Genomic DNA, 72,089 nt, shown 5'->3' with positions numbered 1-72,089 from the left:
TAGAGATGTTGAGTTTTATTGTACTTTAAAGCAAATTCATTCATGTCATAAAAGGCATACAGATTCTGATGGCGTATAGCAATCTGTGGTTTGGTCTTGGGACTTTATGTTTAGGTCGGGTGATGTGATGGTATAGGGGTTGGTATATCTTGTCAACCTTGGAAGATTGCTCTATTGAAGGGGGATATTAACAGGAGAATGGACCGGAGTATTTGGGGGTATCTAGGGACTTGGGAGCACTATAGACTGCCTCGGATAGTTCACCTATATGCATTTAGTAAATTACACATAAAAGGAGTCATAATGCTTGGGAGGAAAGGTCGGAGAAGGGGAAGGAAGAAGTCACTAAAGAGAATGAGAGAAAGAAAAATAGGTTGAATAAAAGAAAAGGGGAAAATTTGAAAAGAATGGGAAAAAAAATGCAGCCTTAAAGTTTAATTAACTTCTCTTCCAGTAGGTGGAGCTTCTGTCCTCAATATGCAGGAAATAATCCCTGTGAGGCGGCTCTTCCTCCGGCATTGGGCGGCTTCCAATCCTGGTCACCCAGGGCCATTCCTGGTCTCCATCCCTCCTACAACCCCCCCTTCTCCTGCCTGCCATGCCCCACTCACCGGTGGCGTTTTCCACAGAACTAGCTACACGCCAGGCCTGCAGCCCCCTGGGTGCCCTGTTTTCTTGATTGACTGGGCACTCTCTCTGTTTGCCATTCACCCAGATCCCAAGGTTGTGGAGCACGGGCCTGGGGTCTGTCAGCTTATTTTGCCTGATTCCCTCTGGTAGCCATGCCCCTGGGAGCTGGTGGAAAAAGGCCTCGGTTGTCAGCGCTGGTGGGAGGGGGAGTTGGAGGTCAGGTGCCCCTCCTGACTTCCTTGGGTCCGACAATCACGCTCACTGAGAGCTGGGGAGGGGCCCTTGAGATTTCCCCGCTGTATGGAGAAGGAGGGCTGAGGGTCACACACCTGCAATCTCTGATTTTGCTGCAGAGCTATCCCATCCACAAAATTCTGATGACGTCAGTTCTCTGCCATGGTGGACTCCCGAATCCCTGCCGGGGTGTCCGATGGGAAGGGTGTGTCCGGTCTGTCTCTCCCCAAGTCCCACCTCAGCTCTCTGTCTGCTGGCCCATGGAGGCTCGGTTGGCACCACCTCAAAAGATCCACAAAAGATTTGAAGACTTGTTTCTTTATTCTGCTCAAGGGTCTCTGTAGCACTGAGTCACGGAGGGTCCGCGGCGGGTTGGCTGTGCGTAGGCGGCTGGTCGCCAATCAACCAGCCAGTAACTCCGTGTGTGGGGTGGCCTGAATTCACCCGCGCCCAGGCTTGCTGGGGCCTCTGAGAAGCTCAAACTGCTCGCTTAAGTTCCACTTCAACCCAACATTGCTGGACATTCCTGAGCAGATAGCATCCAGTCGGTTGGGTCCGAAGTCTCTCTTTGCCGATGTAGCTGAGGAGGTCGTGGGATTGATCCCTCCGCACCCGCCGCCATGTTGGTCTCTCCACACATTCTATTTTTTAATGTCCCTTTTAAAAAAGAAACTTACTGAGGTTTGTGACTTAATGTGCAACCAATTTTGTGAATGTCCCATGTACACTTGAAAAAGTTATTTTCTCTATTGCTGTATTAAGAATTCACTTTACATCCTTAAGCTCTATTTGATTTTTTAGGTTTTCTATAGTCTTGTTACTTTTGATTTGTCCACTTGACTGTCTTGGTCTGTGAATAGTTTGTTAAAATCTCCTATTTTTAATGTATTTCTGCCATTTCTCCTGGAACCTCTTGTAGTTCTCCTTTATAAATATGGTTGCTATATTATATGACACAAAGATATCATTAGCTACTATATTTTTATTGTAACTTATGATTTGCTTTTATAAAATTTCCTTCTTTTTAATTTTTAATTTTATTTATTATTTCTTACTTTCAGATATACATGACAGTAGGGTGTATTTTTGACATATTATACATATAGGGAGTGTAGCCCATTCCAATTTTGATCCTATTTTTCTGGTTGTACATGATGTGGAGTTATACTGGTCATGTGTTCATATATAAGCATAGGAAAGTTATGTCTGATTCATTCTACTGTCTTTCTTATTCCTATTCCTCTCCCTTCCCTTCATTCTCCTTTGTCTAATCCATTGAATTTTTGTTCTTTCCTCTCCCTCTTGTTATTGTGTGTAAGCAACCACATATCAGAGAGCACATTCTGCCTTTGGTGTTTTGGGACTGGCTTATTTCATTTAGCATGATATTCTTCAGTTCCATCCATTTCCTGGTAAATGCCATAATTTCATTCTTCTTTATGATCGAGTAATATTCCATTGTGTATATTTACCACATTTTCTTTATCCATTCATCTGTCGAAGGGCACTAGGTTGATTCCATAGCTTAGCCATTGTGAATTGAGCTGCTATAAACATTGATGTGGCTGTATCACTGTAATATGCTGATTTTAAGTTGTTTGGATATAAATCAAGAAGTGGGGTAACTGGGTAAAATTGTGGTTCCATTACAAGTTTTCTAAAATATTTCCTTCTTTGTTTAATATGTTTTGTCCTGATATTTTTTGCTGAGAAGACTGCAATCACTGCTTTCCAGTATTTTTTCATTTGCCTGGAGTATATTCATCCATCACTTTATTTTTAGTGTTTTTAAATAATTTTGGTTTAGGCTGTCTGTTTTGTTTGGGGGGGCACAGCTTTATGAAGATATACAAAAGCTACACATATTTAATATATAAAATTTTATGAATTTGGACACATGTATACACTCAGGAAATCATCACCACTATTAAAGTAATAGGCATATTGTGAAGATATGCCTAAAAGTTTCCTTGTGCCATTTGTTATTGCTTTTATAAAAAAAAACCACTTAAAATTAGATCTGCTCTCTTCACAAATTTTTAGGTGTATAATATAACATTCTTAAGAATAGGCACTAATTTGTCTTGTACTTCTCTAGAACTTATATAACTGAAACTTTATACCTGTTCAACTGTAACTTCTAATTCTTCCTCCTCAGTCCCTGAAAACTACTGTTCTACTTTCTTTTTTTATAAGTTTGCCCATTTTAGTTCCCTTCTATAAGTGGAATAGTGCAATATTTGTCCTTCTGTGACTTGTTTCTTTTACTTAGTAAAATGTCCTCCAGTTTCATCTATGTTGTTGTGGTTGATAGGGTTTTCTTCATTTTAAAGGCTGAACAATGTCCCATTGTTTATATACATAATATTTTCTTTATTTATCTATTGATGAGCACTTGAGGGGTTTCCCTATCTCAGCTATTGTGAATAATCACACAATGACTATGGGGGTGCAGACATGTTCAAAATCCTGATTTCAGTTGTTTTGGATATATACTTAGAAGTAGCATTGATTAATCATATAGTTGTTCTATTTTAGTTTTTTGAGGAACCTCCTTACTGTTTTCCTTAGCAACTGCCCCATTTTATGTTCCTACTAATGGTGTGCAAGGATTATAATTTCTCCACATCCTCATCAACACTTACCTTTTTAAAATTACCTTCATAGCCTTTCTAGTGGGTATGAAGTGATAACTATCTCACTGTACTTTTGATTTGCATGTCCCCATTGATTAGGTTATGCTGAGAATCTTTTTATATACCATTTATGTTTTCTTTGGAGAAATGTCTATTCAAGTCTGTTGGCCATTTCTCAATTGAGTTTTTGTTTTTTTTATATTGACACATTTGCTTTCCTTATGCAGTCTGGATATTAAGTCTTTATGAGGTATGTGGTTTGCATACATTCTCTCTCATTCTGTAAGTTTCTTTTTCACTCTGCTGAGTTTTTCCTTTGTTCTCAAAAACTTTTTGTTTTGACATAGTTCCATTTGCTTAATTTTGTGTTTGTTGCGTATGCTTCTGGTGTCTACCCAGTAAATCATTGCTAAGACCAATGTCAAGATGTTTTTCCCCTATATCACTCCTAGAAGTTTTACAGTTCTAGGTCCTATGTTTAAATCTTTATTTCATTTTTAATTGATTATTAATGTATGGCATAATATAGGAGTTCAATTTTATTCTTCTGAATATGGATATCCAGTTTTGTTTTTTATTGAAGAGACTAGCTTTTCTTCACTGTCATTTGTGGCAGCCTTGCCAAAAATCAGTTGACTATGTATGGGCTTTTATTTGGTCTCTTTTCTATCCCATCGGTCTATATGTTTATCTTGGTCAGTATTAGCGTGTACAACATAGAGTTCAGTTTTTCTTTGTAACTCAATCTGTATGTATTGCTTTTAACTTTTGAGTGTAGGCATTGACATTGTGTTCAGACCCAATCCATTTAATTGGGTCAGTGTACCTTAATCCAGGTATTAAAGGCATTGCCAAATCTGACTCATACCACCTGTCTTTCACCTTTCTTTGAAGGATTTCCCTTGACTGATGGGAACCACTTATTTGGGAGATGGCTTGAATTTATGAGCCCTGCCTCTGGATTTTAATCTATGAAACTTATAGTTGACTTGAGTTTGGCAATGAATTTTTAGATAGAATATCAAAAATATAACCCATGGAAGAAAACACTGATAAAGGTGGGTTTTATCTACAATTTCATTAAAAATTTATGCTCTGAAAAAAAAACTTCGAGAAAATTATTTATATGAAAAATACATATCTGATAAGGAATGTATCCAAAACAGGCAAAAATATCTCTTAAAAACAATCATAAGAAAATATAACTCAGGGGTTGTTTCACCACAGGGAATATCCAGACAGCAAATAAGCATTTTTAAAGATGCTCAGTATCATAGTTGTTAGGGAATTGCAAATTTTGGAAGCAAGCAAATATCTTTCAGTAGTTCAATGGATAAACAAATTATGGTACATTTATACAGTGGAATATTATTCAATAGTTAAAAAGTGAACTATGAATCCATAAGCTATGAATCTACTTTAAGTTCATGTGGTCAAGTGAAATAAGCCAGTCTGAAAAGGCTATGTATTATATGATTCCAATTATATGACATTTTGGAAAAAAACAAAACTATAAGGGTATTAAAAAGATCAGTGCCAGGGGCTGAGGAAGAGATGACTAGGTGGAGGGAGGACATTTTTAGGGCAATGAAATTTTCCTGTGAGACATTGTAATAATGGATATATGACTTTATGCATTTGGAAAAACCTGTGAAAACTCTACAAGACAATGAGTGAACTTTAATGTAAACTATGAACTTTAACAATCATGTATTAATATTGGTTCATCAGTTTAGCAGATATATCATACTAATGCAAGATGGTAATTATAGGGGAAACTGAGGACAGGGGTGAAGATTGTGTGTGGGAACTGTATGTACCTTCTGCTCAATTTTTCTGGAAACCTAGAACCACTAGTCTAGAAGTAGTCTATTAATCATAATAATATGCTAAAAAGACTTGTAGTTATTTAATTTGGGCCATACAGCCTTTCTTTACCCAGCCAGTAACAGCCCTGTATGAGAGGGTTCAAAGTCACAGTCAGCCCCGTGGCATAGTATTGTTAGATTCAAGGACTCCACCACATCTGAGCTTGTCCTCTTGGAGTTATTCCCTTGTTTTCAGGGTTGGAAAGGAAGATTTTACAATATAAACCAAATAGCAATGGCCAAAATAAAAATATTGGCAAGGACACTCTATGCTTTTAGCTATGTGCATTCTCATTGTTTCTAAGGGCACTCCTTCGCTCCTCCAGAGAAAGCCAACCAGATGAAAATCTGTGACTCATCAAAGATTCTGGCTTTCCTTGGAATATATGTGTTTTTCCTCAGAAGCTGCCATTTCTCTTAGGAATGCTTACTGAATCATGTAATTCATATTTTTACGCTACATGTGGGTTTTTGGCTTTTCTGTTTATGTGAGTTTTGATAATACAAGTCGAGCTTACCATTTAGCTAGTGTCTCAGCAGACACTGGAGAGGCAAGTTTGTCTTATGCAAATTAACATATATAATTGTAACATACTTCCAGTAACTGGTTTAATATGTGCCCTGTTGACAAAGGAGTCTCTCAGGTAATAAATGTTGAATACTTGGGAATAAAATATATTCTTAAAACCCCAGCCAAAAATTTAGCTCCTGAAGCCAAGCTTTGGGTGAAGAGACAGTAGTTGTTTTGCTATTTTAAAAAACCTGGATGATTAACTAGATTAAAAAACTATAAAAATGATATCTCTTTTTAGTTGAGTTCTAATTAAAGAGAAGTTTAAAAATAAAAAATCAAGCTGGTTGTGGTGGTGCATGCCTGTAATTCCAGTGACTAGGGGGACTGAGACAGGAGGATTGCAAGTTCAAGATCAGTCTCAGCAACTTATCAAGACCCTGTTTCAAAAGAAAAAAAAAAGAAAAAGTTCTGGAGATATAGTTCAGTGGTTTAACCCTGAAAAGAAAACAACAACAAAAAACAATTTGTGAATTTAGCTCAGTTTGGAATAACTTTCATATATCTCTATTTCTCTCTCTCTAGCTCTAACTCTTATTATAATAATAAGAAAAAAACCTAAAATTTTTGAATAATTAGTTCAATGGTGTAGATCAATGCAGTCAATAAGAAAAATATATGAAGTATGGAAGATTTAAATTGATATATGGTGCTAGTGCTTTGAAGAACTTACAATTAATAAGAGATAGCCAATCCTAACAGATTGGCTTGAAGGAAAAGACAAAAATATTGTCATTCTTTTACTCAATGTTAATATGCAAAGAAGTTTTTCAACTACTGTTATGTGGTTACTCAATTAAAATAACATTTCCATGTATCTTGCCAGTGTCATTAATTTGTCAAAGAGAGCCATTTATTTTATGGTTGGCATGAATTCAAATGTCAATTTCGAGTATGTCTGAATCAAAGCCCCTTAACAAAGGCACTGCTGACATTTTTGCCTGGGTAATTAATTTATTGTGGGAAGCTGACCCCTGCATTACAGGATGTTTAGCAGCATCCTTGGTCTCTACCTACCAGATGCCAGGAGTACTCTCTTCCCCAGGCATAAAAAATAAATATGCCTGCAGGGATAGCTAAATGGTAACTGGTGGGGCAAATTTGTTTCTTTTTGAGGGCCACTGGTCAAAACAATTGGGATATCTACAATAGTGCAATCAAAATGACTAAGTCTTACTGAACATATATGCTGCAATGAAAATTAAAGACAGGGTGCTTTTAAATCAGAGTTGAAGTGTATAGACCAAATTTTTTTTAAATTAATTTTTATTGTTGGTTGTTCAAAACATTACATAGTTCTTGATATATCATATTTCACACTTTGATTCAAGTGGGATATGAACTCCCATTTTACCCTGTATACAGATTGCAGAATCACATCAGTTGCACAACCATTGATTTACATATTGCCATTCTGGTGTCTGTTGTATTCTGCTGCCTTTCCTATCCTCTACTATCCCCCCTCCCCCCTCCCCTCTCCCCTCCCCTCTTCTCTCTCTACCCCCTCTACTGTAGTTCATTTCTCCCCCTTATATTTTTCCCCCTTTCCCCTCACTTCCTCTTGTATGTAATTTTGTATACCCCTGAGGATCTCCTTCCATTTACATGCAATTTCCCTTCTCTCTCCCTTTCCCTCCCACCTCTCATCCCTGTTTAATGTTAATCTTCTTCTCATGCTCTTCGTCCCTACTCTGTTCTTAGTTACTCTCCTTATATCAAATAAGACATTTGGCATTTGTTTTTAAGGGATTGGCTAGCTTCACTTAGCATAATCTGCTCTAATGCCATCCATTTCCCTCCAAATTCTATGATTTTGTCATTTTTTAATGCAGAGTAATACTTCATTGTGTATAAATGCCACATTTTTTTTTATCCATTCGTCTGTTGAAGGGCATCTAGGTTGGTTCCACAGTCTTGCTATTGTGAATTGTGCTGCTATGAACATGGATGTAGCAGTGTCCCTATAGTGTGCTCTTTTTAGGTCTTTAGGGAATAGACTGAGTAGGGGAATAGCTGGATCAAATGGTGGTTCCATTCCGAGCTTTCCAAGAAATCTCCATACTGCTTTCCAAATTGGCCGCACCAATTTGCAGTCCCACCAGCAATGTACAAGAGTACCCTTTTCCCCACATCCTCGCCAGCACTTGTTGTTGTTTGACTTCCTAATGGCTGCCAATCTTACTGGAGTGAGATGGTATCTTAGGGTGGTTTTGATTTGCATTTCTCTGACTGCTAGGGATGGTGAGCATTTTTTCATGTACTTGTTGATTGATTGTATGTCCTCCTCTGAGAAATGTCTGTTCAGGTCCTTGGCCCATTTGTTGATTGGGTTTTTTGTTATCTTATTGTCTATTTTTTTTAGTTCTTTGTATATTCTGGATATTAGGGCTCTGTCTGAAGTGTGAGGAGTGAAGATTTGTTCCCAGGACGTAGGCTCCCTATTTACCTCTCTTATTGTTTCTTTTGCTGAGAAAAAACTTTTTAGTTTGAGTAAGTCCCATTTGTTGATTCTAGTTATTAACACTTGTGCTATGGGTGTCCTATTGAGGAATTTGGAGCCCGACCCCACAGTATGTAGATCATAGCCAACTTTTTCTTCTATCAGACGCCATGTCTCTGATTTGATATCAAGTTCCTTGATCCACTTTGAGTTAACTTTTGTGCATGGCGAGAGAAAGGGATTCAGTTTCATTTTGTTGCATATGGATTTCCAGTTTTCCCAACACCATTTGTTGAAGATGCTATCCTTCCTCCATTGCATGCTTTTAGCCCCTTTATCGAATATAAGATAGTTGTAATTTTGTGGATTGGTTTCTGTGTCCTCTATTCTGTACCATTGGTCCACCCGCCTGTTTTGGTACCAGTACCATGCTGTTTTTGTTACTATTGCTCTGTAGTATAGTTTGAAGTCTGGTATAGCTATACCGCCTGATTCACACTTCCTGCTTAGCATTGTTTTTGCTATTCTGGGTCTTTTATTTTTCCATATGAATTTCATGATTGCTTTCTCTATTTCTACAAGAAATGCCGTTGGGATTTTGATTGGCATTGCATTAAACCTATAGAGAACTTTTGGTAATATCGCCATTTTGATGATGTCAGTTTTACCTATCCATGAACAGGGTATATTTTTCCATCTTCTAAGATCTTCTTCTATTTCTCTCTTTAGGGTTCTGTAGTTTTCATTGTATAAGTCTTTCACCTCTTTTGTTAGGTTGATTCCTAAGTATTTTATTTTTTTTTGAGGATATTGTGAATGGGGTGGTTGTCCTCATTTCCATTTCAGAGGATTTGTCACTGATATACAGAAATGCCTTTGATTTATGTGTGTTGATTTTATATCCTGCCACTTTGCTGAATTCATTTATTAGCTCTAATAGTTTCTTTGTAGACCCTTTTGGGTCTGCTAGGTATAAAATCATGTCATCTGCAAATAGTGATAATTTGAGTTCTTCTTTTCCTATTTTTATGCCTTTAATTTCTTTCATCTGTCTAATTGCTGTGGCCAGTGATTCGAGAACTATGTTGAACAGAAGTGGTGAGAGAGGGCATCCCTGTCTTGTTCCAGATTTTAGAGGGAATGCCTTCAGTTTTTCTCTATTCAGAATGATGCTAGCCTGAGGCTTAGCATAGATTGCTTTTACAATATTGAGGTATGTTCCTGTTATCCCTAGTTTTTCTAGAGTTTTGAACATAAAGGGATGCTGTACTTTGTCGAATGCTTTTTCCGCATCTATCGAGATGATCATATGGTTCTTATTTTTAAGCCTATTGATGTGGTGTATAACATTTATTGATTTCCGTATATTGAATCAACCTTGCATCCCAGGGATAAATCCTACCTGATCATGGTGCACAATTTTTTTGATATGTTTTTGTATCCAGTTCGCCAGAAGTTTATTGAGGATTTTTGCATCTAGGTTCATTAGAGATATTGGTCTGTAGTTTTCTTTCTTTGAAGTGTCTTTGTCTGGTTTAGGAATCAGGGTGATGTTGGCCTCATAGAATGAATTTGGAAGTTCTCCCTCTTTTTCTATTTCCTGAAATAGCTTGAAAAGTATTGGTATTAGTTCCTCTTTAAAGGTTTTGTAAAACTCTGCTGTATACCCATCCGGTCCTGGGCTTTTCTTAGTTGGTAGTCTTTTAATGGTTTCTTCTATTTCCTCAATTGATATTGGTCTGTTTAGGTTGTCAATATCCTCCTGACTCAATCTGGGCAGATCATATGACTTAAGAAATTTATCGATGCCTTCACTATCTTCTATTTTATTGGAGTATAAGGATTCAAAATAATTTCTGATAATCTTCTGTATTTCTGAAGTGTCTGTTGTGATATTGCCTTTTTCATCCCATATGCTAGTAATTTGAGTTCTCTCTCTTCTTCTCTTCGTTAGCATGGCTAAGGGTCTGTCGATTTTATTTATTTTTTCAAAGAACCAACTTTTAGTTTTTTCAATTTTTTCAATTGTTTCTTTTGTTTCGATTTCATTAATTTCAGCTCTGATTTTAATTATTTCTTGTCTTCTACTTCTTTTGCTGTTGTTTTGCTCTTCTTTTTCTAGGATTTTGAGTTGAAGTATTAGATCATTTATTTGTTGGTTTTTTCTTTTTTTAAGGAATGAACTCCAAGCAATAAATTTTCCTCTTAGAACTGCTTTCAATGTGTCCCATAGATTCCAATATGTTGTGTCTGTGTTTTCATTTATCTCTAAGAATTTTTTAATTTCCTCCTTGATGTCTTCTATAACCCATTGATCATTCAGTAACCTATTGTTCATTCTCCAAGTGATGCATGATTTTTCCTTACTTCTTTTATCGTTGATTTTCAATTTCATTCCATTATGATCAGATAAGATGCATGGTATTATCTCTACTCCTTTATATTGTCTAAGAGTTGCCCTGTGATATAATATATGATCTATTTTTGAGAAGCATCCATGTGCTGCTGAGAAAAAAGTGTAACTGCTTAATATTCTATATATGTCAGTTAAGTCTAGGTTATTAATTATGTTATTGAGTTCTATAGTTTCCTTATTCAACTTTTGTTTGGAAGATCTGTCCAGTGGTGAGAGAGGTGTGTTGAAGTCTCCCATGATTATTTTATGGTGGTCTCTTAGACTCTTGAACTTGAGAAGAGTTTGTTTGATGAACATAGCTGCACCATTGTTTGGGGCATATATATTTATGATTGTTATGTCTTGTTGGTGTATGGTTCCCTTGAGCAGTATGTAGTGTCCCTCTTTATCCCTTTTGATTAACTTTGGCTTGAAATCTATTTTATTTGATATGACTATGAACACTCCTGCTTGTTTCCAAAGTCCATATGAGTGATATGATTTTTCCCAACCTTTCACCTTCAGTCTATGTATGTTTTTTCCTATCAAATGCGTCTCCTGAAGGCAGCATATTGTTGGGTCTTGTTTTGTGATCCATTCTACTAGCCTGTGTCTCTTAATTGGTGAGTTTAAGCCATTAACATTTAGGGTTATTATTGAGATATGGGTTGTTCTTCCAGCCATATTTGTTTATTTATGTTACTAAACATGGTTTGTTTTCCTCTTTGATTATTGCCCCCCCCTTTACTGTACTACCTCCCGCTGTTGGTTTTCATTGATATTTTCCATTTCCTCTTCCTGTAATATTTTGCCGAGGATGTTTTGAAGAGATGGTTTTCTAGCTGCAAATTCTTTTAACTTTTGTTTATCATGGAAGGTTTTAATTTCATCTTCCACCCTGAAGCTTAATTTCGCTGGCTACACAATTCTTGGTTGGAACCCATTTTCTTTCAGTGTTTGAAATATGTTATTCCAGGATCTTCTAGCTTTCAGAGTCTGTGTTGAAAGATCAGCTGTTATCCTGATTGGTATACCCCTAAATGTAATCTGCTTCCTTTCTCTTGTAGCTTTTAAAATTCTCTCCTTATTCTGTATGTTGGGCATCTTCATTATAATGTGTCTAGGTGTGGATCTCTTATGATTTTGCACATTTGGTGTCCTGTAGGCTTCTAGGATTTGGGATTCTGTCTCATTCTTCAAGTCTGGGAAGTTTTCTCCTATTATTTCATTGAATAGATTGCTCATTCCTTTGGTTTGGACCTCTATACCTTCCTGTATCCCAATGACTCTTAAGTTTGGTCTCTTTATGTTATCCCATATTTCTTGGATGTTCTGCTCATGGTTTCTTAACAGTCTTGCTGAGCTGTCTATGTTCTTCTCCAGTTGAAATTCTTTGTCTTCATTGTCTGATGTTCTATCTTCTAAGTGTTCTACTCTGCTGGTAGTATTCTCAATTGAGTTTTTAAGTTGGTTTATTGCTTCCTGTATTTCCAGGATTTCTGTTTGTTTGTTTTTTATAACCTCTATCTCCCTGTATAATTGATCTTTTGCTTCTTGGATTTGTTTATGTAATTCATTGTCGAAGTGGTTGAAGTGGTCTTTCATTGTCTGATTTTGCTGTCTAATGTCTTCCTTGAGACTCCAGATCATCTGAAGCATGTATATCCTGAATTCTTTATCTGACATTCCATCTGCTGCAGATATTACCTCTTCTAAAGTTGAGTTGACCTGCATTGCTTGTGGTCCTTTCTTTCCTTGTCTTTTTATACTGATCGCATTTCTTTCTGCTTGGTGAAAATGTTGTGTTATTGATTTTTCCCCCTATATATTTATATTGCTCTTGTATAGTTGCAACGTCTCCCTTGCAGGCTTTGGCGGTGGTTCTGCCCCTCCTCCAATTGGGGCAATGTGCCTACCACGCTGGCAGGCCGCTGGGCCTGTACTTTCGGTGGACCTGTTCTTTCGGTGGTCACAGGTCCGCCTACCTTGCAGGCGTGAGCAGCGGCTCTGCCCCTCCGCTGGCCTATAGGCCTGTTCTGTCTGTCGGTTGCAGGTCTGTCTACCTAGCCGGCGCTGGTGGCGGCTCTGCCCCTCCCCCAACTGGGGCGATGTGTCTGGCGGGCCACTGGGCCTGTTTTGTCAGTGGTCACGGTTCCGCCTACCTTGCAGGCGCGTGGGGCAGCTGTGCCCCTCCGCAGGTTGCTGGGCCTGACCTGCCGGTGGGTCGCAGGTCTGCCTACCTTGCAGGCGCGGGGGTGGCTCTGCCGCTCTGCAGATTGCTGTGCCTGTTCTGCTGGTGGGTCGCAGGTCCGCCAACCTTGCAGGTGCCCGGCGGCTCTGCCCCTCCCCCAACCGGGGCGATGTGTCTGGCGGGCCATTGGGCTTGTTTTGTTGGTGGTATAGACCAAATTTGACAGTGTATGGAAACTTCTATTTCAGTGCTCATACCAATGACTGACTTTGGGTGACACATCAGAATACTTGGTTTACCTATGACTTTATTTTCCTTGTCTAGATATGGCTTATAACCTACCTACTCCAAGATAATAAAGTTATATACCATGTTATATTCAACATAATAGTCAAAGATTCCCATGTTGGCTAAATACATTGTTGATTGAATTACTGTGGCTTTGAATAAAGCATTTAGACCTCTTCTTTCTGAATAAGTGCTTTGTTGACCTTTTTCTTGTAGCTCTTCATCACCCTAATGCCACATTCACTAATTTCAAAAAGAGTAATTTGCCTCCAAAGGCTGATAATTTCAATTAACTGTTTTGATCAAGGGAGAATTTATAAGTCTTTGCCAGTTGGGCTAATTGCTCATTCAAGGCCTTTAATTGTTCCCTGGCTAATTTATTTTTAAGAGGCATCTGAACTAGCCTTTCTTTTGCTCATTAGGTGTTTGGCAGCTTCCCAAAGTAAGCAAGGGTTGACATCTGGTATGCGGTACTTAGTGCAATTGGGGATTTTTGCCATCACCTTGATATCATCCACTGTCCTCTTCATTTCTCCAGGTCCAGGTTTCTTCTACTTAGGATGTTCCTTGCTTGCTAACCAGGCTATAACTTTAGCAGCTCAAGTGAGGCCCATGAGAGTAAGAATCACCAGCTTTTAGTTTTGCTACATCTTGTTGAACAATTTTGATGTAGACTAAGAAAATGGTCAGTGTGGGACATGTTCATTCTGAGTTGGGTGATGTCTTAGTCTGTTTCCTGCTGCTATAACAGAAAATCTGAGACTTTTAATTTATAAATAAAAGAAGTTTATTTGGCTCATGGTTTTGGAGGCTAGTAAGTTCAAGGGAACAGTGCCAGCATTGACTGGGCATCTGGTGGGGACCTTCTTGCTGCATCATTCCATGGCAGATGGTGACTGGGCAAGTGAGTACACCGGACAAAGAGGAAGAGGGCTGAACATTACTATGAGGAGCCCGCTCCTGTGATAACTAACCCACTCCCATAAGCTTTCATGAATGCAAAGCTTTCATGATCTAATCACCTATTAAAGTTCTTACCCCTCAATATTGTTGCTTTGGGCATTAAATTTCCACATTTAATGGAGGGGAACATTCAACAATATCATATGGGTAGGGCATGCGTACAGGGTAATCAACCATTTTAGCCTGGGACTGAAGGATTTCCAGAGACATGAGGCCTTCATCGCTAAAATCAAGGAAGTCTTAGAAAAACTGAAATGAAATGGTGCCCCTAGAAATATTACTGTTTTCTAGATATCTCAGGATTCAGAAACCTGTGAAACCAAATAAGCCCCAAAAGTCAATACCTCAACATTGATAGCTCCAAGTCCTGAAATCATAACTGTAGGAACCTCGTCCTCTGAAACTCTTTTGGACTTTCTCAGTAATCTTCAGAGATTGTCTCATATGTGCTAAGAAATGAACCTTCTCTCACATACTGTCTCTAGAAGATCCCAAAGCCTTCAGGCTATCAAAAGTGCTGGAGTGTTACAGACACCTTTAGCTCCTGAGATCCCTCTTCCCTTTTGAAACGGCTCATTTTGTTCCATTATCCTTATTTCCCACCTCTACCTAATCTCAGACATTCTTCACCTACAAAATGAAGAATAAAAATTCGGCATTCCCTAACCAACGCCATGGTTAACATGATCTTACTCTTCTCATTGCTTACTCAGAACTTCTTTTTTTTTGCTCAAATTGCTGTTTTACAACCACACAGTGGGAAGATTTTCAAAACTCACCAAGGTTTTCCTTTCTTTACCCAGATGCTTAATTGAAACAAATTCAAATGGTTTCTAGCCGTCATAGTCATATGTCACGAGTTTTGGCCTTTCTCTGTCAAATCCAAAGGTACTAGGTTGGCACCAGGACAGGATGAAAAAAGTTAGGGGTGCTCTCCATCATGCTGTGTCAGCACTTGATGTCAAAAATCACTGATGGGTTTCAAAGTACTGGATTATAGGAGAAGTGTACATGAACCAAACTCGCCTTTCTGCACTAACTACTCCCACCTTAACTTGAGTTGCTTTCTTTCTCTTCCTCTTCTTTTTTTCTTTCTTTTTTTGGTGCTGAGGGTCAAACCCAGAGTCTCATGTATTCTAGGCTAGCATCCTACCATTAAGCTATACCTCCAGTATTTTATTATCTTTCATGAAAATAGCAGACTCCGGGCTGGGACTTTAGCTCAGTGGTAGAGCACTTGCCTAGTATGAGTGAGGCACTGGGTTTGATTCTCAGCACCACATAAAAATAAACAAAATAAAGGCATTCTGTCCATCTACAACTACAGTTTTTTTTTAGAGAGAGAGAGAGAGAGAGAGAGAGAGAGAGAGAGAGAGAGAATTTTTTAATATTTATTTTTCAGTTTTCGGTGGACACAACATCTTTATTTTATTTTTATGTGGTGCTGAGGATCGAACCCAGCGCTCCACGCATGCCAGGTGAGCGTGTTACCACTTGAGCCACATCCCCAACCCTACAAAAAAAATTTTAAAAAAATGCTAAAAAAAATTTAAAAGATGCTAAAAATCTCTCAGGATTCTGACTGCAAATAACATAAATTCTGGTACAAACTAACTTAAACAAATAGGACATTTATTATTTTGTATAACAGTAACTCCATAAGTAGTTTAAGTTTCATAATTGATTGACTCAGTACCTCAGAAATAGCAACAAGAGGCTAAATTGTCTTTGTATCTATGATATGTTATCCACAACTCTTGTCTTCAGATTAATTCTGCTCCTGGTCATGAGAGAGCTACCAATGGAAATTGGGAAAATGGGTGCTCCTCCTCTCATTCAAGAAGAAAGGGAGGGGAAGAGGAAAATGGAGAGAGCGGCCATGAGAAGGGAGAGAATGAGAGAAAGATGGCTTCCTACATATGAAATGTAAGTTCTTTCATTTAATCTGATTGGGGAAATTTAGGTCCTATGCCTACTCTCTGATTTGCAAGAGTCACCAGGAAAATGCCATCCATTGATTCATTTAGACTAATCAGAACCTATCCCAGAGAAATGAATCATGTTGGATACATGGGAAATATATGAATAGTTGAACAGAACAGGGATTCCTCGAAGAAGAGGAAGAAAGAATGGACGGGTAGCCAACTGACAGTCTCTTATACAAACAATTCCATTTTATGGCATTTCTATCTCCATGGTACTGATAGTAATATTAGGGTAACAACCCTGGCAATTTGCTGATATCATTATAGTTTGGCAGAATAAAGAATATAAAGAGGTGGGTTTTGGAGTCCTGTGGGCTTGAGTTTGAGTCATGGCTTTGTTATCTTTCAGCTGTCTTACTTCAGACAGGTAAGGTCACCCCTGAACTTCTGTTTCCTTGTTTGTTAAATAGCCTAATGTTGTGGATTGAGAAGTACTCTTGTGGGTACTTAAGACATATTGTCTGTAAAGTGTCTAGTTAGGGGTGGGTACATAGGAGGCACTCAAGAGATGTTAGTTTTTTGCTTCTCTCCCCTATCTTACCAGTTTTGGAACATAACCACCCACTGACTCTCCATCTTAATTTCTCTATCTAGTTCTGAAGCACGCTCATTTGCACTTTTTCCTTTTTTCATATTCACTGCCAGAATGCCTTGGGCCATCCAGGGGGCCAGTAGTAAAGACTAAATGTGCCTTTTAAAAATGCCGAAATTGATGATGTGAAATGCACCTCTTCACTATGTTATGTTGAGTGGCTCAGTCCTTCTGTGGGTGATGTCTTATAGTGTTCAGATACTTATATACCTGATTCTGTAACAAGCAAAGGTTTGGGGGCAGAACATGTACAATCTGTTATTTTAATCTCTCTGAGCATCAGGTCCTGTGCAGTACAATTTTGATCTTTGTGACTTTCTCTGGTTTTTTTTTGTATATCAATAAATAGAATAATGTATGAGAATATACTTAAAAATGCAGTGTGCGAAACCATTTGAAATAAGAAGGAAAATATGCTGTATTCATCTAAACCTCTTGGGTATCTGGGACTGCTGAGGTAGAACCTGGAGCCATCTTACCCAGTAAGGGACATCTGGTCAACTTCTTCCTAACCCCATTGCCATTTCATTCCTTTTCTTCTCTCACTCATCAAATATTTAGGACATTCTATGGGTGATAAAAACTAGGGTTACAAAGACAGCTAAGACACTTGGCCTTATGAACTAGTGACTTTTTGGCCTCTATCCACTTCTCTTTGACCTAGAAACACTCCCATTTCCTCTATTGTTTTCTCCATTATTTTTCTTCCACCTTGGGGGATTATTAAAGCCTCTTTGCTCCTCCATCCCTCTTTTTCTTATTTTAAACCCTCTTATCTAAAGGGAAGTTTTGGCTCTTGACCTAACTGCTACTATCCAAGTCAATATTTTCTTGAAATCCCTGTTTGCCTTCTGCAGAAATAGGATGAAAGTACCTGTCTCAGGTATATATGTTCATAGATGGAATCATGGTAGGAGTTGAGGAAGAGTGTTGGATTTGTTGGTGAAACAAGTATTTCCTATTCGTTCATGCAGTTACTTTGGATAAGGCATTTTCTTTTTTTAAAAATATGATGTCTCCATTTTCAAAATAACTAAGGATACTAAAAAACAAAGATGATATTTGCAAGATTCATCTTACAGATATCAAAGTGCTCCATACCCAGGAGAGTTCTTTACATATGTTAGCTGTTTTTATTACCTTACAGGGTGGGGTGGGTCCCCAGTTTGGCAGGTGAGTGGAAACACAGGAATCTATAGTAATCAGTCCTTCTTATAAATTCAAAAATTTGTTGGCCTTTGCAAGGGGTTTCCCTTTCTTTAGGAACAAGGATGTTGCTTACAACCCTCTATTTATTTAATAATTCTAGCAGCAGTTATTTGAGTGTGTATTAAATCTGAAGTGCTGTCCTGGGAAACTTGATCAGGTTGGGGAAGAAGATGAGTTAGCAAATAAAAAATTGAATTTATAATCCCAAATTGCTATGGTGCTATAAAGGGAACCGATAGGGCTTTGTTAGAGAATTCTGTGTCATGGGCTGCAGAGAGCTGCCCTCTGCTGATCCTCTTCAGGTTTTACCCCTCAGCTCTAAGGAACCCTGTGACATCTCTGGTCTTTTCCTCTACATATGGTTGGAACTGTGCTTAAGTTCATGACTTAGGAGAGCTCATCTTAATTTAGACGAGCTGCCCTAAGTCATTGCCTCATTGTTGCTTGCCTTCTATCTCCAGCTGGAAGGAACTTTCCCTGGGCCATGGGGTCTGCCACCTCCATGTCCCCACCATCTGCACCTCATCCCTAACAAAGATGAATGCCTAATTCATGAGGGAAGCGGCCCTTATGTAAGCCTTCACCTAATCATAGAGGGCTCAGCAGAGGGTGTGTTGGTGAGGGTGCAGGGTAGGGGCAGAGAAGAAGAAACAGGGGACTTTTCTGATCTCTGCAGAAACTGGACCAGCTTTTGGGATGGCAGCACCTAGGCCTGCAGACTGAGTAATGCCAATGATTTGGGGGCTGACTAGACTTTATCAGGAACATTATGCACACCTGCCTGAAACAACTTGGTGCTGTGTTGGATGGCTCACACAGTGCCTACCTTCTGGATTAAGCACCTCTTAGGGAAGCCAGCAGGAAGTTTGCTGACAATTACTTCCTTTCTAAGCATTAAAAATTTTCCCTCTGAAGTGGAACAAGGAATTTCTATGACACAGATCTGAGAAGTCACATTTAGAGATGAGTTTAAGATATCAGTGTCAGGTGTTCACATTTTCTTGTTACCCTGGGGTCTCATGGTCTAATTTTGGCTAGAAGATGACAGGTGGAGAGGCCATGTGGTTCAGGGTGGATTGCCCTGGTTGGAAAGTCAGATTATTTGGATTCCGCTTCCAACCAGATGGGTGACTATAGGTGAATCACTTCACCTTTATAGTCCCAGTTCTCTTATTTGTAAAATAAGGGAGATGGGTGAAGTAGATGATGTCCCTAGGTGTTTCCAAATCAATTAATGGGATTTTATGCCATATTTTTGATGTAGTCATTGACAACAACACTGTATAGATTGTTCTTTCTTATTTTTAAAGAATGCTCAGCAGAGGAAAATGAAAGGTGACTTCTCTGCTGGTGAAATAGCATATGTTTCTATAGTTTCTATGAATTGTTGGCTTAACTTCTTTGTGATTCATATATAGTTTCTGCAGAACTGAAAGGTCACCCCCGAGACTGGCCCCTAGCCTCTTCTTCATTGGAAAGCAAGTGACTTAGTTGTTCCTCCAATCATCAATGCACAAGCAAGTGGTGGGGAAGTTAGGGTTAAGAGAGACAGACAGCAGAAAATGATTGGAATGGGAGGTACCTGTATTGACTTTTGTTAGCCTGCCTGACTAAAACCTCATGTTCGTCAAGCTTTTCATTGCTGTGCCAAAAATACCAGAAATAAACAACTTAGAGGAGGAAAAGTTTATTTTGAGCTCAGAATTTCAAAAGTTCAGCCCATGGTCAATCTTTCACTCTGGGTCCAAGAGGAGGAGAATGTTATGGTAGAAGGGTGTGGCAGAGGAGTGCTGCTCTGCTTATGGTGTCCAGAAAGCAGAAAAAGAAATGGGGAAGTGGCTGTAAGGAAGATGAACATTTCCAGGGCACACTTCCAGTGACCCACCTCATACAATCATGCTCTACCTGCCTATTGCCGCAGTCTGGCTGGGCACAAAATCACGAGCCACTCACAGCTTTGTAGATTCAAACAGCAATTTTTTATTCCTGAACTCACACTGGCCCTCTACAAACACGTTCTGGGGCCCAAACACATTCTGGGGGAAAATCCCCAAAACTCTCTGAATCCCGCGAGAACTCAACGGGAACTCCAGGAGCGGGCACGCCTGAGGCAGCAGGATACGCCCTATTCCCAGCAGGGTACACCTTAAACCTGGAACCGCCCTAAACCCAAGGAGAGCCCTAAACCCTGATCCGCCCTAAACCCGGATCCGCCCTGGTCCTTGAGCAAGGTCACCTTACACGCAATGTCACTGCAGATGTCCAAGGCAAGTCCATTTCCACGAGTCCTTCCTCTAAGCAACATGGGGTATGCTGGCAAGGAAATTGTCACACCTACTTGGCTAATGGCTCTCAGCAGCCTATAGTTATCATTCAGTCCATTCAAATTAGGTCGGACTGATTAGGTTACAACTCTCAGAATTCAGTAATTTCACTTCTAAATATTCCTTCATCAACACAGGAGTTTTGGGGGGACATCTCATATCCAAACCATAATATTCCACTCCTAGGCCCCAAAAGCTAAGGTCCATCTCACAATACAAAGTACATTTAGTTTGTCTCCAAGAGTCCCCATAGTCTTAATTTTTTGGCTGTTAGCAAAAGAAAAGGAAGAGAATCCAGAGAAATAGATAGCAGAAAAACAATAGAAAACAAACAAACACAAAAACCCCAATATAAAACAAAACCAAAGTATACTAATCAAAAGCACTAACCCTCAAAAGACAGAGTTAAGAAAATAGCTACCTTCAAGGAATGCTAGAAATGAGAAAAGTGAGACAAATATGTCTATGTACTAATCTGCATGGACCATTCAGCATGCAAAAATTAAGGAAAAAGTTTTACTGATGGAAGATTAAGAAACTGTTTCCATTGGGATGGTTAAAAAATTGTCTATAAGATTATATGTTGGTTGTCATTTCCCAATTGTCTTTTCATTTTTTCTTTTTTGGTACTGGGGGATTTACCACTGAGCCACATCCTTGAGTTGCTTAGGGGCTCACTAAGTTGCTGAGGCTGGCTTTGAACCTGTGATTCTCCTGCCTCAGCCTCCCAAACTGCTGGGATTGAAGGCATGCACCACTGTGCTCAGCCACTTTTTGTTTTATTTCGAGGTATGTATTGCCCACAAGAGTAGTAGTCACGGGCTGTCAATTCCTTATTTTTGTGGAGCTAGTCAGGTTTTCTGTTCTGTTTCCTTCTCAGCAGTATGAGGTGGGGCAGTTTGGAGGGTGTGTCTATTCCACTCACAGGGAGGGATTGCTGTAGGGTTCTGGGAAAGGGGTTCCAGAGGCAGAGCTCCTAGAGGTGGGAATTGGGTCAAGCTAGACACCACGTGCTTTGTTGGATGACGTTTGGACTGAAGCTTTTTAAATCAGCACACCTCCGGAGCCCAGCTGCTTTCAATCCCTGCTGGGAGCCTTAATGGCTGGAATCTCCTCTGGGTTCCACTCTAGAGGATGGCCTCCGCTTCCGTGGCTCCCTTGTCTTGGCCTCCTGGGCTCAGTCCCAAAGCATATATTCACTCTGCACCATCAAGTTTCCCATCGTCCCCAGCTGGCCTTGTGAACTGCAAGACTCAAAAAACAAGAACCCCCCAGGATCCCTCAGGTCTGAGTTTCCCAAATTCCTTTGGGTACAACACTCTCCACGTCTGAATTTCACCTGGTTTTCTAGTCATAATCTGGGTTGCTTGGCAGACCTCTGCCAGGTCAGGTTTTCAGACCCAGCTGGAATTCATTACACAGGCCTGGGTGCCTAGGTTTAACCTTCACTTGCCAGATGCTTGCAGGCTGCTGGAGCAGTGGAAAATCCTGGCAGCCCTCTAGACTCTCTGCGGGCTCCTAGGAGACGCCCAGCGCCCTTCCCACACCAGAATATAGTGTAGCTCACCCAGGGGATCAGGTTGACAATGTCTTTGGTACTGATTTCTCTGTTTCAAGACATGCCACCGTGCCGTCTGAAATGCGAGGTTTCTTAGTTCCCCTCTCTGATTTGCCTGTGGTGGATTTGCAAGGCTGGCTGCAGGCGCTAGAGGTGAGTTGTTTTGTTCTTCTCCTTTTTTTCCCTCCATTTTTGAATTTTATTGTATATAAGCTCCTGAGTCCCTAGGTATTCTGAGAGTCCAGTATTAAATCCCAGTAAGGTATCTCTTTTCATCCACCTCAAAGAGAAGCCGTTTGTCTGCTTTCCTGGTCTACACCATGGAGCTGCTTGGAAAGAAACCACCGTCTTGACTCTTCTCCTGGAGCACAATGTTTACATGCACAATTTCTTTTGATCACCAAAATGACTCTGTGGAGTTGGTAATGTTACTCAGCCTCGTAGATGGATGATTTAGTAATGTTTCCCTTCTAGCTATGGTCACATATTTTGTATGTGCATGCACATGTGTTTGTATAAAAATTTGTTTTTTATATAAAATAAATATACAGTACTCTTCCACATCCCCTCTCACCAATAGAGCCCAATGAACAGTGTAAAGAATCTAACAGGACATTACTGTGGATATCATAGGCAGTGCAATCATTCAGGGTCTTTTGTACATTATTTGGCATTCCCTTGAAATTATCCTGTATCTTTCCAGATGGTGGGAATTTAGTGTGCATGTTCACCCTTACCACATCCTTTCTTTAACTGATGTTAATCTAGATGCATTCTTCCTATATTTCATATAGTATACAAACATATATGCAAAATAAACACACATATGTGCTTATATAAAGATTTTGACCTTTATGTGAAATAGTTTTTTTCCCCTCAGTCAATAATACTTCATGGAAATTTCTGCAAGTTCATTTTTTAAAAAATTCAAATTCACTTTCAGTAGTGGCCTCAGAGCCCCTTAATGTATTTAACTACTTCCTAATCTTTGGGCATTTTCTTTGCTTCTAGTTTCTTTCTTTTTTATTTTTTTGTTCACTAGGATCAGTGCTGCAAGAAACATCCTTATGGTTATATCCTTATGAAGGATTTAAAATTGTAACAGATGTTGCCAGATTGTTTTTAGGAAAGGCTATAACAATCCACATTGTCACCATCAGTGTTTAAAAGTCTCTCTTCTGCACATCCTTTCATAGTGCATCATCTGATGCATTAAGGATGTATATCCCTTCTCCCTAGACCAGCACTGTTGCATGCATTTTTCAAATTCAGAATTTCAGTTGACTACGATGTTCAACTTCAGATGACTGGTGGCTGACTGGTGACATGATGGCCTGTCAGTTCATAATGCAGTTTGTAAAAATACCAGTAGAAGATGGAACCAGTAAGAAATGTTTCAAATCTCAAATCTTATTGCAGGAGCAAACTCAATTCATACTTCATCAGTTATATGGGAGAGGTTAATGGCATGACACTTTGAAATTCTTCCAAGGATGCTTCTAGAAGATTATGTGTCAGCATTTTCTGGTGTGACTTGCCTCTTAACCCAGCATTGGATGGCAGCTCCAGAGCCATTAGGCTGGCATTGTGAGAAGGCATACTTCCTTGTGGTGTTCCATGACTTGAGGAGGTTCTGGGAGGTGGCATGGCATTGTTGATGGAAAAGAGTATCCTCAATCTGGAGACAGACAACTCCCCTGTGAAGTAAGGAGGGCACATTCCATGTGTGCCTAAGTTTTTTCTGAATGTGACACTGAGTGAATCTATGGACTGAGAGGGAAGAACATCAACACAGGAATCGCAGAGAACAGCGTTGGCCTTGGGGGAAAAGAAAATTCATCATAGTTAAAATTAATTCTATTATATTAGCTTAATTACTTATTATTACTAAATGAAAATTGAACTGTTTTCCTCTCTTCGAAGCTGAATGCTGAACACATCATGGGCCAAGTTCTTGTTTAAAAAAAAAAAAGTGCTTTGGAATTTTTTAAAGTGAGCACTAGATGGCAGAATTGTCCCACAGTGTACAAAAGTACATTGCATTTTCAGGGAAAGTGAATCTGCAGGAGGCAGTGGAAGTTGCTGTTCAGGAAGGAGAAGCAGACATAGTATAGCTAGAAGGGATTTCTGGAATTTTCTAGTTTGGTCTCTATTGTTTTAATTGCACAAATTATACATAAATGCGTTTTAGTTGTAAAGGGCTCAGGTTTATACATGTCTTCCTTCCCTTTCTCCTTTACTTCTCTCTCTGCTGTGTTTCTTTCCTCCCCCAGAGAAAACCATCTTTAACAATTTGCTGTATTTCCTTATGGTCCTTTCCATGAAGATATGCACATATATGTATGGACATCTACATATGTATCTTTTCTTGATAATCCATGCAACCTCCCCATTTTGTAAATGAAGAAGGACAGTGTAGGATTGGGAGCTGGTATTGTTCTGTGAAAAGAGCCTGTGCCATGGACTCACACAAATTTGGATTTTAAATTGTAGTTTTGCAAAAATAGTTGCCAACCTTGCCCAAACTATCTAGCTGTCTCTAGCCTTAATTTGCTCATTTTGCAAGCTGTCCAGGTATCTGAAATCAAATGAATACATGCACATACTCTTAGCTCAGTGTCTGGCACTGAGAAGGCTGGCCTGGCCATGAGCATTAGTTTTCTTCCCTATCACTCTTTTTTGCCAGGTGCACATAGCTCATTAGTGGAAGAGCACAGCTCTATCCATCTCGCATCTCCTAGGAACTTTCCAAAAAAAAAAAAAAGAAAAGAAAAGAAAAGAAAAAACCCTGCGGGAACATGTATAAACATGATCATATACAATCTTCAGCTTAATGACCCAACAGCCCAACAGCCAATAAAGAGGAATCCTACTGTTGCCAGAGCCTTCTCTGGCAACTGGATTGCTTGGTTCTGTCTAAGTTCAGGGAAGAGCTGTATTTGAGAGCTGGAGGGAAATGTCAAGATATAAAATGGAATTCAGAAAGGCTCAGCTGATGGGTTCAAGTTCAGACTCAGTTCATATCTGTAAATTTGTGCCAACTCTTAATTTCTCTGTGCCTGAGTTTCTTTAGTTGTAAAACTGGAAGGATGAATCAAGACCCCAGTAGAGCTTATACTAGTGCAAAGATGAATGAGCCATGAAGTTTGCGATGCTTTCCTTTTGCCATATTTCCCCCCAAACTGAGAGCCAAATGTGAATTGAAACTATTCTCTTTGTCTTGAAATTTCTGGGGTACCTTTCATTCATGGTTTCATGTTATTGTAATGGTCTTAATTTTGGATCTATAAAGGTGGTGGTGAGGAAACAGGCTGAAGTGTTTACTCATTCAGGCGTGAAGGGCTTTAAATGTTGCGCTTTGGGGTGACATGGATGTGGAGGTTTTCCTACCATATTTTAAGTGTCTCACTTGAAATTTTGCATAACAATCCCTGATAATTCCTTTGGTCACTTTAGAACATATTTTCAATTAAGTATTTGCAAATGCATTTTTAAAAGTAATTAAGATTTGGGCTGGGGATGTGACTCAAGCGGTAGCGCGCTCGCCTGGCATGTGTGTGGCCCTGGTTTGATCCTCAGCACCACATACAAACAAAGATGTTGTGTCCGCTGATAACTAAAAAATAAATATTAAAAAATTCTCTCTCTCTTTAAAAAAATAATTAAGATTTATTATATTATTTGCATTTGAGAACATCTCTGATTTGAAAAGCAGCAGGTACTGTAAACATTAGTTCAATGGTATTTCACTTATTTATTTACTTTTGAAACACAAATTTATTTAGGAAAGCATTCAAGTTTGAACGTGGGCTTTCTTGGGGAAGACAAGTTAAATGGTCTTTAAAAAAAATACAAAATAAAAAACATTAAAAAACCAACTAACCAGCCAACAAAAAATCCAAAACAGAATTCAGAGTAACAGCTGATCTGCTTCAGTCAAGAAAGCTTTTTCCTGAAATATTAAGCTGGCTTAGGAAGAGACTAGCTGTCAGGCAGCGAGGGGGCCTAGGGGCGGGCCAGCAGCTCTGCAAGTTGATGGATTTGATCTGTCTCCCAATAGACTTAAGCTGCATTGGATGAGGTCAGACACCCGGTGCCTCTGCCTCACTGTGAGCTGCTGAATGAATGACAGCTCTTTTCTTCTTTTCCCTGTAGACGTGAATATCACATGGCCATCGCAGTTTTCTTCAGGAAGAGAAAGGTGCTCTGTTACCTGCATCAGAGATCACAGCCTGTGGAGGTATATGCACTTTGCTCAACTTTTGTCCATAAAATGGGAAATGTCTCTTTCCTTGCTCACTATCCTGTCTAAATTAACTCTGAGGGGACCCCTGAACCTGTTTTCAGGACCACCCGGTGGTGCCTGCAGAGATACAAAGGGGTATATTTTCCAACTAGGTTGAAAGGATGTAGAAATAGACTTCACAGTAGAATCTTTCAGTCTCTCTCCAAGGCAGCTTCTTTACTGCTAATGCTAGAATTAGCTTGCAGTGGAATGGGCAAGACTGACCTTGGCTATGGTGGCCGGTTGCTTTCACTCCTGACAGGCGAGGCAGCGGGCTGATTCAGGCTTTGGGACTGAAACACATCTTTTGCCGTGATGAACTTTCTAATGAAGAGGGAATGTGATTACACCATGGGGCTGTGGAGGAACCTCCTCATATCCTGTGGAAGGGAATTAAATAAACTTTGACAAAGTGTCCCTTGAAGAGGCTTAAAAGAATCACTTATTTGTCATTTTTAAGGTAGAGGACAGGTATTGTCCACATTAAGGCTGTGAACTGTGCACCTAGTAATTCTATTTAAATACAAGTTCTTCTTTTTTCTGCATGAATTCCTGTCAACAGTGTTTCAGCATCTTGCTTGCCAACGGTCTCCCATTGGAGAGTCTTCCGAGTGGAACTGTACCTGAGCCATTCAGGTAAAAACTGCCCTGAATTTAGCAGAAGAAAGCCTGCTAGCAACAGCAGTGTTTAAATGGTTGCTATCTTGCCTCTGCAGGGAGCCGGGCAGCTTTTTAAAAATGCAAAGTCAGCTAAATTGGTGCAATGCAGAGAACTGATTATGAAAGCTTCATTATTAAATTTTATCTCCTTAATTGAAATGATTTTCAAAATACTAACAGTTTAGATGTCAAAGGAGAGGAAAGAAAGGCCAAGCTGAAAAAAATAATTTTCCAAAAACAGGAGCTAATTTCACAATGAAAGGAAAAACTGGCTTTGAACTGCAGCGGTGGGCACTGAGTATTGCTGCAGATCAGGATCCAGGGCCAGTCTGCAAGGCAGCCAGCATTGTCATGTGGGAGGAGCTTGCTGGCCAAGATAACCTTGAAGTTCCACTGGGCTTGCCTGAACTGTAGACAGCCCCCTTTTGGATTCTATGACCCTCCTTCCCTTTTCTTAGAACATTTATTTTATTTCACTTTCCATTGAAATTTCTCTGCCCCTTTGAGATGCAAATCTTCTCCCTGCCTCTTAACAGTTTTATAAGCCAGGAATGTCTTTCTCAAGGATCTAGAGCCATCCTTTTGAAATGAAATCATCATAAAGATAGCACCCCAACTTCCTGAGCAGGAGGGGAAAGTACAGCCTAACTTTGATAAGCATCAATTCACACTGACCCGCCCTAGGCCTATCATAAGCCTCCAGCATGTGTGCACTGGCCCACCAAGCCCTTAACAGCTCACCTGTCTTTTCTTGCAGCAGATGAGTTTGAGCCACCCCTCTATTATAATGGTGTCTTGACAAAGTGTTCCTTGTCTCTTCAACTCCATCTGGTATATGACACTGCTGTATTCAAATCCTCTCTTTTGGGGGCTCTGGAATCACACTACCCCTGTGGAGCCACCTTTTCTCCCTAGATGGAGCCACTCTGGGAGGTGTGCTACCAGCTTCACTTCCAGGTTGGAGGAACCCCCTTCTGGTTCCTGCTGCTTCCATCTGGTACCTGGAAAAGCTCATACCAGGGTTTCTTATCAGGTAGGATAGGAGGGAAAAAAATGTGGGAAGAGTCATAAATGAAGAACAAGGAAATAAGATTTTAATTCAGAGGTTCTGTTCTGTATACTTTCCCAGGACCATCACTTCCTAAGCTAGTCTCTCCCCCAGGACTGTCACTCCCAGATTTCTGGGAAATCCACAAATCTACCTGTGTACTGTTAATTAACCCCCAATAAATAGATGAGGCAAAGAAAGATGATATCTTGAGGAAAGTAATTTAGGGAACTTCCCAGCATTATCTATTAATTAGACAGTGAAGACCTCATCAGCCTGAGGACCCAGAGACTGACCAGACAACGAGGCCCTGTCTTAAAATCATTGGACTGATATCATTCCTTGATTCCTACATACCTTTCTCTACCCACCCCCCACCAAACTTCCTTTAAAAGAAGAGCTGGGAACCCCCAAATCCTGTCTCTCACTCTCAAGATAGTCCACATTCTCCCTTAATGTGTATTCCTTGCTTTACTTTCTCTTTCTTTTGAGATTGCCCCTTTATCCCTTCAATGTGTATCTACTTTTCTAAATAAGCTTCTGGCACATACTAAACTTCATTTCACTCACACAAGCCAAGAACCCCACTGGTCCCTTCTCTCCAGGGACTCCTCAGGCTCTTCTTCAGAGACATCTCTTCTCCCATGACACTTAGAAAAGGTCATACAGGGTCAGGGAAGGGAAGGGAAGGAAAGGGGCTACCTCTATCCTTAACATTTGGCCATAGCTTGATTCTCATCTCTATTTCCAAATGTTTCTGTTTTGTAATTTTCTTTTAAATATACGTTTTTATTTCTTAGGGAACAAATGACAAACATAAATGCAACTGCAGGAGAAAACATCTCTCATGCATTAGAGTCCCAGGAGGGGATGGCTTCATGGCTTTCCTTTGGGAAGTGTGGCTCACTGTGTGAAGATATGCTAAACATGGTGCTGAAGAGCCCAGATCATGGACTCCACCTGCCTGGGTAGATTCTTACCTCTTCTGCTCAATGAGTGACATTGGGTAAATTGCTGTGGCTTCTCCCAGGACCTTAGTTTTCTTCCCTGTAAAATCAGGGCTAAGAATAGATAAGATTGTTGGGAGGGCTATAGGCTTGCATACAAAATGCTTTGTGCAGTATCTAGCTCAGGATTAGCATTTGATGCATCCTTATACATATTTATCTTTATAATACCCACTTTTTTCCTTCCTTGGGGGATGCACAAGCAATCGTTAATAAGACAGCCTTTGGGAAGAAAGAGAAATATTTTCTTTTCACTTTATACTTCCTGCACTTTTTCAATTTTTAAACCACACACTTCTTTTCTTCTTGTTTTTTAAATTACTTTTCTTCTTTTGTGCTGGGGATTGAACCAGGGGCCTCGAAAATGCTAACTGAGTGCTCTATCCCTGACCTATATCCTCAGCCTCTACATACTTCTTTTATTTAAAGATTTTAATTAACTAAATATTTTAAAGCCCTTTGGCAACTAAGGGAAATAACTAGACAATGACATGGAAAGAAATTCTTTTCTAGAAATAAGGCTGCAAAAAAAAAAAAATCAGTGCCATTTCAGAGTTAAAATTTAATATCAAAGAGACCATTTAAAAAAATTGAAAATAAACATGTGAAACAAATGCTTCTTATTGCCTAATCCCTTCCCTTCTCCTATGACCTTTTAATTTGATTGACCTAAATGCAGAGTGGTACTATGTCCACTATGTTTAAATGTATGGCTTTAAACCTGGTAACAGAGTTCTTGTTGGGGTGAGATTTTTGCCTTTTTTTAGGAAAATTTGGGGTAAGGAGTTCAGAGAGAGAGAGAAGTATCAGAAAGTTGACCAGAAAGGGGTCTGGTGGGAATGATTCAGGGACTCTTTAGAATAGGGTGTTGTATATTTGATTCTAGATGGTTCATTTTACAATATTATTCCTCCACAATCACTGTTCTTGGAACTGCTCTTGTGAAAGTGTATGAGGGAAATGAAGGAAAGAACTTTGCTGACAAAAAAGAATCAGTCTTCAGAAGAGTGTCTTGAGGAAGTTAGGGGCAAGAGGGAGTGAAAGCTAGAGTTGTCAAGGGAAAAGAAAAGCAACCTCTTTGAGAAGTACTGGGATGTTGAATTCCCTGCTGTGTGAAGAGTAGGAAGTTGAAGCCATTTCCATTTAAATGCTGTGTAGAAAATTCTAATTGTCCTATAACATCTATTCCTGCTTTTAACAGTAGAATTCCCTCAGCCTTATCAGGTACATCACCATGGTGATGGGCACTGTATTTGCCTTGCTGCTTGTTGTGTCCCTTTGTTCTCATGTCTTGCCTATGGAGCATGAACTGAATGTACAATGTGTGTAATTTATATTTTACCTCCTTGAAAGGAGATGATTTGTCTTTCTTTCCTCCTTTTCTCCATTCCATAGTCGAGAACATGGAAGGGGTGATAAGTCTGCTTTGGCTGCATTTGGCAGAGTACCTGGAAGACTTGTTAATTCACACGTTGCTGAGCCTCCCCCTGGAGTTTCTGATCCAGTAGCTTTAGGCAGGGGTCCCAGAATTTGCATTTTTAACAAGTTCTTTGGTGATGCCGATTTGCTGCTTCAGGGACCACAAAGTAGAAGGAGCCCAAATCCCTGTTACTGTTATGGGGGTGAGCCTCCACATGGCCTGTGTCACCTTTGGACTCTTACCATAGAGTGGAATAAACATCTACTTTGTATGAGCCACAGTGTTTTTGTTTAGCAGTGAACCTTGTCTTACTTAATAAGTAAAACAGGTAAGGGTTACTCAAGGCTGGAGGATGTGAGAATGCCTGCACAGTTGGCCTCGAGGTTCAACATGGGTGACTTTTATTTGGAAAAATAATAAAACAAAGGCAATTGCTTGTTTAATAATATAATGACTTTTTTTTTTTTTTTTTTAATAGGAGTCTTGCAGGTAGGCAGTGGAGTGAAAACATTCTTTCCATGTAAGCATCTGTGTTTGTTTTCTTGCCTTGGAAAAATCTAAACTTGTTTTTCCATTTCTTCTCATTTGTTAAGTGGTGCTTGTGATTTCAGTATTGCCCAAAGAGGGGCATTTGGGACATTGTCTTAGAAATCATTGACATTCAAACGTTTCCCGAATGCTTACTAAGTACTAGATGCTGTGTACTCAATGTGCAACGTTTCATTTATTCTTGCAATTCTCCATCATTTATTTTTGAGATTCTCCATCTCTATGATGGAGAGTCACTAGTATTTCCATTTGGCAGATGAAGGAACTGACGCTTGGGGGGATCAGGAACAGGTCAAGATTCTAGTCCAGGTCTGCCAGATACTATTGTCTGAAATACTTGGCAATATTCTCTCCTCCTGGCAAATGAGTCTCTCTCAGATTGTCGACAGGCTCAGTGCATTGTGCCTAACCTTTTTAGGAATAGGGTTCTGTTGAGTGTGTCTGTGTGTTCAAATGTGAATATTATTATTTCCTCCTAGCAGGTAGCCCTGAATTCCATGATCTACATGGCCAAGCTCAGGCTCTGGTAAACTGCTGTGTGAACTTCTAGCTGGAAATGAGAACAGACATGGAGTTTAAAAGGGACCACATGGCTTTGAGTTGCCTGGATTTAGGCCTGGGAGAATTTACTACCGTTGGACTTCAATACGGTGTTGGGTTTAGTGAGTAACCACCTGTCTCTATGGGGCCCACAAGGAGGGAGCCTGTTTGGCAGCAGTTTCAAGCAGCAACCATGGTAATTTTCCAAGTTACCTGTCTTGGGAGCAAACTAACCTCACAAACCCAGGTCTGTATGAGTGGGAAGCATTAACCACTGTCAGAACAAATCCACTGATCTCTGCAGAAGCCCTGCTTGGTTCTGGGCCTTTGGCTGCTTCTTAGAATCAATTTTCTCTCCAGCCTCCTGTTCTTCAAAATTTATTTGTTCTGTTTCCCTTTTTCCCCTTCATCTACTTTAAGAGAACAATTTTTGAATTAGCTAATGAACAGTTAATTAATTCTACTCTTACATTGATGTGATTATTAGGAGGGGCCAAGAACACAGTGTATTTTCAGCTCAGCATAGATGCTAGGAATTATTGCATTTTAACCTGCATACAAAGCTGTGTGAGGCTTTGTTCCTAAAGGTGCTGCTTAGTCATTTTAAGTAAAGACCCATAGAACCCTGATTTGGCTTGGTTCTGTTATATATGTCAAGATTCTGAGTTGGAGATTGGTCAATTTTTCCATAAAGAACCAGTTGATAAATATTTTTGGTCTATTGTATCTTTGGTATTGTTGTGGGAAAGCAACTTAGATAATATATAAACAAATGAGCATGGTTGTGTTATAATAAAACTTTATTTACAAAAACAGGTGGTAGTTAGATTCAGGGTGTTGGCAAGAGTTTGTATATGCTGTTTTAGATGAAGATAAATGTTTATTTGGTCAAAATTTAAGAGGGTCCAAAGTTTTGGAAAAAGTTGGGAAGTGGATCATGGAATCAACAGGTGAAAACTGTCTTGATCTCCTGGCCTCTACTCAGGACACCAAGATTTCATACAGATAAATAGACATTTATGCATTTTTGGTTCAAAATATGACCTATGAGTATTGGGGATGGGGGAACTTGCTGTGGGGGAATTTGTACGACAAAAAGCTGAGGTCTAACTTTGCCTTAAAGTATGAGTATCTGTGAGGCCTCACCTGCTAAGAGATACCTCATCTTGGGCTCGTTGCAGGTCAACTGGTTCTTTGCTTGGATCTTACCTGGAGTGTGGCATGCAGTATGCACACTTCATTTTGAGAGTCCATGGACAGGTTGAAGTTAATCTAAAGGAGGGGGTACCAATATGGTTAAGTGCCAGGACACCCTCACCTTTGAAGAATAGCAAACTGAACTAGGTACCCTTAGTCAGGAAGAGAGGCCTGAATTGAGGAATTGTCATTATCTTCATCTATCTGGATTCCTACCATGAAAGGGAGCAGAACTTGTGAGTGGGTTCAAAGGCCATGGAGCTTCACACAGCAGCTTTACAGTTAGTACCTAACTGGACAATGGGTAGAGAGACTATAAGAAGAGAGACACACTTGGGGTAAAGGTAAACATATACCACATTGCTATAGTGAGTGGTGTTTGTCAGTGCAATGGCTGCTTTCGTTATTTTGTCAAGTACCAGGATAGTACTGGGCATCAAAGGGTCAAAGAGGTGCAAGAGCAATTCCCTCTATGCAGCAGAGAAATCAAATTATCAGTATTATAGCACAGTGGCCTTTAAACAAAAATAAAAAGGATGAGACCAGATGGGTTATTTTTATTGTTTGTAAAATCCAATAAAATATTCTCTATAGTGTATGATGTCTTTGGCTGGGCATGCATTCAAGTATTGCTCGGGACAATAAACACCATTTCCAACAAATTGCTTGTACCATTCAATAGAGAAGAGGGAGAGATAATAATGAAAGTGCTTACAAGCTCATCAGGGTCTTTGAAGGATGGAGAGAAGGGTGGTTCAGAAGGGTGTCACTTTATTAGGAGCTGTATAGGAATAGTGGAGTCCTCTTTGTTCTAGAACATGCTGTCTATTCAAACTCTTATCCTCTGGGTCAATTAACAGGACATTTGCTATGGGCCTGGAACAGGTCTAAGCATTTTATATAGCTTCTTGGTTCTTTTTCCCATCTCAATAAAGGATGATTTTACCTCTACCCATCCAGGAGATATATAGCAATATCTGGAAAAATATTGGTTGTCATACCTGAGGGAGGGGGAGGTACTACTGGAATCTGGTGGTTGGAGGCCAGGGATGCTGTTGAGCATCCTTCAATGCACAGGACAGCCCTCCACAACAAAGGGTTATCTGACTACAGAGGTTGATAGTACAATATTGAGAAACCCTGCTTTATGGGATAGTAGGAACTATTATCATATCCATTTTATAGTTAGAGAAACTGAGAGGTTACGTAACTGGTCCAAGGTGATTCAGAAAATTGGATAGCCCTTTTACTCTCTTGCTTTTTACCTGGTGATGTTATAATCATGTAGCCAAAGGAATATTGTGTGTGGTTGTTCATTTTTCTCTTGGAATTAACATGAAAATGGAATTCTGTCTTCATTTTTTAATTTTATACTTAATAAATACTAAAATAATAATGAAGCCTTTTCTTGGTAAGTTTGTTAGTAGAGTCAAGCCAAAAAGACTATGGAGGCCTCGGAGAAAGGACACAACCTACTATTCCTTGTTGGCTATGGTATCCCTGGATTTTAAAGTTTCTAGCATCTTCTCTCCCAGTGGTTTGGAGTATAGCCATGCAGTCAGCTCTACAATATTCATGAACTAATTAACAAGGATGGGCTCACTGTGCCTCTCCTACTTTCTCTTCAACCTAATCTGGTTGCTTGTTTCTTTGGCCATTTTATACCAACTGCACTGTTGTGCCAAGGGAAGAAGATCAAGCTAAATGGGTTTAATGTGCTGGTACCAGCTCGAGTTTGGTGGAGGACATTGAAACATTTTCCTGGAAAATAGGTAAGAGTTAAAAAATTTATTTTATTCTCTCTTTTTTAATCTGGAAAAGGCTAATTTCATGATTGTTGACTTTAGGCCTGAGGACTCCTTTCCAAGTGTTCATTGCCAAAGTCATGAAATATGCTATCTTGAACCTGCCTCTTCACCCACCACTTGAGAAGTGATGGCAGAACCTCTGATGGTCCATAAAGTGAGATGAGTCTTCATGGTGTTTCAAGGTGAAGCTATCTGGATTGTATAGCCTGGTAGGAGATGCACATTGAAAAATTTATCTTCTCTCCCATGCTGTTCACCATGCCTAAGATGGTGTCTGTCTCACTATCAGACAGAAAGATGAGCTTTTGGGAGTCTCATTTATTAACTGAGATTCAAAGGTACTAAAATATCACAAAGAAATGAGATGCCTTATTCAGATTGCTCAAGAAGGAAGTGAATTGATCTGTGACTGAGAGGTATCTCCTCCAGTTAATCATTGCTGACTCTTTGCTTCCTGCAATTCCTATAAATCATAAAGAAACTAGGAAAAGAAATGATATATGTGACATGAAGGGAAGTGGAAATAGGCTGTACATTTCTACATGGGGTTGTTGAAACAGGAGTCCTGAATTTTTAAGATGCAGCACCTGCAGGCAGAAGGCAGGGAATGACAAATGTGCCTGAATCATTTGGTTAGCAAAGCTGGACTCGCTTGGCTGACGGCCGTCTGATGGTCTCTGCCCTTTCCCATCTGCTTCACAAGTTCCTTGCCAATAGAAGAACATGCTTGCTCATAACCATATTCCTATCTCTCTTGATGATTTGAGAAGTCACAAGAATCTTTGAATCAGCTAAAGGTGATGGGAGAAGGTATCTCTTCTTCATTCTACCCTTCAGTGCCCTGGTGAGCTGGTCCCATGGGAACCTAAGACAGGGTTGCTCTTTCCTGAGAAGGTAATAATCAGGGAGGGCAGCTCTGACTACCAATGGAAAAGTGTCCCTTGATATACTGTGTCTAATTCCAAGGTCATGGCCTTGAGAATTTAAGAATCATGAGCATTCTCGGAATCCTTTTCAGAGCTCTTTTCTTTCATGGTGGGTCTAATAAAAAGTATGAGACTCTCTTTCCTTTGGACAACGTATTGTTTAGTATCCTTATTTTCTCAGTCTCCAGTAATTGAAGAGCATATGTGTGTGTGACTTGCTATGCCCACTGCTGGTGTCTCCCTTTGTGACCAGACACTGAGGGGCATTTTCCTGTGCCTGATGGCAACTGTCTTGAACCTGGTCTTACTTCCATTCACTGTTTCCTTCTACTCAGTGTACTTCTCCAGTGAGTTGATCTCATTCCTCATGACCGTCATGTTGATTCTGTTCCTGCTGTGTAATACACACTTTTTTTTTTGTGGGGGGGAAGATATTTAAGATTAGTTGCTAGCAATACAGTCCCAGTGATAAATGATAAAGATGTTGCCAGTAGAAATGGAAGAGAATTGGCAGATGTGGTGACTGAGTGGTGTTCAGTCTTGCAGGGAAATGAAGGAAGAAGCTAGCCATAGAAATACACTAAGAAGAGAAAATAAATAAAGGGATAGTGGAAGGGAGACACAGGTGAAGCAGATGGTTTGGAGTCTGGTGGGTAGGTGATGAATTCTGTCCTAACAGTTCTAGAACAGTTCATGAATTCAGTTCTTCATTCTAGAAAAATGAAGGCAGTAAATTTTGGGGGTCAAGTTTGGTCTGAGGTAAGAACTCTCAGAAGAAACTGACATACAGCAGGGAGGTCAGCTCAGTGAGGCAGGTCTAAAAGTGTTTAGTGTTGATATAATGATAGCCCCCCCAGAACACATATGTAAGGTGTGAGAGGATAGAGAAGTGTGGACAATGGAGATGATATGAGACAGCAGAAAAAGTAGGAGGAGAAGACACAGAATGTAAAAGCAGCTTTTGTAGAGCACAACTGCATAAATGTTGCAGAAGGGTCAAGTCAGAGGAGGACTAAGATGAGGCCATTAGAGTTGGTGCTTGAAAGAGCAGAGACATGGAGAAAGCATTTTCTGTGAAATACCGGATATGGAAGCCTGATTCTAGGTAGTTGAGAAGTGACGTAGAACTGTGGGGATGGAGAAGGTAATTTGTATAGGACATTAGTGGTTGGAAGGGTGATTGTTAAAGTGGGGATATGGGTAAGGATACATGGAAAGGCCTTTTACTCTAACACAGAAAGGGAGGTGTTGAACCTGCAAGAGAAGAAAAGAGGGTAACTAAAGTGACAACATCTCGGAAGGGTGGGATCAAAAGTCCACTGTTAGCACTGGAAAAGAGTCTGATCCTTTCTGTTTGCACACTGGGGAGTCCAGAGGGCCAGATAAAGTAATTGAGTTATCTTATTGGAAGAAAGGGGAGCTAAAGGAAGGAACATTACATTTTTCAGTGACATAGGAAGCTCTGTAAGAAGGGGATGGTGTATTTGGAGATTACAGTAGAATTGTTCAAAATTGCTGCCATATGGAGTGGCATAGACAGTTAATAAGGATGAATAAAAGGATTAGAGAGTAACTGATGCTGAATAACACAGATTTATAATGGGCACGGGTTATCAGGCTTTTGTAATTTTCAACAGCTTGAACAGGAGTGGATAAAATGGATGATTGGGCTTAGCAGGAACCAGGAATTGGCAAGATTATATGTTGGATTACATCTGAGAGGGACACTTCATGGTATTTCCAACATGTCACTATTTAACCATAGAGCCCTCCTTGATGGGTCACTGAGACAGCCTTCGGTCAAGACTTAGACAGGTCTTGCTGCCACAGCAAGAGGAAAATGGGAGGAGAATGGAGGAAAATGGGAGCACAGCTAAGAGGAATGGGATAAGTTAGGGACAGAGGGATCCCTGGGAGAACAGATGTCTTTCAGAGAGTCGGATAGCTCCCTGGTCTCTGATGTCTGGTGAGAATTGCACCATTTCATCCTTTTTCCAAGGGTGTGAAATAAGCATAGAAGACTCAGCTGTGCACCCTGCATTGCCCAGTGGATAAGAAAATGAGCTGGGAATTAAGCCCAGGTTTGCAAGGCACCAGAGCACATGAGCCCACCTCCCTTGCAGCTGTAGAAGGTGCTAGGAAGGAAAGTGGCTGGTTGGCCTTACCATTGAGCTCTCAGCCCTCAGAGGGGTGTGGCTGCCCTTCTATAAGGCAGATATAATGCCCAGGGAGGAGACTGTCTCTCTGGTGCAGTGTACTTCCTCACAACTCATTTCTTGGGAGGGTGCTTCATCAGTTGGCATTTCAATTTTCTTCACACAAGCCTGGACATTTGTGTCAAAACTGAAGTTTAAAGTGTATTGAAATATCTCCCACCTGCTGAATTCTATCGTCCATTTTCCTCTTGTGGTAGAGAGTACAGGTGAGCATCTCAGTGAAAGAAGTATGAGCCATTCATTCACCTTCCTGGAGAAATTGGACAGGATGCAAAATGCATTGTGTCTCTGGCAGTAGATAGAGGCCATTAGAGTGGGAAATATGGCTGCAGCTGACAATGAACGAACTAAAGCTCCAAAGAGAGGGTGAATCCTGAGGGGCCACCTGAGCTGAGAGCTGCCAGCTAAAGTAGTGTGTACAGCAGGAGCTCTGAGCCAAAAGTAGCCCCCAAAGCTTCAGCTTGAGGCTTGTGTGCCTTAAAAGATAAGAATGGTCCCCTGTGGCTAAACCACAACCTAGCAAAGCAATGTTTTAGAAGACAAACAACCTAGCTCCTTTCATTTCTGAGCTTTATTTTGCTCAGAGCTAGGAATAGAGGCAAACAATATGAAATGGTCTTCCAGGAACTACTTTTGGTTATCTTTCAAGTTCACTATTATGGAAGACAGCCTCTAAAATGGTCCCCAGTGATCCCCACGTACCTGTATCATGTCAATGTGCAAATCCACATCTCACTTCACCCTAGCCATGAATGTGGGAACTACATGTAGTGACTGGATTCTGTTCAAAAATCCAGACTGCAGCAAATGGATGGCTGTCACTTCCCAAATTAGCTACCAAAAAAGAAAAAAAGTCTGACTTCCACCTTGCTTGTCCTCTCTTGCCCTCTCACCGGCATTCTGGGCTGAAACTAGCTGTCATGGTGTGAAGTACTCTATAGAGGTCCACCTGGCCTCCAGGCAACAACCAGTGAGGAACTGAGGAATCGAATCCAACAAACCTCAAGGAACCAAATGCTGCCAACAACTACATAAGCCTGGAAGCAAATCCTCTGCAGAGGAGCCTTGCAGTGACAGCAACCCTGGTTGATCGTGACCAGAGCCTTATGACTGCAAGGATCCATCAAAGCAGCACCCAGATTCCTGACCACTAAAAATGTGAGATAGGGAATGTGTGTTTAAGCCATTAAGTTTTAGTTCAATTTATAACACAGCAATACATAACTAACGCAGCTCTACGATCACTCTATAATTCTTTGGAGTAAAATAGTCTCTTTCTGGAAGAATGGATAGGAATGCTTTATAATTACTCCAGGCCAAATGGCCTTGGGGCTCCTGAGTCTGCAATGCCTCTGTGCTGAGGTCTCAGTGACCTCTGGGAAGAGAACCAGAGAGGTCAGTGTTTCCATGGGTGGCTGTCACTTTCCACCCCCCGAATTAAATAAATAAAAATAATCTGACTTCCACCTTGCTTGTGTCTTTTATACTGCTTCAATCCCCACATGGAAAGGCTATGCAAATTCCCTTGTTTTTGGTTCAGTAACATTTAGACCCTCCTGAAGAACCGGCAGGTACTTATTTTTAAAAAGATTGTAGAGGATTCTTCCTCCTGGTGCCCCCAAATGACAACTAATTTATACTTCAAACCTCCAATGCCTTCTCTTCCAACATTGCTTTGAGCTGGTGACAGTGCATTCTACTGTACTGAGAATATGGAAGCCTTTGGAAGGGGCTTCCACAGATGCTCCCCTGCAGTGTAGGCACTGCTCACTCTGCCTTTCCTACCTAAGGCCAATCCCAGCTCTACTTGCTCTTTCAGGGCATGACTACAGTGACTTTCTCCTTTTTATTATTGACTTTATTATTCTTTACTGCACCATTCTTATGAAAATACTATTAATCTCCCATCTATAAATAGATACTCTTTTCCCTACCAGCTGCTGCACCATTTCTTAGCACTGATTGCAACAAAAATCCTAGAAAGAACTATCTATGCTCAGTATCTCCAATTTATTTCCTCCTGATTTCTCTTAAACCTCCTTAATCAGGACTTCTTTCAAATCCCTCCATGGAAACAGATTCCATCAAGGTTACCCATCACCTCCATGTTGTTGTAGCTTATGGTTAGTTATTAATCTTTGTCTTACTTGAACTGTTAGCACCATTTGCCACAGATGCTGCTTCTGTGCTCTTCGATACACTTTCCATGCTTGGCCTCCAGTACACCACACCCTCTTGACACTCCTCTTTGGACTCCTTTGCTGGTATCTTATCATCTCCCTAATCTCTTAATGTTGGCACTTTCCAGGGCTCAGTCTTCAGTTTTCTTATCTATATTCACTTTCACGGTGACCTCATCTAGTTTCATGGATATATCTATCTTCTAACAACCCAAAATTTGTATGTCCAGTCTAGACTTTCCTTTGACACTCTTATATCCAATTGTTTACTTAGCATGTATACTTGAATGACTAATCATCTTCTCAAGCTGAAACTATCCAAAACTGAATTTCTGTCCTATTGATTGCTGCCAAACCTGCAACAGCTATGGCCTTCCCCCATCTTTGATAGCAATCCCTTAGTCCATTTTTTTAAGCCAAAAAACTTAAAGTTATCCTAGTCTCTTCTCTTATACTTCCTGTTGGAACAGTTGGTAAATATGGTTTTAACTTGAATATCTATCCAGAATCTGATCATTTTCATCATCTCTTCTGCCATCCAAAGGCATCATCTCTTGCACAGACTCCTGTAATAGCCTGGGGCTCTCTTTGCCTCTATCTTGCATACCTATACTCTATTTCCAACACAGCAGCCACATTGACCCTGACATGATATCTTTCTTAAAACATTCCTAAAACTCCTCACTACACATCCCAGCTCTTAAAATGGCCTTGCAGAACCTAACTCCTATCTCTTCTGTGATCTTGATTGTGGTACCTTAATCCTATAAGCCATAGTCTCCACATATGAAAATTAAGAATAGTATAGTTTTACCACATAGAATGGTGTTAGGGATTAACTGAGACAATCATGCTATGGTAAAAGTAATGTGAGCAGTAGCTTTATAAGTGCTATTGCTAATTATAATATTTTTAAGTTCAGTGCCCTTAGTTTGGAATCTGAGGCTCTTTATATTTTTTTCTGAAGCTTTCTTTATATTTTATTTCTCATGGTTCTCCCCTTTCTGTTTCTCAGTTTTCTTGCTTGTAAAATTTGTAAAGTGGTGGTAGGTCATGCCCTTGCTCCCAGGGTTGTTGTGAGGCTCTGTGAGACACTGCACATCAAAGTCGTCTTCCTGTACAAGGACAAACACAAACGGAAGATGTTGTTGTGTTTCCAAGGACTAAAAGCCTCTTTTTCTTGTCTCTGCAATAATGACAACAAGAGGCTTTTCCTTCAAATGTTTCACCTGAAAACCTGGAAAAAAAAAAGAACCAAACAACAAACCATGTATGTTGCCATGGCAACATTAGAGGGAACTTAGCACACAAAGAAATTATCAGTACTGCCCCTGAGCAGACTGCAGGGAAAGGTACTTGGTTTGACCACTTAGCAAACAGTAAGGACCCTTGCTCCCCACCTTGTGAGGCCACTTATCCTTGTCAACTCTGTTTGATTAATTAATGTCCCAGCAGAAAAGAAATTCCATTCATTGTGTATTCTTCTTGGTGCTTGAAGTTGATGGAGCTTGTGCCTCACATTTAATTGAAATGCTTCACACACAAAAGAAATAAGGCTAGTTTGTTAGATTCCCAGAGAATATCCACATACTCACCTATAGGTTCAGAGCACAATCATTTCAGTGCAAGTTTTGACAAAAGAGAAAAATGTGTCATTATTCAATCATCTTGTAAATGATTTGGTGTATGTTTGAGCAGATGGCTGAACCTGAACAGAAGGAAAATTCTGGGGCCTGGAACTTTATTGATGGGCCTTGAGCCCATCCATTCTCCCTGATGCGAGGTCTCTGCATCTTCTTCTGTCTAGGGCTGTCTGTATTGTTGGGGCTACATCATAACTTAGGTGGGGGAGAGGAAGAAGGAAGAGGTGCTAGAAAGAAAGAAGTGAATCAAAGTCCTTTTAAAAAAACAGGGAGAACCCAGACTGGCTTCTCTATTTTGAGTAGAAAACCAGGAAAGGTAAATAATACAAATGAAGTATGGTACAATGAAGAGAGTTTGGAGCCACCATAAAATACTTTAGAATTGGTCTATCTGAAAATTTGCAATTGAAATATTGTTATTATTCATGGAGTATTTAGATAGAAATTTAACTTAGCACTAATTTTTGGGGCCCATGCCATCTGTAATGTCTTGATATGTGGCAGCTGTTATGTGGCAGGAGACAATGGCCTCCACAGGCTAGTGTCACTCATTGATATCATGTCCTTGGGCAAGGTGTTGAATTTCTTTGTGCCTTGGTTTCCTCCTCTATAAAATCAATGATATATGAAGATAATGCTTTGTAGATTATGAGGATTAAATGAGGTAATACATGTGAAACAAATTGGAATGGAGTTAGATTCTTTGGTCTATGTGCTTTTAGGACCAGCTGGTTATGAGATGGACATAATAAGATCATGATTACATGGTCCTTTCCCTCCTTGGTATGGCAGGGAAGTAAACAAATAATAAGAAAACGTTGCAAATGGTTAAATGTGCCATAAAGCAAAGTGGTTAGAAAAACAAAGAGAATGAGATGGATTCTGAATAAGAAGAAATATGGATGCTTTGTGAAGATAGAATGGCTGGATTGTTGAGGGCCACAGCCGAAGGGAGTGGTTGAGAGGTTACTCCAGTGAGCCATTGAGATGACGATGGTTATGTTAAGCTGTGTATTCAATTGTATATTAGACCTTTACTCTCTGGTCATAGGGCGGCTCTTGCTGCCTTGGGCGCCCGCTACTTTGGAGTTCTCATGGAGTTCCGTGAGTGAGTGTGCACACAGCCAGGTGAAGTGGGAGAGTGTTCCCTGGGAGAGTGTGTGGAGTTCGGCAATAAAGAATTGCTGTTTTGAACCTACAAGTGCTTCGTGGCAGCTTGGTTATTTGTGCCCAGCCAGACTGCGGCATTTGGTGGCCCATGCGGGGAATGCCTGAAGCTTGGGGGTAAGTGAAATTGCTCGCCCCTGAAGGAGAGCGAAAGAATGAGTGACCATTTCAAAAAACAATGTGTTCTTGTTTTTATTTGTTTTGTTTTTGCTTCAAGCTGCCTGTCCCTAGAACTTTCTCAGGCAAACTGGGAAAAATGGTTGGCTCAAGGTTTGAAGTTGTTTGGCCCTGAGGAAGAGATAGAGATAGACCACAAAAATACATTTCAAGAAAATAGGAAAATTTATACAATGATTTTTTTTTCCGTTTTTGTTTCATTCTGTTTTGGTTTTGTTTTGTGTTATCTTGTTGGGTTGTGTTATCTTTATATTAGATTGGAAATTAGTAAAAAAAACCCCAAAAGAGTGTTAAGTAAATTGTTAGAGGTTCAGACTATGGAGGAAGACATTTTAGATCAAGTAAAAGAGAAGGTCTCTTGAGCTAGTCAGACAGAGGAAGAAGATTTAAAGGAGGAAGGACTATCAGGGAAAAAGTTACAACAGGAGGCTGCTACTAACACCTTTCTATCACCAGAGGGCGTAAGTGTCCAACCAACAGCTCCACCTATGGAGACAACATATGCTGGGGGGCCCCCAACCCCTGTAGTTGATAGATGGGATCCTGAGATAGGACCTCAAAGATTAGCATGCCCTGTACTTGAGCAGGCAGGAGGGCAGCAAATTCACCGTGCTTTAGATTTCAAAACAGTGAAGAAGTTAAAGGAGGCTGTAACAACCTCTGGTCCCCCAAGCACCCTTCACTGTAAGCATGGTCGAATCCATTACCAACTTGGACATGACACCAGCAGATTGGGCTAGCATGTGTAAAGCTGTGCTAAATGGAGGGCAATATTTGTTATGGAAGGTTGCCACTGAGGAATTTTGCACGGAGACGGCTAGGCGAAATGCAGTAGCCAGTTATCCTCAGAGAAATCTAGATATGTTGTTAGGAAAAGGACCTTATGAGGGTCAACAGCAACAACTTGAATATGATCCTGCTATATATTCACAAGTTGCTGCAGATGCAGTTAGGGCATGGAAGACTTCACAAGGACATGGAGATTTACAAAGTCAGTTATCTAAGATAATACAAGGAGCTAATGACCCTTATGCTGAATTTGTAGATAGGCTTATTCAAACAGCTTCCAGAGTTTTTGGGGACACAGAACAAGCAATGCCATTAATTAAACAGCTAGCCTTTGAGAAAGCAAACAAATGGTGCAAGGAGGCCATTAGACCATGGAAACATGGAGATTTAAACCCATATTAAATTATGTAGAGACATTAATGAACAAGGGCAAGTCTTGGCAGCTGCAGTACAACAAGCTTTAGATGACAGGCCGAAAACATGCTACAATTGTGAACAAACAGGACATTTTAAAAGGAGTTGCCCCATAGGAGGAGGATTTAACAAAGCTAGGTATCAAAGGAGTAGAATACCAGGTATTGGCCCATGATGCCGTAGAGGGAGACATTGGGCTAATGAATGCCATTCTCAAACCACCATACAAGGTACTTCGTTATCAAAAAACGGACAAGGACCAGGTGTTTACCCATGATATCGTGGAGAAAAGCATCGGGCTCCATTGCCAAAAAATGGACAGGGGGGCCCAATGCTCTGGGGCCCATGACCACAAATATACGGGGCACTGGAGGAACTCAGCGACACCATCAGGGTAGTGCCCAGGACACATTATCCATCAGATCTCTCATCAGACAAACCAGAGGGAGTGCAGGGTTGGACATCTGCGCCTCCGCCAGAGCAGTACTAACTCCAGAGATGGGAGTTCAAATCATTCCCACAGGAGTAAAAGGACCTCTTCCCCAAGGAACAGTAGGCTTATTATTAGGATGCAGTTCTTCTACTCTAAAAGGACTTATGGTAAGTCCTGGGGTAATTAATCCCGATTATGAAGGTGAAATAAAAATTTTATAGCTAGTTCTCCAAGAGGTATATCAGTAATTTCACCAGGAGATAGAATAGCACAGTTATTAATAATACCCAGCCTGCATGATAAATTTTCCAGTAGTACTATAGAAACAGGTTCCAGGGGATTAGGCTCCACAGGTGTAGATTGGGCTATGCTGTCTTTAAATTTAGATTCTCACCCAATACTAAAACTAAATATTCAAGGACATGAATTTAATGGGCTACTGGACACAGGTGCAGACCTTAGCATTATCTCTCGTCAAGAATGGCCGAAACATTGGCCATTACAACAAGCCACTCAAACGCTTTGAGTCCTAGGTGCAGCGACTAGTCCCCAAAGAAGTACAATGGTATTAGATTGGAAGGATCCTGAAGGATGTGAAGGAACTATACAGCCATATATATTGGATCATCTTCCTATAAATTTATGGGGACAAGATGTCCTAGATCAATTAGGACTAACATTAACAAATAACATCAATTCAAATGCACCCATTATTATGGCTAGACAAGGTTTTAGGAAAGGAAAAAGATTAGGAGAACAAGAACAAGGTATAGCAGCACCAATACAAATAGATCAAGGAAAAGACAGACATGGATAGGGTTTTCAGGAGGGGTCACTGAGACAATAAAAATTACTTGGAAATCAGAAAGGCCAGTATGGGCTCCTCAGTGGCCCCTGACTAAAGAAAAGATACAAGCAGCCCATGACCTGGCCAAACAACAATTAGCGGAAGGACACATACAACCTTCCATATCTCCCCATAATACTCCCATTTTTGTCATTAAAAAGAAATCTGGTAAATGGAGATTATTGCAAGATTTAAGAGCCATTAATAATGAGATGGTTATTATGGGACCTGCTCAATTGGGGATTCCTCAATTGTCTGCTTTGCCAAAAAACTTTTATGTTTTAGCTATAGATATTAAAGATTGCTTTTTTTCCAATTCCAATTCATCCTGAGGATAGTCCACGTTTTTCATTTACTGTCCCTGTGTTGAATCATGAAGGTTCCGATCAGAGATATGAATGGAAAGTATTCCCTCAAGGGATGGCTAACAGCCCAACTATGTGTCAAATTTCTGTTAACAAAGCAATCCAGACACTTAGAAATCAAAATCCTGAACTACAAATATTTCACTATATGGATGATGTATTATTAGCACACAAAGATAAAAACACATTGCTAGAATGTTATGCCACACTTACAAACTTATTAAAAAATTATAATCTAGAGATAGCAATAGATAAAGTACAATTAAATTTTCCAATTAATTATTTAGGAGTTCTATTATCCTCAACCATGGTCCGTCCACCAAAAATTCAAATACAAGTAGATCAACTCAAATCACTTAACGACTTTCAAAAGTTATTAGGAGACATAAATTGGATAAGGCCTTATCTAGGCATACCAACAGGAGAGTTAGGACCTTTATTTGATATCCTAAAAGGTCCATCAGATCCAAATTCACCTCGCATGTTAACACCTGAAGCAAGAAAGACATTAAAAATCATTGGAACATATATGGAAAATATGTATTTGGATAGAATTGATATAAGTTTGCCTTTATTATTTATTGTACTACCAACAAAAAATATTCCTACAGGAGTATTTTGGCAAGAAGGTCCATTATTATGGATACATTTATCTTATTCTCCTAACACTATTCTTACTAGGTATCCTGAGGCTGTAGGACAATTAATATTCAAAGAAATAAAAGCAGCAAAGGGAGTGTTTGGAATTTCTCCCAATAAAATTATTACTCCATATACTATGGATCAAATTGATGAGTTAGCTAATGAGCTAAATACTTGGGCAATAATCATGTGTAAATCCAATGTTTCATTTGATAACCACTTACCATCTAACCCTTTGTTGTCTTTTTGGTCTTCACATCCTGTAGTTTTTCCAAAAATGACAAGAAAAACACCTATCATGAATGCTCCAAATATATTCATTGATGGGTCAAATAATGGTACAGCAGCAGTAGTTACCCCTGATTAAACTTTTACATTCCTAGTACCCAAACAATCAGCTCAAAAGGTAGAGCTTAATGCAGTATTACAAACTTTTATGATGTTTAAAGATTCTGTATTTAATTTATTTTCTGATAGTCAGTATATAGTTAATGCTATAATATCCCTTGAAGATGCTGGTAGGATTTCCCCTTCCTCTATTGTTTTCTCTTTGTTTTCCACTATACAAAGTCTAATCTGGGACAGAAAAGATCCATTCTTTATAGGACATATCAGGGCACATACAGGATTGCCTGGAGCCCTTAGTTTGGGCAATGATTTAGCAGATAAAACTACACATGACATACATATTTTTTCTATGCTAGAAGAAGCTACAAATTTTCATAAATCCTTCCATGTCAATGCAAATACTTTAAAAAAGCATTTTAAAATAACTAAGGAACAAGCTAGACAAACAGTAAAACAATGTCAAAATTGTGTGACCTTTTTACCACAAGTTAATGTTGGAGTCAATCCTAGAGGACTGATACCTAACCATATTTGGCAGATGGATGTCACACACTTGCCAGAATTTGGAAAATTAAAATATTTGCATGTTACAGTTGATACTTCTTCCGGATTTTTGATGGGCTCCCTTCATGCCAGAGAAAAAACTAAAGATATTATAGCTCTTGCTTACAAAGTTTTGCCACTGTGGGCGTTCCAAAACAGTTAAAAACAGATAATGGCTCTGGCTATACTTCTACCTCTTTTAAGCCATTTTGCTCATCATTTGGCATTACTCATATAACAGGAATCCCATGTAATCCACAGGGACAAGGCATAGTTGAAAGAGCTCACCAGACTATTAAAATGTACTATTAAATCAAAAAGAAGGAATTGGGAAGGGGTATATATTCCCCAAAGATAAACTTAAAATAACCCTTTTTACTCTAAACTTTTAAAATTTGGATTCATCAGGGCTTAGTGCTGCGGAAAGGCATATGTGTCCAAAAAATGTACATAAGCCTAAGGTACTTTGGAAGGATATTCTAACAGGACAATGGAAAAGTCCTGACCCAGTGATTGTCTGGATTCGGGGGTCTGTTTGTGTGTTTCCACAGGGAGAACAGCAGCCGATTTGGATTCCCGAGAGACTAACTAAAGCGATTTCTACAGACCAAAAAGAAGATGATTTGGCTCAAATCCATAACAGCTGATATCCTTACATCTGCAACAGTGATTCTCCCACACCTGGAGGCTAATGAATAATGAACACCATTAAAACCTATTTCAAATGTAAAAAAACCTTGGGGCTTGCTTGTGGGAATACTTCCAGACCCATTATGCAAGTTATAGGAAAAAGGATGGGATATCCAAAGAAGAGTCAAATCCAGGTGTTAACCAGGATGCCTTTTTCAATACCTATTTTATTATTGCCTTTTCCCACATCATGAAGTTCTCTTTTATTTTTTGAGCTCATACAGACCTAGGTTAATGTTTTTCTGATCAGTTCTATTTTTTGACTGTGGAGTTTTTAAGCATTGCAATGGAGATTTCACCTGTGAAAAGCTACAAGGACTTTACTATTATGTTATGTGTTGTATGTATTGTGTTATGTGTGCACACTTCTGTTTTGTGTTGTATGTCTGTATGTGTGTATGTCCATATATGATATATGAGGAGCGCTCATGAAAAAATGGATCCAAATTTATTTTATTCACGTGATTTAAATGGTTTAATTTAAATTGGGTAAACAGCTGTTGAGGATTGTTTTAATATGTGAACAAAAAAGGAGGTTAAAAGATGTTTGTTTACTTTCACCTTTCCTTTTCATTATATTTAGTAATTCTGTTCAGGATAATGTAAATTGTTCAGCAAATTGTTTTCTTAGTGCCTGCTGGAATGTTACATAATTTTTTTTAGCCACCATTGCCAGAATTCCTATCTTTATCCCAGTGCCAGTGAAGACAAAGATAAAACCAAACTAAAGCTTCTTCGATAGCTGTCACAGTAAACTGTATAAACTGATGCATCAATGAATAATAACTCAACAAGTGATGCTCAGTCAAGGAGTCGATTTACTTTGGGAGGAAATGGACATATTGATGGATTCCTCTGCTTTGAACTGCTTGCAGAACTTGCCTGGACTATGTATCACTTGTATGCATTGTGAACTATCTGTTGGTGCAGCAAATTGTGGTAGTGCTGGGGTATCTTTGCTGATGGTGTCATTGGTGGTACAATTTTTCCAAAAGGAACCGTCATTTGGCTTGGTGTCATGGCATTTTGCATCCTCTTCCCTTCTGCTTGTGATGGTCTAAAATTTGGGGGCCAACAGAGGTGAGGCAAATAACCTCACCCCCCCACTGGCACCAAGGCCAAATTTGGGGGCCAACAGAGATGAGGCAAAGAACCTCACCCCCCACCACTGGTGCAAAGCCCAAATTTGGGGCCAATAGAGGTGAGGCAAAGAACTTCACTCCCCCACTGGTGCAAAGGCCTATCCACAAGTATGGCTGTATGCTGGACCGGTAGTCAATGATGGGTAAGATCCAATTGCAATGGTACCAACCTAAGACAGGAGGCTGACGCCTTGAGGTCAGCTCATCTAATAACGGGTATGAACCATATGTAGTATTGGACAACCTAAGACAGGCATGGTCCCTAAGCCACATTGCTTGTTGTTTAATTAAACAGAAGAGGGGAGATATTGAGAACCACAGCCAGAAGGGAGTGGTTGAGAGGTTATGCCAGCAAGCCATTGAGATTATGATGGTTATGTTAAGCTGTGTATTCAATTGTATATTAGACCTTTACTGTCTGATAATAGGGCGGCTCTTGCTGCCTTGGCGTCCGCTACTTTGGAGTTCCCGGTTGAGTTCTCGCGGGGTTCCGAGAGTGAGGGCGCGCGCAGCCAGGTGGAGTGGGAGAGTATTCTGGGGAGCGTGTGTGGAGTGCTGGTGGAGTTTGGCAATAAAGAGTTGCTATTTTGAACCTACAAGTGCTTCGTGGCAGCTCGGTTATTTGTGCCCAGCCAGTCTGCGGCACTGGATAGGGTTAGTGGTGGGAAGGAGGTGGAGAGGGTCCAGTCAAAGCTGGAGGCTGGATAGCACAGGGAATGGTGGGGTCATCTCATGTGGATGATTGTCCAGGAACAGGCTGCATAGAGAGTGTTAGAAAAGAAACCTGAGTGTACTTAGTTTGCAATTGAACGAGTGGTGAGAAGTTTGGCTTTATTTTGCTGAAAAATTAGAAGCCATCTTCTTCCATTCTTCCTTCCCTCCCTCCCTCCCTCCCTCCCTTCTTCCTTCCTTCTTTCCTTCCTTCCTCCCTCCCTCCCTTCCTCCCTCTCTCCCTTCTTGCCTTCCACAGCAGACAAGTTGAAAGCACAGGAAAGAAAATACAAAAGGAAAAATGGAGGCAGATCTCATGGACCAGTGATGCTTTATTCAGCAGCAGAGAGACACATCTTAAGGGGAAAAATGGCGGAGGGCCACCACGAGGGGCTAGGTTTTATAACAGAACCAGGTCATGGAGGAGATAGTGACTTTGGTGGACTCTTTTGATGGGCAGGGGACAGGGCCAAGTCATGGGAGTTTTGATGGCCAGATCATTTAAGGTGGGGTGGGCAGGTAGGGGAACAAGAATGTAAGTTCCTTTTGGGCTTACTGTCCATATCCTTCACAAGTGACAGTGAATGACCAGATCTTTGTTTCAGAAAGATAACTCTGGCCCTCTGAGGGCTAATGGGCGGCGGAGATAGCAAATTCTTCAGAGGAGCAGTGATGAGGATATTGACCTTTCTGATTAAGATGAAGGAAAGAAATAACCCGTGGGGCATGTTCCTGAAGGAGGATCTACAGAATCTGGCAACTTATCAGATGTGATGGTTGAGAATGAGCCTGAGGTCAAGGATAGGATGGCTTTGATGCTGCATGGAAGCCTGGGTGAAGGGAATGAAGATGAATAGACTAGGAACCTGTGGTTGTGAAATAACTAATTAGAGTCATTTTTGGTCTGTGATATTAAAAGGGTGAGGAGAGTTCAGTGAAACCAGAGGCCCCACTGAAGGTCCTTGGATCTATAAGTCTGGGTAGGGTACAGAATGACACAGCACTTAAGCCACCCAGTTATTTTAGGGGATCAAGGCTGAGCTTCTGGCTATTCTTTCTTCTATCCAGGATAGGAATCCAGGCCTGAACCTGTGGTCTTTCCTCACCTTACTTGTAGCCTGTGTGAACTATCTGAAGACCAAATATATATATATATATATATATATATATTTTTTTTTTTTTTTTTTTTTTGTACCAGGAGTTGAACCCAGGAGTGCTTAACCATTGAGCCACATCCCCAGCCCTTTTAAAAAATATTTTATTTAGAGACAGGGTCTTGCTTAGTTGCTTAGGGCCTTGCTAAGTTGCTGAGGTTGGCTTTGAACTCTTGATTCTCCTACCACAGCCTCCCAAGCTGCTGGATTTACAGGTGTGCCCCACAGTGCCCAGGAAGACCAAGGCTTTGCCCATCCTTCAGCATTCTTTGAGGGAGCCAGCATCCATAGCCAAGGGGAGAAGGCCACTCTGGTGGCTGCTACAATGCTAGCCTGGATTCCAAATTCAGCTTCTGTCACCAGCATCAGGTGCATGCACACCTCCCACCAGAAGTTAGCATATAAAATTCAAAAGAAGTAAGTTTTATGATTATTATCCCCCCACCTTTCCTTTGGTTCTGCTTTCTATCATTATTTAATCCTTGAACAGTTTTTGAACCCTCATTGTATGCAAAGCACCAAGGCGGGTGCTGGGGCACTATTATAATGCAAATTAGACCCTGCCCTTGAAGAGTTGCCTACAAGTGTGTGCTGCTTAATAGCTTTCCTGTGTGCTGATAACAGAACAAAACAAACACACAAATCTGCCCTGGGAAATTTAATAAGAGGTTTAGAGAGTGGGCTTGCTTTTTAGCTCTGGTTAGATCCTGCAGGTCTTTGTAAATCTAGTCTAACCTGGCCTAATTCTCCCATCTTACAGATGAGTCAGAGAGGAGGTCAAGTGACTTCAAAGGTCCTAAAACTACATCCTGTTGAAACGGGGTTTGGAATCCATGTTTTCCTGCATGTCTTTTGAAATTCCTCTTTGTCTCTCTGACACAGAAAACCCAGAATAAATCTTCACAAAAATATCCTGGCATAAATTCTTAATTCCTGAGGGATCATTTTTCTCCTTACTCCTTGTCAGTGCACATAGTGTGAATAAGACAGAAGTGTGGGTTGAAGCAGACAAGGAGGATGGAGCAGTACATGGTGTGGGTGCAGCAGACATAATAGAGTGGTTCTGAATGTGGCAGATTCATCAAGTGCACCAGGAAGCCTGCACTTGGCACAGGGTGGGATCTGGAAGGATTACACTCAGAAAATGATTGAAAGTGAGTGTTGGTATAACAGGGCTCTTCATGTTCATTTTATGCTTGTTTGTAATTGTTGGTTTTCCTGGAATTAACCTGCTTTGCTTTGTTGTTTGATACTCTGCACCCATTCTCCATGCCCCAATTAGTTTTATGCCATCTTTCTTCCAGGGAATGGCTGTCTTTCTGAGTCTCAGTTGACATGCTTTGGGTGGGGATCACTTCTGCCTTCCACCTCCTGCTTTAGGGAAGCGATGGAGACAATTAGGTCATCTCATTCCTGGCCACACTCATTGCTTCTGAGATGGACTCTTGTCGCATTTGGAGTCAGAAAAATATAATGGGGTGTTTTCTCTATCTGTGAGATGAGAATAGAGGTCTCTAGGCATTGAACTTGAACTTGGGAAAATGTGAATGACAGTTGCCTTCAGCCACCTTGAAACCTGAAAATGGAGCCAGAAGACAAAGAACCAAAATATGGGGAATCACGGGGTTCTGGTGCCATTATGTAGGTTCCAAAATAAATAAACCTGACCAGAACTACTTCTGGATTTTTCAGCTATGCAAGTCAATAAAGCCCTATTTTTGTTAGTACTTTTATTTATTTAGTTTAGTTTTGTCTCATTGCTAAGTGAAATCTTCATAATTGATAAGATAATAATATAGCAAAATTACAAGCAATAACATATATATTTTCATATATATATGAATATCTAGTGTTTGCCAGCCATTGCACTTTATGGAATTTTATTTTTGCTGTTTAAAAAGAGCAAGCATCAATTGATTGTGATAGAACAGGTGACAATGGGAAGCTACCTCCCCAGTGGAGCAAAGAGAATCAGAACTTCATCAAAATGAAGAGACTAGAGGTGAGTCTGGCCCTCAGACATAGTTCTTATCTTACCTGTGAGTTACTGCTTTCAAGATGAGGTATGTCATGCAGTCAAAATAAAAATACTTAATTCTTTTCTATATTGAAAATTTAGGCTAATGAAAAGCTTAACTGTGTTCACTGATTTCAGATTCTTTCATCCCTTCTTCCCCATCTCATGCCACTGAACAAACTCCCAAAATGAAGACCTTGTCAAATCAGCAGTGTAGGCATACGTCACTGAGAATTAATTAGAATGGTTATCTTTTAAAATGAAACTTTATTGTTTAGAATGGTTTTAGGTTTAGAGAATCTGTAGCTTTGACGGATGGTATACTCAGTTCCCCCTATTGTTAACATCTTACACTAGCATGGTAAATTTGTTACAATTAATGAGCTAATATCAATACATTATTATTAACTAAACCTCATAATTTATTTGAGGTTGGAATGTTTTTCTCATATCTAGACAGGGGTCACGGGTGTTTTGGGAGGAAGACCACAGAGGTAAATTCTCATTCTTCTAATATCATGTCAAGACTGCATACTATCACAATGAGTTATCATTGCTGATACCTGACAGTGGTCAGGTCTCCTCTGGCAAGTTACTGTCCCTCTGAATCCCATGCTGTGTTCTTTTAATGGAGGCCTTAGGTTCAGCCCAGAGGTAAGGAGAAGAGAATGGAGCTCCACTTCCTTAAGGGAGCAGAATTCTACTTAAATTATTTGAAATTCTTCTCCATGGGAGATTTGTTTCTTCTCCCTCCTTCTTTATTCAAGTATTTATTTCTGTTAGTAATGGATATTTATCTTTTACTTTGGGTTACAATATAGCAATACTCTTTGTATTTTGTTGCTCAAATTGTTCCAGCTTTGGCCATTGGTAGTTCTTTCATTGAGCTCCTTTGATATATTCACAGCAACATTTTTTTTTTTTAAAGAACTGTCTTCTTTCTAACACAACGTAATATTCTAGGCTAATCATGTATATTTCCTTCCCCAGTCTTCGAATCTCACATTTCTTCAAGGACCCCTGGTTCCTTCTATTGGAAGATGGAATTAGAAACCAAGATCTGGGTGTGGGCAGTGCTGGTTGTTACTGGGATATGTTGCTTCTAGTCCTCTCAGATGACAGGGCCAGGAAATAAATAGTATGTTATGGTTTGGATGTGAGGTGTCCCCCAAAAGCTCACACGTGAGATAGTGCAAGAAGGTTTGGTGGAGAAATTATTGGGTTATAGTTTTAACCTAGTCAGTGAATTAATCCCTGATAGGATTAACTGAGTTGGAACTGGAGGCAGGTGGGGTGTGGCTAGAGGAAGTGGTTCTTGGGGGCATGGCTACAGGGTACATATTTTGTATCTGTAGAGTCTTTCTCTCTGTTTACTGATCATGATATGAGCTGCCTTCCTCCACCAAATTCTCCCACCATGATGTTCAGCCTTGAGAAATGGAGCTGGCCTTCTATGGACTAAGACCTCTGAAACTGTGAGTCCTCAAATAAACTTTTCTTCCTTTTCAATTGTGCTGGCCTGGTCCTTTAGTCACAGCTGTGAAAAAACTGACTAAAACATAGTATGTGCACTAACATGTATATGCACATATGTGCAAATATTTGTTTATATGCCAGTATTTCTGTATGTAATCATCTGTATCTGTGTCTCCAACTCTAATCCACATGTATCATTCTGACCTGTATAGGAGTATCAGAATTGTTAACTCATTCCCCTGGGAAACAACTTTATCAACTAGAGTACAGTGCTAACACAGCATTATGTGAAATTCCTTTTGCATTTAGTCTTACAGATTTTGCTTATTTCCAAAGTGACTTAGTTTAGCACCCCCAACCACCATGTTTAGTGAGGTTGTTTCACAATACAATTAGATTCTTTAACATAGTGTACATCCCGGGATACCTCTATCTCCCCAGTGATTTTTCTAAAACACTTACTACATCAAGGTTCTCTCTTTGTGCTGTTGAGTTCTAAGGGTTCTGACAAATGCATATTGTCATGTGTCTACCATTAAAGACTCACACAGAGTAGTTTTGTCATCCTAAAACATGTTCTTTATGCTTTATCTATTCAACATGGCCTTGGTTCCCCTAAATCACTGTCAATCACTGGTTATTTTACTGGCTAGATATTTTTTCCTATTCTATAATTTCACATAGTTGAAATCATACATTAGCTTTTACTTTTGTTTAGGAATATGCAGCAAAACTCTCTCTATGTCTTTTTATGAACAATGGCTCATTTCTTCTTCTTTTTAAAAATTACCAAATAAAATTCCATGTGTGGATGACCCAGAGCTTGTCGATCCGAGTCTCTGGGTCTAACTTCCAGTTTACAGGAGATATTAAGTGAAAGAGAGACATTAAATTATATTATCAAATAGTAAATCTGACTGAATGAAATGCTATAGGAATTTTGAAATAAATGTACTTTAAAGGAAAATGATAGAGGGGAGCAAATAAAATGTAGGAACATTTTAGAGGCGCATCAGTCCAATGAAGAGTGTGCACCTTATCTGGCTCCTGACTTGAGAAAGGCAACTCTAACAGAAGACATTTATGAGACAATTGGAGAAATTTTAATATTTTCTAGATATTTAGTAATAGTAGCAGTTTAAAAATCTTAAAATTTTGATGATTATATTATTAGTATGTTAAAAAGAGTTATCATATATTGGAAAAAAGTATTGAAGCATTTAAGGAAATGATATATATGAGATTTGTTTCACAATGAATGACCCAAAGTGAGAGAGAAGTAAATGGGGGGTATCAATGGGACAAAATTTCCTATCAATTTGGATGGGTGAAAGAGTTTTGGGGATTAGTATATTATTCTTCAAATTTTTCATATGTTTGAAAATTTCCATAGCTATGTAAATTTAAAAAAAGACAATCCTGGTATATTGTAGTTTTTAATGTGAAAGGAAAAACAATGAAAGTTTTTTTTTTTTTAAAAGAGAGCGCATAATCTTACACAATTAGGATTCTTTGTTCATTGAAAGAAACCACTAAGAAAGTGAAAATGTAGGTCATCGAGGGGAAAATGTATTTGTGATATATATATTTCTGACAAAGAACTCATTGACAAAAATCCCAGAATGTTTCTTCAAATCAATAAGGAACAAAGCCAAATAAACCAACCACCAAATAGACATGAACTGGGAAACAGACGTAAGAGATCGCTTTCCAAAACAGGATATCCAATGTCCAAAACAGAAGTTACTTAGATTCATTAATCAACAAGGAAATGCAAATTATAACCACAATCATAATGCTTTATTTTTGACATATGAATTCTCAGTAAAGATGTGGACTTTTTTGAATTAGAACATTGACATGCTGCAGGTAGGAGGTATAAATTGGTACCGCCACCTTGGAAAACTGGCTGTGTGTATAAAAGCTGAGTATATATGCAGATCTGTTGACCCAGCAATTCACTCCTAGTCTTATGTACCCACAAATATATGTATACATGCACTCTAAATGTTCAAGAATAAATAAATTGTGATACATATTGGTAAAAATCAAGGAATTATTTTTTCATCTTTCCTACACAAAAGCAACAAACCCATTCATAGTTTTCTAAATCTGTGCCAAATATTAATGGTCAATAACTTGGTAGGAAACATACCTACAAATAGTAACACCACAAAAAATATGCTTCAGACAACAGAAAAAATGATAATAAAGCTTTCTACTCATGGCAGTCTAATTCTTCCGAATAAGTTTTTCTAGACAGAGAGTAGGTGCTCAAGCAGAAATGTTCAGTATTATTGTTATTATTTTAACTGTTCAGTATTATTGTTGTTATTTTTACTTTTTCTCAACTTTCCTCAGTTGAGAAAACTCTGAAAGTAAAAATGGGCAATTGCCTTCCTTCATGATGTGGAAAGAGTCAACACAGTGGGCAGAGGTACTGCATTCCACCCCCCCCACCCCCCACCCCCCCCCACCCCCCCCCACCCCCCCCCCCCCCCCCGCCGCCCGGAACATTTCCCTCAGTCTTTCAACATTTACTCAGGAAGAAGAATAGTTTGGTGTGGTGTTTTTTTTTTTTCCCATTACTTCCTGAGAAAAGTTTGAAAGTTAGCTAGAACTGAGGGTTTTCAAGCTAGTAGGACTTGGCTTCCTTTTTTTTTTTTTTTAATTCCTACACTTTATATACTCTTAGGACTCCCTGCTAAGTGCAATTCATAGCACTCTTCAAATTTATTGTTTAGCTGCGTGGTTATTTATGTAGGGTCTGCAGGGCTCTGTCAAGGCTGAAGTCGTGCCTATTTTGCCCACTGCTGGCTCCCTAGTCCCTAGTGCAGTATCAGATACCCAGTAGGTGCTAAAAGGATTTGTTCAATGAATCTAGTATATGTTTGGGCTGATTCAATAAATTCAGGGCCCACTTTATGGTGCAATTCAGAATGGATATACTCTTCTTCCATATACAATTCTAACAAGTTGGTTTACCTGGTCTCCAAGTGCATAAATGATCAAAAGAAATACACACATGTAAATCATATACCTACATCTAGGTCTATGTATCGCTCAGGTAGTAAGTGGGAAGAGAACTTCCCAAATTTAATACAAACCTAGAAAGAAGTCTGTTCTATTACACACACTTACTGACTTGTATCCTTCCTGTTTTGCAATGTCAAGCATCTTGTAGATTTTACTGTTCCACTATGTCATTCTTATTGTTGAGGATAAATTTTCAATGATCTGGAAACCACTGCTAATTCCAATAGTTGATATGTGGACTTTAGGATTGGAAGAAGGAATCTCTTTTCATCCTCTTACAATATAATTATCAATTTTTGAATGACATGCAAACTCACAGGACACACTCTGGATCTGCAGAGTTAGCATCTACATTTTATCAAGACCCCGAGATGATGCATCTTAACTAGAAAGCCTGAGAAGTACTGATAGTCCATTGTGAACACCTTTAGTGATGTGGAACTTAGTTCTTTTTGGAGAAGCCTGTCTTGCTGTAGTAGATTCTTAGAAGGCTGATTATTGAGTCAAAAATCTGACCTTTTATCACTTTCTCATTTGTTCCTGGTTTCACATATACAAGTCTACTTCATCATTTTCATGACAGTTCTTCAATATCTCAAAGTAGCTTTTTCCCCCCTGAGGGTTTTCTAGGCCAGGACCTCCTAGAATTTGTCTCATGGAATATCAGTTTTGTGAGATGTTCTGTGGGAAAAAAATGGTTCAGTGATCATGTAAGTTGTAGCTATGTTTCATCTTTAAAGGCGAATTAGAGACTTGGAGAAGTAAAGAAAACCACTTAATTTTGCTTAGTCCAATTGTCTCAAGCTAATTTGTTCAGGAAGACTTTTGGATGTTAACAATTAGTAACGTCTTCAAAATTTGTGGGACATATTTTGGGAAATCTAGTTCTCTACTGGAGTTTCTTTGGGTGCTCTGTGGCAGGTTGAGTCATGCCTCCCAGAGATATCTAGGTCCTAATCCTTGAATTCTTGAATGTTGCTTTTTATGGCAAACAAGGGACCTGTAAAATGTGATTAAGTGGAGGATCTGGAGATGCAGGGTTCATGGTGGAGTATATTGATGGGCCTTAAAGTAATCACAAGAGAATTATAAGAGGGAACAGAGGGAGATTTGATTAGAGAAAAGTAAGAGATGTCAAAATAGAAGCATGAGGTTGGAGTGATGTGAGGAAGAGAGTCACCAGCCAAGGAATTCCCAAGATTTCTAGAAGCTAATAAAGGCAAGGAAAAAAACTCTTCCCTGGAAAGTCCAGAAGGAACTAGTTAGACTAACATTAGTGTTTTAGCTTAGTGGAACTGATTTTGACCTTCTGGCTCTTGGAATGGTAAGAGAATAAATTTGTGCTGGTTTAAGCTACCATGTTGGTACTAATTTGCTACTATAGCAACAAATACATTCAATCATCATTGCCTGCTCAAACCATCCAGTGACTTTCAATTACACTTAGAATAGCAAGTCCAATCTTTTCAGCCTGGTCTGCTGGTCTTTTCCACCTAAACTCTACATCTCTCTCTTGTCTGTGATGCTTTAGTTGAATGGCTTCTTCTTCTGTTATGTTTTAGTTAGCTTTTTCATTGCTGTAACCAAAAGACATTATAAAAAAATGTAGAGAAGAAAACTTTATTTGGGGACTAACAGTTGCAGAGGTGTCAGTCCATAGGTGACCAACTCCATGGGCCTGAATAAGGTGAACAACATTGTGGAAGGGCATGGTGGAGGAAAGCAGTTCAGGACATGGCAACAAAGAAGCAGAGAGAGCTTCACTTAGCAGGGATAAAAGATAAAGCACTTAGGAATGCCCCCAGTGACCTATCTCATCCAGCCACAGCTTATCTACCTTCAGTTACCACCTAGTTAATCCATATCCGTGGATTAATTTACTGTTCAGGTTAAAGCTCTAATAATGTAATCATTTCACTCTGAAAGTTCTTGCATTGTGTCACGGATGAGCTTTTTTGGGAACTTCTCATATTTAAATTGTAACATGTTTCTTGAACCTGCCAGCCTCAGTCCTATGTTCAGGCCTTGTACTTGTCAAGCTCTCTACCTGGTAACCTCTGTTCCCTAGGCTTCCATATGGTTGGCACCTCTCTGTGATGCAGGCTGTAGCTCAAATGTCCCCTCTCTGGAGAGGTCTTCCCTCACTATTCCTCTAAGTCTTCCCCCTCCCAGTCTTCTTTTTTCATTACTTTGCTTCCTTTCTTTACTATCTCATAGTGTTTCTTACTATCTTTGTTGTCTTGTGTATTTATTGACCTATTTATTGTCTTTTTAAACTGCTATGCAGAGAAGAGAGCCAGGCACATAGTAAGTGCTTGGAATACATTTGTCATAGGTATATAAATGGCTAATTGAATATGGATGTGGTTTCAGCTTTCTTTTGCATTGTTGTTGCTTCTCTTAGAATATATTCTGATTGATTTATGTCTTAAAATTGTGACTTTCAGGGCTGACTCAAATATCATGAGCCTGATCTGACCATTGACAAGCAAAGCAGATGTGATATTTTTTGAGGGCTTTAGGGAGTGCATATATTGCAATAAAAACCATAATGTCTTATTTTTTATGTCAGAATTACTTTTCATGCATTTTTTTTAAAGGAGCAAAATCAGAACCTTTTTTTTTTTTCTAAAATCAAACTCAACTAACATCTTGGTCAATGTGGGTTGTCAAACAAAACAGTATGGATTAAGTGAATTAAATAGCAAAAATTAATTTTCTCACAGTTCTGGAGGCTGGAAGGCTAAGATCATGGTCTTTCATCTAGGTATTGGTCCTACAGAATTTGAGCCTTGCTCTTGTGACCTCATTTAACATTACCTCCTAATGGTCCTGTGTTTATGAACAGTCATCATGGGGGGTTAGGACTTCAGGAAAAGACTTTCAGAGGAGAACGGTTCAGTTCATAGTGCAAGATATTGATATTGGTATCTTCCCCAGTTACCCTTTCTGAAGTTGCAAGACATTTCCCATTGACCTTGCCTATCTTCTTTTCTGCTTTATTTCTTAATACTTATTACTATCTGATATCTTATACATTTTACTTATTTGGTATCTTTGTGACCACATTAGAACATAAAATTTATGGTAATGAAGACCATTTTCTTAAAACTGCTGTATCCTCAAAGCCAGAGTGTTTAAAATGGAGTAGGTCCTTCAAAGATTGAACAATAAGTGAATGGGTGTGTGAGTAATGTAGCCAGCTAAGCGTATTCATCCAAATGTTGCCAGAAATAGATTTTAGAATAATTAATTTAAAAAAATGATTTCTGGGAAGGAAGACCTGGATACTAAAAAATCCATTTCCTCTTTTTTCTAGGTCCACTGCTAGATTACATTTCTCAGTTTCAGTGGGAGCTAATGGAATGTGAGAAGAGCTATATCTCACTCTCAGGTCTGCCCCATTAAATCTCCCAAACCTAATTCTGTCTGCTCTTTACCTCCGCCTGTGACATGTTGGTGCTGGGATAACATCAAATGCCATGTGTTAAGGATGGCAGAAACTCCACTAATCTGGGGCCCTGTATAATTTTGTGGAACCAAACAGAAAATTCCCTGAACTATTCATCTAAGGGAGAAATAGACTCTTATTGCACATGAGCTTGTTATTTGTTACAGTTGTTAGCCTATACTAGCAAATAAATTTGCACAAATCAACCTATTATAGGAATTATTATGCAAAAAAAGGCAAATACAAATGTACTTCAATATTTTCATTGTCACCTTTATTTTTCCCTTTGTTCTAACTTTGAGGTCTCTGGTTACTCAGGACAGTTTAGGATGGTGGTGCTGAAGAATATATTACAGGAAACTAGGCCATCCCTATAGGACATCTTTAAACCTCTTCTAGGCAGCAAAAGCAATATCCCTGCTTTAGCTTTTCCTTCTCCTCAGGGTGATTTATGGAGATCCCTGAATTATTGGGATTGCAGCAATGTTTGGCTATTCCCCAGGTGCCAATACACTGTCATTAAAGAATTGACAGTCCTGCAGTTCCCCTCACACACATCCTCACAGTCACTTGTTAGCACTGTGAACCCCAGAAGCCCTCCATGAAAAACCAACTCAGCAATCTGGTGCGTTCAGCAAATATGGATGGAAGAGGCTGGAAACAGAATGGGCAGAGCCCATTATAGCTAACACATGCATTCTTCACTAATATCGCACACATCTGCAATGCTTAATCCACAATTTAGAATATGTTTATATCTCTTCCCTTATTTGATTTCCACAATATCCCATGAGGTGGGAGGGTAGCTGTTGTGTTCCTGTGTTGTGAGGGAACTGAGATTCAGAAGAATTAAAAGGAGTCTGCCTTTGTTTGGAGTATTTAACAAGCTCCTCTGAGAGAAAGGGAGCAAATTTATCAGGTGTGGTGAGCTTGCACCTTCTGCATAAACTTCCCCTTTTCTGGGAGGGAGATACAGGACCAAGGCCAAAGCAGGGAAGAAATAGATGGGCTATGAAATTACAAACAGCCTTGATGTGTGCTGTGTATATTTTATTGGAGAAAATGTACACAGAGTCTTCAACTGATTTCGAAGGGACCAGAACCCCCTGAGTGGTTAAGAACCATTGTTCAAGGGTACTATAGCTGAAAAATGTCTTGGACTCAACCTAAGAAATCAATAGCAAAACCCTGCTGTGGAAAGTAGTTCTTTGTATAAGAGGAAAGGGGTACAGAATCTTCTTAGGCAGAATTTCTGCCTTCTGGTTATTTACTATGGGAAACAACACGGCTGTTAATTCTTGTTATCCCAGACAATCCCTCTGGCTCCATGGTGATCAGATTTTCTATCTTGCCAAAAAATAGTATTGAAAAGCCTGCCATTCTAAGAAGAAAATGTTTAGTATTAGCAAAATCCCTATGCATTCCTGGGAAGGAGAATGAAACTCAGAAATCTTTCACCTTCCCCACGAATGCCTATCCAGTGGGTAGGTTAGCTTGCTAACTAAGTTACTGAAGGGAGACATGTTGCTGGGGCATCAGATAAGGGAAATAGGGATTTAGGGACTTTACAAGCATTTCTTTGCTTAGAATTTCAGAGGGATTGGCAGGGCCATGCTCACAACACTGGCTCCAAACACGCCTGTCCTAGGGACAGTTTCAGATTGACATTTTCAGAACCATGTACTTAACCATGAATGAAACACAACCCTCTGAGAGTAGATGCTTAGAGTTCAGAGCCTACTGAGATAGAAAATGTGATGGAAAAGAGGAGTAAGTCTGAGTGTTTCCCCCAAATAGGGCAAATGATAAAGTTCATTTTATTTATTTGCATTTAAATATTAGGCTGCTCAGAATACCCAAGGCAAAACTGCTGGAGCCAGTTGCTGCCACCTGCTGGTTGTTTCGAAGTTTGACCTTAGGAATGGACTCCAGGGCACCTTCTTTATATAGTTGAGAAATAAAGTACTGGTGTTGATTCAGAAAAATCATTTTCATCTGTAGTTGAGGGTTCTGAGCACAGAATGCAATTGGAGTGAGAATGATGGGCCAGGAACCCCAGGAGGCTGCCTGTTTCCATGAAGGATTCTCTTGCCTTTCATGCCTTAATAAAAGATTAGAATTTCCTAGATGCCATCACATGATTGCTGGCAACTTCACAGTAAACAGGGATTGGATTTCGCTTTCTAGTCAGAACGTAAAGCACGTTCAGGCAACTGGAATTAAAATGCAAAATATGAAGAATAAATTTTCCTTATATTTCTCTTCCTCTCCGCCTTCTCCCTTGCTTGTTTTTGTAACTGCACCCACCCCCTCGCATACACACATTACTTTCTCTGACTATGGAAATGTTCTTCATCTCAGCATCCTTCTCTTAGTCTTTCTTGAACTTGTCAGTTCATAGGTCAGCTACAAATGTCATTTTGGAATTGCAGCCAGTCTTGAGCTGTTGCCCTAATTCTAAGTCTTAAATTATCTTTTTGGCCAAGTTCTTGACTGTTTTTCAAATGCTTAAAGGAAAGATAGTGGGTTAAAATCTATGTACCCAAAGAAGGTTGGTATGTTTGTGTATGTAGTCATATGAGCAGTGGAGCAAGGAGATGCTGGAGACAAGATAGAGATGACAAGGATAGTATTTATATGGCTCAATTTTTACTTAAAGGAGATGAATTCTTGTCCTAAATACACCTCATGTTAACTATGTGACTTTGAGCAATTCAGGTAACTTTTCAAGTCTGAATTTCACGTAAAAATGGTAATAGTACGTGCCTTGTCTGCTTTCCTGTGTAATTATGAAGACCAAATGAGGCAATGCATTGTTCAAACATAAGATGATATTTTAGTCAGAAGAAGCTAGGTTGTGATGGGATGACAAACAGTCCCAGCATTTCAGTTGCATAAAACAGCAGTTTACTTTTTGCTTATACTACATGCTCAAAATGAGATGGGTGGGCAGGGAAACTCTTCTCTTGAAATCTGTCAGAGGTCCAGTCTGATAAGATTTCACCTTTTTGTGATACCACCGCTCCTTGCATCATGTGTTCCTATGAGGAATGTCTAGACTTCTTCTCCCTTATCTTGATATTGAACCTCAACTCTGAGACATCAGAAGAGAACAATTCTGGAGAATCAAATAGCCACACAGTTGTGTACCTTGACCTAGAAGTAACATTCAAATCTACTCACATTTCATTGGCTCAAACTGGTTACTTGGTCTTCCCTAACTTTAGAAGGTATGGGGGTACAATTTCACAAGAACCTTATATACTTTAGAAGTGCCAACCATAAGTGGTATTGTGGAATTTCATTGATTCTGAGATGTACTTTTTTTTCCACATTAGAATCTCTGAAATTGGGATGTATATTGCAGTCAATATTTCGTAATCACACAGGCCATTCTTTCATATTTTATTTCTAAAGACGGAATGCACTTTACAATTGGTGGTATCTTGGACTTATTGATAATATAGTATTTCCATTATTCTTCTCAGATGCTTGGCCTCTAGGGATCCCAGCAAGATCAGGATTGGGACTGGAGCTCCAGCAGTGCTGCAGTGACCTGATCACAACTGTGAGCTCTAGGCTGAGTCCTTCCTTTCAGCCTTCTTCAACTTTTTTTTTTTTTTGGTATTATTTAAGCAAGGCCACAGATGCAGGGCCAGGAGAGAAGAGAGTTTTTTGAGGCTTTCTTTTACCACCCACCACCCTCAGCAATGACCAGACTTCTTCTCCCTTATCCTGACATTGAATCTCAGCTCTGAGACAAGTTTTTGAGGCTATAAATGCCCATAAAGATTTATAAGACTGCAGTGTTCCTCAGGGTCAATGATAGCATCTTGTTTCTCTGTCCAATCAATCTCTCAGATATCCACAGAGTAAGGATAAATGCTGATCTGCAGTACAAAATTCCGTGCCTGCTGCTGAAAGAGGTTTGAGCATGAGCCCCAGACTGGACTAGTGTGCATGCATCCTTGCTATGGGGGAATGATGGCTTCTTTACCTATATCCCTTGTATTAGCTTCTAGGTCATTTCTCAGAGATGTCAGATACTGCCTTCTTTCACTTTTCTGCTTTAAAAAATTATATATAGGCTTTTTATATGTCTGTTCTCCAACCATGATGTCTGATCAGAAGTAGTAGAGACTAAGGAGGAGGGAGTGGGGAAAGGAATAAAGACAGGACTGACTCTCAAGCTGAAGCCATCTGAGGGCTGAAGAAAGGGAAAGAAAGCAGAGGTTTCCTCCATGGCTTATTCCCTGGCTGCGTGGGTCCCCTGGGCTCTGGACCATGCATCATAATACTTTATACACATTGCCATGAATAATGTGATATTTGGCAAAAGGATTGAGATTAACCTTCTATGCTGTTCTCATTTGTACCTTAGGCAGACTTTTATGTATAATTTGGTATTTAAATCCTCTAATTATATCCAAGATAATGACCTTTAAGGAAATTAATGATTGAGTAAAAGCATACCTTCTTTTTTGGAACATCCCAGTAACACATCTGATTCTAAGTTAGAGCAAGGTTTTTTTCTTCCTTCAGCCTCTACTTTCATGAAAATTGCCTCTCTTTTTACCTCTCTTGTTTGTTTTGTTGGAGAAAGACCTTAAACAATATGGTGTTTATGGACCACTGCCTAGGACTTCTGGGTTTACATATTACCTAGAGCCTCACAACCTTCTCTTCATGCCCCTGATTCTAGTTGCCTGCTGTTGAATCCTATTGGGTCTACTCTGATCCCTTCCCACTGCAGCCCCTAGAAGTTACCTTTGCTTCATTGTGACCCTAAGACCTTTCATAGGGCATGGGGACTGGTGACCTATTACAGACTTTAGCTGCCATTGCATGGAAGCTGACGTTGCTCCCACCACTTTCCTTGAGTAGCCAGTTTGGTCCTGGATCAGCTCCAAGAAAACCTGTGGCCCTGAGTGCTTTTGCAGTCTTGTTCCCTGTTCCCATCTCAACCTGTCTTTAATCACTGGATTGAAGGGTGCCACAACTGGCTTTAGAGTCTGACAAGGGCTCAAATGTCAGTACTGTACTACCACTCACTGGTACTTACCCAGGTTAGTTTCCTAAACAGTAAAAATCGGGTATAGCAATGCCCAAACACTCAGCATACAGTTCATGTGTACTACATATTACTAACATAAGAAGCAGGATAATTAAGAATGGTTTAGAGCCAAACAGGCTTAAGTTCAAAGTTTTGCCTCACTGCTTGACAAATGACCGTGTCAGTTTCTGACCTCCAGCCTTGTGCATTTGTCATGTCTCTGGGATCCCTCTTCAGAGCTTGCTTTTCATGTTGTTAGATGTGGACCTACCCAATGCCTTGGGTAGATAATTATAAACTTCTGGATCTGAATAAAGAGTGGATCATCATTGCAGAGGGGAGGGAATGGGAGTAATTGATTGTCATTCAGTCCAGTCTCCTAGCAGAATGCTGGCTCAGTGTAGCTCCAGGCAGCCTCAGCTTTCCTTAACTCAGACTATTTTTTTTTTCCTGTGAAAGAGCTAGTACCAGGGGTGGAAATTAACTCCTTAGTGACAAAGAATGATGGGAAAGTTAATAAGGTGCTTGAAAGAAAACGTGTCCTCTCTCTTCGGATTAAGAAAGAGGTAAGAACTGCCATTTGGTTGGACTGGGATAGAAGGGATGAGCCACAGGATGTAGGAAATTTGCAACCAGCTTGTCTCTTTCCCTGGAAAATAAGCCAGTGATTCAGCATTTTCTCAAGTCAGAAGAAAAAGAGCTGAGAATGTTGGAGATCATGACTCAGAAAAGAGCAGGTTATCTTTTCTGGAGACTTGACAGCAGTCAGGCTACAGAGAGATAGGTTTCGTATGGAAAATTGAAATTCACATATAATCCTAAATCCTTGCTGCAGATAGTGGTAACTACAGCCTTTCTCATGTAGTAAGTTCTTCATCAGGTCTGTTCAAAAGCAGCAGCAATGATTGCTTTGATTTTATCTTGTTCCATTTCCTCTGCCCACCTCGATGTGGGCTGCAGATAAACTAGGGGATGAGCTAAAGATGAGCTGGCAGAGCAGGAGAGAGGAATCAGTTGCTGGGGCCTGTGGGTTTGAGTTGGAGGAGCAGCTGGTACCAATCAGAGTGATGGAAGCTGCACATTCACCTCCTGCCCAAAGGCACACAGGCTCCCTTCTCCTCTGGTTATTTGGGTCAGACGAGTTTTAACACACAAAGGACTTTCAGGCTGTGTGAGAGATTTATGGATGCACAGTATCCATTGTAAGACTCAAATTCCTGAGGTATCCTGTTTTAACTGCATCATAATGGGAATTATGTTTGGAATGGATAGGGGAGAATTGCTTTTTAAAAGCTTTGATGTGGACTTTATAGAAGTAATCACTTTTTTTTTTTTTTTTAAAGAGCAGGAATTTTTCTTTTAAATTGAGATAACACAATGGTACATTTTTAATGGAACACAGTGTGATGCTTCTGTACATTTATATGTCTGTAATAATTAACTCAGGATGTTTAGGTTATTCATCATCTCAAAAGTTTATCAGAGAAATAACTTTGAAGGATCTTTTTGTACAACTGCATTTCCAATTAGAGTATATGAGATCTCCCTAGGCTGTCTTGCTTTCAGGAAATTCTTAAGAAATTCTGATTCCAAATTTGTAATTCTTAGACTTTGTTTTTAAAAATAGTCATGTAACTTCTCTAAGTGGTAGAATTTGCAGGAATTCTGGATGTACTTCCTCAGAGGGCTTTTCTTCACCAGGGGACCCACCATGGAACTTTCACCAGAGTGAGGCACTGAATGATGACAGCCAGGGCCATCCCCAGAGTGCTTCAGGAGCAAAGGAGGCGGAAATGTCTGCCAAATGCACAAAAAGCAAAGTTAACAGGACAAGAACCCTGGGTTAGAAACTCACAGTGCTCAATCCCAAGGGTCTGCGGACTTGCTATTTGGATGATCTTGCTGTAAAAGTTTCAAAAGACTCAAGGGGATTTATTAATAGCTGGGGCACTGAAATCTTGGCTGCTTGTAGCATTGCCCTTTTCAATAGTAAATTTGTCTTTTAAAATATCTAGAACTTGTACTTGATGTTCTTTACTGATTTAAACCAGGCAAGCAGGCAGTAAATCAGATTATCATCTTCCTTGGGAAGGAGAACAATCTGGAATGTTAATTTTCCAGCTGAAAGTTCTGGAAGTTTCTTTTTAGTTTCATTTTTTTTTTAAGGGAGAAAAATAAAAGGGGAAGAAAGCTACAGGCAAGAATTTGTTTTCAGGGAATCTTACAGTCCAGGTTTTCATACTTGTCACTTGCTGCCTTATAAGTTGTCCATTATATTTCCCCTAAAAATATATATGTCTAGAGAACCACTTTTAGTGGAACAAGGAGTTCTGTCCCTTGGCTTGTAGAGACTTAGTTTGGGACATTAACCACCCATAATTGGGAAGGAGATTTCCAAGTGGCATATCAAATTAAGATCATTGTGTTTCAGAGTTCGTTAACTGTGACTATTATAGAAAATGCCTTGATTGGCTTACTATTTTTTTTTTTAAACTAACGTGTGGGGTTTTGATGAATGTGCTAAACTTTTCCCTCTTAAGGCAGACTTTCCTTTCTTTTTTAGTAGGGTAATTTGACATGTCCCCTTTTTCCATGAGTCTCCATATGTAGTGTATGGGATATGTGATCCTCTACAAACACAGCCTCACATGGGAGCCGAGCAGTGTGTCTGATAGGGAGAGACCTACCTCAGGGACAGGGGCTGGCGAGACCCCTATTCATTCTGGTTCTGCTGTTTACTAGCTGCATGGTCTGGAAGCCAGTGAATACATGGAGCTTCAGCTTCCTTGTTGTAAACACAGAGAGCCTTGTAATCACAAGAGCCTTAAAGAATGGTGGTGAGGATATGACTGACTAAAGTGCTCAACAAGAGATTCGGGCTGGGCTGGGGAATGTGGCTCAAGCGGTAGCGTGCTCGCCTGGCATGCGTGCGGCTGGGTTCGATCCTCAGCACCACATACAAAACAAAGATGTTGTGTCCGCCGATAACTAAAAAATAAATATTAAAAAATTCTCTCTCTCTCTCCCTCTCTCACTCTCTCTTAAAAAAAAAAAAGAAGAGATTCGGGCTACTTAATCTATTACTCTTTGGATATAAAATTGGTCCAATTCAGTAATAGTTTCCTGCTAAATGCCCCTGACAATCTGGTTTTATGAGGTTGCTAACTGAAATTGGAAGAAAACTAACTCTATGATGATGGAGTTAGCTGTCTCCATGTGTTTGGTTTATAACATCAACAAGAGCAGCATTTGCTTACTCTAGTGACCCAATATTCATCAGCATTATCTCCCTAAATATCCAGGATTTGATCCATGTAGATTTGAGCATGTAGCCAGAATCTCAAGTCCCTTAAGACGCTAGAAATATCGTTCCAGCTCCCTTTTGTGGGAAATGCTGTAAGAGATTTAAACACAGACTCTGAAGTCTTCTCTGGAATCCTAGGACTTGTAGGCTAATTACAGTGTCAGAGGAGTGCCTCACGAGTAATGGTTGCATTTTGAATGAACTATCTGGATAGCTAATCAGCATAACTTTGTGAGCTTTCCTCGGCCAAGTTCTTTTCTTAGCAGAAACAACTTGATTATTTTGAACATATAATAATAGTTTGGTGCTTAAAAGGACTGACTGCATAATACTTTTTCACAATATTCTTTTTTCTTTTTTAAAAAATAAATAAAATGACATTTTATTTACTGATATTAAAAAGTATAAATGTTGTATCAACTTAGAAATAATTGAAAACTCTAATGGTAGGGTTACCACTTAATAGTATTTTTGCTGTTTTATTTTTTAATTCTAATTTGTTATATATGAGAGCAGAATGAATTAAAATTCATATTACATAAAAAGAGCACAATTTTTCATATCTCTGGTTGTATATAAAGTATATTCACACCATATGTGTCTTCATACATGTACTTAAGGTAATGACATCCATCTTATTCCACCATCTTTTTTACCCCCATTCCCCTTCCTTTTCCCTCCTACCCCTTTGCCTTATCTAGAGTTCATCTAATTCTCCCATGCTTCCCCTTCCAATCCCACTATGAATCAGCCTCCTACAGTAATAATGTCTGTTTCATTCTACTATCTCTCCTATTCTCACATCCCCTTCCCTCCCCTCCCATCCCTTCCCTCTACCTAATCTAAGATTCCATTCCCAGCTTTCCAAGGAATCTTCATACTGCTTTCCATATTGGCTGCACCAATTTTAAGTCCCACCAGCAATGTATGAGTGTGCCTTTTTCCCAACATTCTTGTCAATGCTTATTGTTGTTTGTGTTCTTAATAGCTGCCATTCTGACTGGAGTGAGATGAAATTTTAGAGTGATTTTGATTTGCATTTATCTAATTGCTAGAGATGTTGAACATTTTTTTATATATTTGTTTATTGATTGTATATCCTCTTCTGAGAAGTGTCTGTTCAGTTCCTAGCCCATTTATTGATTGGACTATTTGTTTTTTTGGTGTTTAGCTTTTTGAGTTCTTTGTATACCCTGGAGATTAATGCTCTGATGTGCGAATGGTAAATATTTGCTCTCTAGATGTAGGCTCTCTATTCACCTCACTGATTTTTTTTTTCCAAGAAGAAGCTTTTTAGTTTGAATTCATTCAATTTATTGATTCTTGGTTTTAATTCTTGTGCTATAGGAGTCTTATTAAGGAAGTTGGGGCCTAATTCGACATGATGGAGATTTGGGCCTACTTTTTCTTTCATTAGGCACAAGGTATTAGGTTTAATTCTTAGGTCCTTGATCCACTTTGAGTTGAGTTTTGTGCATGGTGAGAAATAGAGATTTAATTTCATTATTATTATTATTATTATTATTTTTGCATATAGATTTCCAGTTTTCCCAGCACCATTTGTTGCAGAGACTATCTTTTCTCCAATGTATATTTTTGGCACCTTTGTCTAATATAAGATAACTGTAATTATGTGGGTTAGTCTCTGTGTCCTCTATTCTGTACCATTGGTCGACAAGTCTATTTTGGTGCCAATACTATGCTGGTTTTGTTACTATTGTTCTGTAGTATAGTTTAAGGTCTTGTTACTATTGTTCTGTAGTATAGTTTAAGGTCTGGTATAGTGATGCCACCAGCTTCACTCTTCTTGCTAAGGATTGCTTTAGCTATTCTGGGTCTCTTATTTTTCCATACAAATTTCATGACTGATTTTTCTATTTCTATGAGGAATGTCATTGGGATTTTGATAGGAATTGCATTAAATCTGTATAGTGCTTTTGATAGTATGGTCAGTTTGACAATATTAATTCTGCCTATCTAAGAATAAGGTAGATCTTTTAATCTTCTAAGGTCTTCTTTATTTTTTTTTCTTTAGCATTTTGTAGTTTTCATTGTAGAGGTCTTTCACCTCTTTTGTTAGGTTGATTCCCAAGTATTTAATTTTTTTTTAGGTTAGTGCAAATGGGGTAGTTTTCTTAGTTTCCCTTTCAGAGGATTTGTCACTGATATGCCTTTGATTTATGGGTATTGATTTTGTATCCTGCTACATTGCTGAATTTCTTACTAGTTCTAAAAGTTTTCTAGTGAAATTTTTTGGATCTTCTAGGTATAGAATCATATCGTTTGCAAATAGTGATAATTTGAGTTTTTCTTTTCCTATCCATATCCCTTTAATTTCTTTTGGCTGTCTAATTGCTCTGGCCAGTGTTTCAAGAACTATTATAAATAGAAGTGGTGAAAGAGGGAATGTTTTTAGAGGGAATGTTTTCAATTTTTCTCCATTTAGAATGATGTTGGCCTGGGGCTTAGCATAGATAGGTTTTATGATGTTGAGATATGTTCCTGTTATTCCTAGTTTTTCTAGTGTTTTGAACATGTATGGGTGCTGTATTTTGTTGAATGCTTTCTCTGCATCAACTGAGATGATCCTTTGATTCTTATCTTTAAGTCTATTGATGTGATGAATTACGTTTATTGATTCCTGTATGTTAACCAACCTTGCATCCCTGGGACAAACCCTCTTGCTTGTGGTGCACTATCTTTTTGATATGTTTTTGTATTTGATTTGTCAGAATTTTTTTGACAATTTTTGCAGCTATGTTCATTAGCATTATTGGTATGAAGTTTTCTTTCTTTGATGTGTCTTTGCCTGGTTTTGGAATCAGAGTGATATTGGCCTCATAGAATGAGTTTGGAAGTTCTCCCTCTTTTTCTATTTCATGAAATAATTTGTAGAGTATAGGCATTAGTTCTTCTTTATAGGTCTTATAGAACTCAGCTATGTATCTACCTGGTCCTGGGCTTTTC

This window comes from Callospermophilus lateralis, chromosome 14, assembly GCF_048772815.1.
Source record: "Callospermophilus lateralis isolate mCalLat2 chromosome 14, mCalLat2.hap1, whole genome shotgun sequence".
In the NCBI taxonomy this organism is placed as follows: Eukaryota; Metazoa; Chordata; class Mammalia; order Rodentia; family Sciuridae; genus Callospermophilus; species Callospermophilus lateralis.
This window is presented reverse-complemented; position numbering follows the sequence as displayed.